The sequence below is a fragment of the Lycium barbarum genome, chromosome 11, assembly GCF_019175385.1.
Source record: "Lycium barbarum isolate Lr01 chromosome 11, ASM1917538v2, whole genome shotgun sequence".
NCBI lineage: Eukaryota > Viridiplantae > Streptophyta > Magnoliopsida > Solanales > Solanaceae > Lycium > Lycium barbarum.
In genome coordinates, this window is record NC_083347.1 from 117,897,076 (window position 1) to 117,969,164 (window position 72,089).

General features: G+C 36.8%; 2 protein-coding genes across 8 annotated transcripts; both read left to right on the plus strand.

Annotated features, from left to right (window-relative positions):
* Positions 1–4,925: 4,925 nt before the first annotated feature.
* Positions 4,926–37,498, plus strand: LOC132617152 (cysteine-rich receptor-like protein kinase 10). Of its 7 annotated transcripts, none has more exons than XM_060332093.1 (8): positions 28,988–29,532; positions 31,065–31,475; positions 32,219–32,356; positions 32,778–32,893; positions 33,722–33,932; positions 34,017–34,251; positions 35,046–35,196; positions 36,800–37,498. In XM_060332093.1, exons 1-8 carry the CDS (start codon positions 29,115–29,117, stop codon positions 37,124–37,126), a joined length of 2,007 nt encoding a protein of 668 aa, XP_060188076.1. In that variant the 5' UTR covers positions 28,988–29,114; the 3' UTR covers positions 37,127–37,498. The 7 variants fall into 7 exon arrangements, with proteins under 7 accessions (XP_060188079.1, XP_060188074.1, XP_060188073.1 ...); XM_060332092.1 differs by having other exon boundaries at positions 28,989–29,532; positions 32,772–32,893; XM_060332096.1 differs by lacking the exon at positions 28,988–29,532 and adding an exon at positions 4,926–6,600 and having other exon boundaries at positions 32,772–32,893; positions 33,722–34,251.
* An 8,264-nt stretch (positions 37,499–45,762) lies between these two features.
* Positions 45,763–46,992, plus strand: LOC132620191 (uncharacterized). The gene is made up of 2 exons (XM_060334884.1): positions 45,763–46,584; positions 46,627–46,992. The coding sequence occupies exons 1-2, from the start codon at positions 45,763–45,765 to the stop codon at positions 46,990–46,992; spliced, it is 1,188 nt and encodes a 395-aa protein (XP_060190867.1).
* The last annotated feature ends 25,097 nt before the right edge of the window (positions 46,993–72,089 follow it).

Here is a 72,089-nt window from a genome sequence, read left to right on the forward strand (position 1 = left end):
AGCAAAGGATGGCACGAGCCTTCAACAAGCGAGTCAGAGCTCGACTCTTTCAAATAGGGCAAATGGTATTCAAGAGAGTATTTCGGCAGCAAGACGAGTATAAAGGGAAATTCTCTCCCAACTGGCAAGGCCCATATGTGGTCCGTAAAGTGCTCTTAAGATGAGCAGTGATGCTAGCATAAATGGACGGGAAGAAGTGGCCCAAGACAATCAACTCAGACGCAATCAAGCGGCATTACACGTGAAGGCATGCTTTTCAAATTGTATCAGTTATTTATTTGCTTGTAATAGTTATTTCTTTGCTTGCAATCGTTTGTAATAGATAGAAAAAACCACCATTTGGGACCCGGTCGCATTATTAGTAAAAATCAAAACTCAATTACTTTATTCTGAACTACGCTCAACATGATTCATGCTGCGATAGGATACGTAGGCGCTCTTTGAGTTCGGTTATACAAAATGAAAAACCAAGAAAGCCATAGGAACCCTCAGAGATAGGATTCTAAGGAGAATTTAGAATTGGCATGAAGAGATTTCCATACATGCCAAACTGGAGCAGAATTTTTTAGAGGATCTCAAAATTCCTTCAACAAGTCTGTCGCAAGAGTCAGCCAATCCAGAGTCTCAAACTGGGCAGACATTTTGAGAAGATCTCAAAATTTCTCACTCCTAACAAGTCAACAAGGGTTAATCAATTCGACTATATTCAAGACTAGGCATGAGAGTTCGCCAAGCAAATAGGTAAACTGGGGAAGAATTTTTTAGAGAATCTCAAAAATTCCGCTCGAGAAAGAGGGAGCGTCGGCTATCAAAAGTAGCGAAGAAGGGAATGATTTCTCATTCACAAGCATAAATCATGACAATCAACTTAAACAATTTTGAAAAAAAATATGTATTTCTTTCACAAATAAACAACTCATGATCAACAAATTACGAAAAATGCTTTTTCTATGATAAGATAAATTCATCTTTCGATACCGAATCCGAGAGGATTGAACCCAAGGGAGTTAGCGAGACCAAAGACGTAGCCAGAGGTAGTGACATGGATTAACTTTATAGGAAACTGACACCTTGTTGATGCAGTTCTCCATGTCGTCAAGAGGATGACCCACTTTTCTAACCTTGTTTTTGTATGCAGGAAAAGATAAAGTTACCAACGAGATCGTAGTTGTCACTGGAGAAAGGGTTTACAGCGGCCCAAAGGACACGAGGGCTACAAAAGGATCAAAATTACACAAGGGCAAATGTCTAACCACAAGGTTTATAAAAGGATCAAAATGCCACAAGGGAAAATATCTAACCACGAGAGTTATAAAAGGATCAGAATGCCACAAGGGCAAATATCTAACCACTAGGGTTATAAAAGGATCAAAATTCCACAAGGGCAAATATCTAGCCACGAGGACTATAAAAGGATCTAAAAGGGTAAATATCTAGCCACAAGGGCTATAAAAGGATCTAAAAGGGCGAATATCAAGCCACGAGGGCTATAAAAGAGTCAAAACGCCACAAGGGCTACAAAATGACCAAAACGCCACAAGGGAAAACATCAGGCCAAAAGGTCACAATAGAGCAAATAGCACATTTGACTGTGAGGGTCATAGCCAAACATAAAGATCAAAAGAAAGATGATTTAGCCAAAGGGGTCATGTCTGTCATTTGTACTGCCGTGAGGGTCATTCATACAAACATTTCCGTGAGGGCTATTTATACAAATATTGTCATGAGGTTCATTCATACAAATATTTTCGCGAGGGCCATTCATAAAAATATGCCACGAGGGCCATTCATTCAAACATGCCGTGAGGGTCATTCATACAAACTGCCGCGAGGGCCATTCATACAAACTGCCGCGAGGGTCATTCATACAAACATTCCCGCGAGGGCCATCCATACAAACATGCCGCGAGGGCTATTCATTCAATCTGCGAGGGCCATCCATACAAACATTATCACGAGGGCCATCCATACAAATATGTCGCGAAGGCCATTCGTACAAACATTGTCGCGAGGACCATTCATAAAAACATGCCGCGAGAACTATTCATACAAACTGCCGCGAGGGACATTCATACAAATATTGCCGCGAGGGCCATTCGTACAAACATGCCGCGAGGGCCATTCATATAAACTTCCGCGATAGTCATTCATATAAACATGCCACGAGGGCCATTTATTTAAACATACCGCGAGGTCCATTTATACAAACATTGCTGTGAGGGCCCCTCATACAAACTTCCATAAGGGATATTTATTCAAACATGCCATGAGGGCCATTCATATCAAGCTACCGCGAGGGACAAAAAACCATGTGAAGTGGTCAAAGATAATAACACAGGACCAAGATGGTCATTTAATTTCAAGTAGCGCCACGAAGGTCGCACTTTACAAACAATACCAAGTAGGTGTCAGCAAAAACACACCGAATGGTAAAAAGCGAAAACAGGACAATGGAGTCCACCAAAATGTTACCCAGTAAATGAAAAATAGGTTTAGCAGCCCCCAGGAAGAAGAACAGGCTAACCAGACCAAATTCAGACGCATGCGGAGTAAACATGAAATTTTTTCTTACGCAGCCGGTCGACATAGGGTGCCTATGAGAGTCAAGCTCTCCAGCCAGTATTTGGAAGATCGCTCCACCTTATGCTCAACCACACAAAACTTTATTTCTTTTGAATTTTCCTACAACCGTTCAGGCATACACCGGCACACACAAAGGCATTCCCACATAAGGGATACCCTTTTCCTCCTATCGAGTCGAACTACAAGTAACTTGATTTCCATGACTAGGGATATATAGCCGGACTCAATACTAGAGAGTCAGTCACACTCCAACCAATCACTCCGGGCTTCTCAATTTCAACAACCGAGAAATTCAAAATTTGCTTAGATTTGCATTGAGAAGTCTATTGAACTACAACTAGTCTGAATTCTCTTGTAACCTGAAATATGTAGGCAACCCAGAGACTAGGGTCTGGCCATATATTTTTAAAATCGCATAAAAAAGAAAGGTAATTTGAAGATTGGTCAGTAAAAAATCAGGGTTGATCAAATTTCGTTGCTTAGGGGTGGTCCCGCCATCCCCGAACACCGAAGGGGTAGTTGTTGACACCTAATTTTTGACCTCCCATAATTTATTTTAATTACCCGGAGTTCTTGGATATCAAACGGAGTGAAATATGCTCTTTCTATAAGTCAAAATGATTTTACAAAATTGTTTCGATAATATTTTGCCATGTCATTTGGAAAAATATCTTCAAATATATGTTATAAATCATGTAGGAAATAATTTACATATTTTTATAATTAACATGAAGTATTTGCCAAGTTCAGTTAGAAAATAATTTAAAACAATTATTTAATTAATTGTTAAAATTATTGAAGGTTTAATTAGCAAGTATTTCACTCCATTTAATTCAAGAAATTTGACTAATTAAATAAGTTAGTCATTTTACCTCTCAATTCTTGATCATGCATAATCAATTTGCATTTGTGCAATTTTTAGCCTAATCATTGTTAATTAAATGCTTAGTTGTGGCTATATTCATAAATTGTTTGTTGTATGATTAATTGCGGTCACAATTGAAATAATCAATTGTTGGTTAATTATGGCCTTAATCGAAATAGCTAATTTCATGGCTTAAGTCAATTGAGATCATTTTTGTAAAACTAATCCTTAAATTGGTTGATTAGATTAAATATGGCCATAATTGAAACGTCCAATTTCATGGTTTAAGTCAATTAAGGTCATAATTTCAATTAAAACTCCTTATGTAATTAGGCATGCCTTTAATTCAATCAAGTGGACAATTAGTTAATTATGGCCGCAATAGAAATAACCAATTTCATGGTCTGAACCGATTGAGGTCATAATTGCAAACTTGAGTTTGTGGCGTAATTAACGGTGTTCATTAGTTTGTCTAATTGGTTAATTAAATGGTATTTGGCTATGATTGAAGGGTAAAATTAATTAGCTTTCTTAATTATGACCATTTATTTAAACAAGTGTTAAGCCCATCATATATATATATATATATATATATATATATATACGATATACACACACTTATACATGTGTATACATGTATATCATGTGTATATGTATATCATGTATATACGAGTGTATATATAAAATCCCCCTCCCTTTTCTTTTTTTAATTTGGCCAAGCCCAGTCCGATAAGGACTGACCCGGCCCAATTATGTGTAAAAAGGGGAGAACCCCTCTTTTCATTTTCATTTTTTACAAACAAACGACCCCTTAAGAAAGAGAAAGAGGGTTTCAACCCTAGACGCGCCTTACTCCTCTCTCTCGCTCTCTCTCTCTCTCATTAAGTCATATGCTTAAAACGGCAAAGATTGCGGGCCCTCGATGCTTGGTGTTGACTCGGCATGGCTGAGAATGGCAAGAGCATTTATTGCTCTACCATTTCTCAACCAAAACCACCACGGTTCAACCCAAACGAGGTATTATCTTCCCCCTTTTCGTACTTTTTCTACATTTCAACGGCCATGGACTGCAATTCCTTAATTGTTTTTGTTGTGTTGTGATTTTGAATCCACAAATACTATTGGTTCGCGAAGAACCATGCGGATTGACCTAGTATTGGGTCAAATCCGACCTTTGCTTGCTTATTTACACTGAATCTCAATCATTAGATGTGGTATTGAGAGATGCAATTCTGAGAATTGCAAAACTCCCGTATTGAAAATGAGCTAGGGTTTGGGATTTTTGGGGTTCTATTATGTACATTGTTACACAGACCTTGAGAATACTGAATATCAGATATACTCACAAAATCGAATTAACTAGGGTTTTCTGCTATTTTAGCTAAAGACCTTTACTTATTCGAGTTCTTATAGTTAAAATATTAATTGTTCTTTGTTTGTGGCTGAGTGTGGGGGAGCAAGGAGGTCTTCTTGAATCCATTCTTGACCAGGCTACACCAAAGAAAGGTAAATTTTCTTCCTTTAGTTGTTTTTCTTTCTGTTTAGTCTTAGTTGTTAGTTTCTGCCATGCCTTAATTGTTGTAGTTAATTTGTTGTATGTTTTGGTTGTTGTTTAGTTTAATTTCCTATTAATGGTAGTTTAAGCATAATTAATATGCATTAGTTGCTATTTCTAGTTACCTTTTATGTTAATAATGACTTAAGCATGATTAATAGGCATTAGTAGCTATTATTAGCTAAATTTCCAGTTGTTAGTAATTTAGCATGATTAGGTTCTTTAAACTACTTGTTTTAGGTTAGTTGCTTGTTAATATTAACATCAAATGGCTTAGTATGCTTTTCATATGTTGCTTTAGTTTATTTCCTGTTAATAGTGGCTCAACATGATTACACTGTCTTTGCTTACTGTCTAGTTAATGCCTTGTTATTAATAGCCTGATATAGCATATGTTTCACTTATTGTTGGATCTTGCTTAGTTTAATGGGACCAGTATTGCTCTTATTGATCAAATCATGTTGTTAGTGACATTCTGAATGGTTTAGTTTGGTTTGTAGTGTGGTATGCCTAGGAAATTCATTCAGCCTTTTGTTTGCCTATTTGGTTTACTGTTAATATGATATCAATTTGCTGCTTGAAATTCTTTATTAAACCTAGCATAAGTTCATCATGTCTAAGACAAGTATAAGAACTTGTCTGTGTGCATTCTTTGATTTTAATTAAAATGTCAACTTGTACATACCGTTTGCACCCTTTAGATATGAGTTCATACCTAAATATGGCTTAGTTGATTAAAATGGAATAACTAATGACTTTAAATAACAAAGTTTGTCCATTTTAGCCTAATATGATATCACTAAGGTCCCTGTTTGATTTATGAGTTAATTTTGACAAGTGTTGGCATTTGTATGAGCTTATCTGATTCACTTAGCTAAATAAGTTTCAAATGGGGTCTGATAAGTCTAAATAGGGTTAATGAGAATCTGAATTTAACCGCAGTCACCTGTAGATATGTAGTATCTCTGAATGAATGCTTTTCTTGCTTAAGAATAAGTTGGGCACACTGATGGTATACTTAAATATACTAAGCATATACAATCTCTGTATACCTTAGGTATATATGAACTTGTATATTTGGTATAAATATGGCATATCATCTATGTGGGCTTAGAATTGCCAGCTTGTACATCATAATAGTATTGATTTGGGCCTGGTTCTTTGTTTGTTTGCTGTGTTGGGCCTTTCCTTTATATGTTGTGAGTTGGTTTATATTTGGGCCGCATCTCTCGCCATTTTACTTCAAAACTGGGCCTGCCTGTTCAAGTCCTTTCTTTATATTTATAATTTGAGCTAGGCATTTCTTTGTATATGTTAACTGCATAAGTATGTTTTTTTTTTTTTTTTTGTACATAATTGGTATATGTGTGTAATTAGTCTATGTTAAACAAGTAATTAAGTTCTAGATACCCTCTAACCATAAATTTCCTTTTCCCCCTTTGTGTTTGCATGTGAAAATACCGTGGCCACTTGGGTCGTTTTCCTCCATTTAAACTTGTTGGGCCTGAGGCCCAACCTTCTTCTTGATTGAGTCCGTGCAATGATGGAGATGTTTGAAGGCCCAACCATGGGTGAAAATGGTAACTGATGGTCTTAGGTAGGCCCACCAGCCTAACCTTTTCTTCACTTTCATGTATATATTTGTATAATTTGTAAGTATATGTAAATACACTTGTAAATATTGACCCTATATGATTAGAACTTAGGAAATACGCGTAGTCGTTAGGTAATCGCCTCAAATGATTTTCAAACTCGGTTAATTCTTATCACGAGCATGAAACTGGTAAATTTGAATATGTTATAAATCTTTTCAAAGTTAAAACTGGAATTGATAATATGGTTAATATAAAGGGACTTTGGAAATCAAATTTGAGGTGATTTGGGCCTCACGCCCTTGACAAGGAATCTTGGCGAGGAAACAAGCCCACTTAAAGACTAGAAAAACAATTTGTTCTGTTTCAAAAGATTTGGACAATTTGGACTAGAAATGTTTTTGTTTTGAAAAGGACTTAGACTGATTTGGAGTACAAATTTGAAACAAAAACTCAGATTCTTTTACAAGTATAATCTGAACACTTCTAAAAAATGAATTGGACTTAATAATTTTCTCATTTCTGGGCTAAAAACAAGAGGAAATACAAAGGAAATACACTTGGACCAAATTTGAGATAAGCTGGCTTTGGTGTTAGAATATGGTTAAACATATGAGCTTCAATGGACTAAAGAAATGAAAACAATAAACTCTTTTTGCCCATACCTATGATATTATTATAAAGGGGATATACTTCATTTATTTTCTATATAAGTAATAAAAACTTATAGAACTAAACTCATGTCATTAGGACCAAATTAGTAGCAACTCTACTTGAGAGAAATCCCGAGTGTGTTTTGGTCCGGAAATGAAGTGAGTTGAATCCTTATAAGCATTTTAAACTAAATCCTTTTTTAAAAGGGACATTGTTGCCAAAAAAATAGGATTGATGATAAGCATGACACTTTATGCGAGAAAGAAACATTTTTTCGCAAATAAATACAATAATCACACATTGAAGCTCGTAAGTCAATTGTATTTTGCGGATCTTTAATACTATGGTGTTTAAAATCTTCCATAGGGGATCACCAGAACCCTTACCTCGAACTCTGGTTTAAAAAGGTTTTTTCTCTTATTTTGATAAACCCTTTTTACCCAGTTTTTCTAATTTCCATTATAAAATTAGGTGGCGACTCTAAAAACATAAAATCCAATTAGAGCACCAACAACCTCTTATAGCCTGTTTGGCCAAGCTTATTTTTCCCAAAAGTACTTATTTGAAAAAAAACGAGGTATTTAGCCAAGCTTTTGGGAGAAAATAAGTGTTTTTGGAAAGTAGTAGAAACAGTTTTTTAGAAGCTAAAAAAAAAATAGCTTTTGCCCAAAAACACTTTTTTGAAAAGTACTTTTGAGAAAAATACAAATAGAAGCACTTTTTAAAAGCTTGACCAAACACTAATGACTGCTCAAAAGTGTTTTTTAACTAATTGGCCAAACACGAACTGTTTTTCGCTAAAAGTGTTTTTTTAAAAAGTACTTTTAAAAATAAGCTGATTTTAGAAGCTTGGCCAAACAAACTATTAGTAGCTTTTATGTACATGCGTCAAAGGGAACCGTAACAATGGTCACCATCTCACTTCAGTCATCATCATCATCATTGTCACACCCCTTTTTTCGCGCTCCCGCGCTATAAAAACGCAGGTTTTTATTATTAAAGGGTTTTTCCATTTGAAGTGACGGTTTTGAAAATGGATTATTTATTTACTCAGAGTCGCCACTTGGAATTGAGTTTTGGTGTTCCAAGTCACCTAATGAATCCCTAATCAAAAGGAAATGACTCTTTTATTATGGTCCGCGAAAACAGAAGACCGGGTAAGGAATTCTGTTGACCGGGGAGAAGGTGTTAGGCATTCCCCGAGTCCCGTGGTTCTAGCACGGTCGCTTTATCGACTTATATTTAGCTTAAATTAATCTTTGAATATATTATGGATTTGAGCCTTAATTTGCTCGTACTTTTATTGTTGAACATTTATTGGTTTTAAACCGGATGCGTAACCGCATTCCGAATCTTCTAGGCGTTTCAAAGTAAGATGCATAACTGCATTCTTATTCGAAACAAAATTAATTATTAAAACGAGTTTGGCAAGGTACGTAACCGCATCCTTGAGTTATTAAAAAGAACGTCTCGAAATAAGATACGTAACCGCATTCTTAATCGAAACAAACGTCTTGAAACGTGCCTAAAGCTCGTCTAGCGTTAAAGACAATTATTTGTCTCTAAAATTCGAGACTTATTGTTATTTGGTTATTATTAATTTCTTATTATTATTTCACTATTTTTGACAACGGGTTTTGAAAAATTTGCGACCCATCTCGCTCCTTCATAATTAATTAATCAGGTCTTGATGTTAATCTAGGCCTGATTCATTTTTTCTTATTTACGAAACAAAACTCGCAACCGATTAAATTTGCAAAGGCAATCACTGGCCAATTCAGAATCAAATTCCAATCCTGATTAATTCACGCGGTCCATATTCCTTTCGAATCACTAAGACGCAATAGATTAACAAAATGCCAGGAGAGAAACATGGAGCAGTAGCTTGTGAACCCCTTTTTAATCTCAAAATCTTGAGCAAACCAAATAATTCAGTGACCTTTAATTCTTTTATTAGTATTGCAATCAAATCTCATGAAGAAAAGAAAACATCTATCCATGCTATGCATATGTGGAGCTAAGCAGTAAACAAAACTCAAAAAAAAAATAAAAAAAAATCCATCCTTTAAAATCTAGTCCATAACAGAACGTAAACCATGCAAACATTTTTTTTTTTTACCACTAAATAAATTTCCATGAGCACTATACAAATCCATTTAAAACATCAACATGACCCAGGTTTAAAACGAAAAGAAACTGTAGCTAAATTGTTTCCTACGAACCAATATTAATCATAATTTTGAACAATTAACAGATTTTTAAGAATTAAGAGTGTGAAAGTAGGCCTCAAAGAATTAACCCAAGCTAAAAATATGTACATGAACAGAAATAGAAACCAGCCAAAAATAATGGAAAAAGACGACTAAACTATGAATAGAAAAATAAGAAGAAGACATCAAATGTTTTTTCTTTTTTTTTTTTAAAAAAAAAAAAAAAAAAGATTCTGCAAATAACGAACTGAAGCCGTAATTTAGTATTATTAAGATAATCAAACGGCATAGATCAAAACTAATTCATTCTCTGTCCAAAATATAAAATAAGTACGAAGCTCATAGCATCATATTTATAATCATGCTCAAATATGTTCATATAATCAGATCCAAATGAGATTTAAATACATATGAGAGTATAAATAAAGAAAGAGCATATGAACCTCAAATCACACCGGAATGAACCTGCTGTAGCCTTGGACCTCGACAACACCTAGACCGGACAACTTCGAACTCGATAACACATTTTTTTTTTTTTGAGAATGAACCTATAATGATCTAATCATGAGTTCCATGGTGTCTATGAAGGTATTTTCAGGTGGGTTTTAATGACAGAAAAAAACAGTGCGGTGTTTGGGATGATTTTCAGGTGGGTTCGTTGGTTTTCGGTGGTGACGGGAATAGGGTGGTGTTTATAGGTGAAGAAATGAAGATGATAGGTGGAGGTGACGGTGGTGAATGGGTGGTGGTTTGTGGTAGTTTAATGGTGAGCTAGTGAAGAAAAACAAATGAAGAAAATGATATTGTTTTTGGTCGGGATCTGTCCGTTTTCCAGTCTCTCTATCTACTGTGTATATGTTTTTCTTGCGTCTATTTTCTATCTTATCTATAGTGTTTTTTTCTCTATGTCTGCATGTGTATTGTGATAAAGATGATGATGATTTTTTTTTTTTTTTTCTCTCTACTATTCTATGGGTATGGGTTTTGTGCAGGTTTAAGGATGGAGAAAGAAAATGGTGGTCATCTTTTTGAACAGCCAGAATCCCGGCCTCTGCTGGGATTTTCAAGTCTTAGAAAATTGAAGAAGGAGGAAACTTCTCTCTCTTCGTGGTCTCCACCCCTAACAATAATCCCCCAATTCACGTGTTCCTTTGTGCACAAAAACAGACCCTAAATCCGTGGGCACCCTTTTTGTTATCCCCTTTTTATGAAAAAATGTTTCCACCAAAAACGTGACCCCCTTTTTCTTATTTTTGTGATAAGGTTTGTTACGGAGCTTTGTCATTATGTGATGAGGTGGTGTAATCCCATTTGCTCATCATTTTTTTTTAAATGTAAAAATAAAAATAAATAAATAAAAACAAATATATATATATATATATATATATATATATATATATATATATATATATATATATTTAATAACTAATTCTAGATAACTGAAAAGAAAGAAAAAAAAATCTTAAAATAAATAACTGTCTAAGCAAAATTAAAACCTACAAAGCATATTTTTGTAATTTTCTTTCTTTAAAATACAAAACTTATACTCTAAAAATAGCAAATATTTTGTTCTTTTTGATTTTCGCAAATAAGCCTACTAAATAAAAATAGAATAAAATCGACACGTCAAGAATCACGTGTCTACAGCTGTCCCTGTTTGATTGGGAACACGAAGAGTTTTCAAACAAACAAGTAGACAAAGAGACTAGTTTGACCCTACCGTTGTTCTAAAAGGAAGGGAAAGAAAGAAGATAATGCAACCGAGCCCTGGTTTTGGGCATCCTACATATCCCGGGTTATAAGGGAATCAGGTCACGTGTAGTTCAAGAGTAAGAAGGGAGATGAAACATATTGAGGTGAATAGTCGAGTGAGGTCCTGTCGAGGCTCCGGTCCACGGTCCTATTATTACATCAAATGAAAGATAAAAGTTAAAAAGAAAATACAAGTACAAGACCCTATCTATGCAGCCTCTCTTGAATCTTGACTTGAACCTTCATGTTTGTTTCTAAACTTTAAAATTTAAAGTCATCCCTATTCTCCAGGCGGGACTCCTGCTACTTCTGACTGAACTTGAAAGCAACCCAAAGTACACCCCATTCTTCAGGCGGGCTCCTGAGCTTGAAATTGAAAAGCAGTTGAATGTTGACCCTATTATTCAGGCGGGCTCCTGAACTTGAAATTGAAAGGTGGCCCTATTCTCCAGGCGGGTTCCTGAACTTGAAATTGAAAGGTGGCCCTATTCTCCAGGCGGGTTCCTGATCATCCCATTCTTCAGGCGGGTCCTGACTTGTTCCCACTCTTCAGGCGGGTCCTGACTTGCTTCCCATTCTTCAGGCGGGTCCTGCAAATTACCAAAAACAACGAACACGAACAAAATTTCCTATCCCAGTTCATACCAGGAACTTTTTTGGTGAGTGTTAGCAAAATTATAAACTATAAAATAATTTAATTATGGAAGTAAAATCAAATGTACTAACTAGGAAGTGCGTCCCTTAACTATACCCCCTTTTCCCAGGAGGGTCTTGATAAACTATACCCCATTTTCCAGGAGGGTCTTGATAAACTAGATCCCATTTTCCAAGAGGGTCCTGATGAACTAACCCCCATTTTCCAGGAGGGTCCTGACAACTAAATCCCATTTTCCAGGAGGGTCCTGACAACTAAATCCCATTTTCCAGGAGGGTCCTGATAACTAAATCCCATTCTTCAGGAGGGTCCTGAGTTACTAAATCCCATTTTCCAGGAGGGTCCTGACAACTAAATCCCATTTTCCAGGAGGGTCCTGATAACTAAATCCCATTCTTCAGGAGGGTCCTGAATTACTAAATCCCATTTTCCAGGAGGGTCCTGATAACTAAATCTCATTCTCCAGGAGGGTCCTGATAAACAAAATTCCATTTTCCAGGAGGGTCCTGATAACCTAAATCCCATTTTCCAGGAGGGTCCTGCTAACCTAAATCCCATTTTCCAGGAGGGTCCTGATGAACTAACCCCCATTTTCCAGGAGGGTCCTGACAACTAAATCCCATTTTCCAGGAGGGTCCTGACAACTAAATCCCATTTTCCAGGAGGGTCCTGATAACTAAATCCCCTTCTCCAGGAGGGTCCTGAGTTACTAAATCCCATTTTCCAGGAGGGTCCTGACAACTAAATCCCATTTTCCAGGAGGGTCCTGATAACTAAATCCCCTTCTCCAGGAGGGTCCTGAGTTACTAAATCCCATTTTCCAGGAGGGTCCTGATAACTAAATCCCATTCTCCAGGAGGGTCCTGAATTACTAAATCCCATTTTCCAGGAGGGTCCTGATAACTAAATCCCATTCTCCAGGAGGGTCCTGATAAACAAAATTCCATTTTCCAGGAGGGTCCTGATAACCTAAATCCCATTTTCCAGGAGGGTCCTGCTAACCTAAATCCCATTTTCCAGGAGGGTCCTGAGTTTTGTCCTCGTAATACTTGCGCCTTGCATTTTTCAGAATGTACCTGCAGGCAGCGAATAAAATTTTATGTCCCTGTTTCAAACAAAGAAAAATTTGTGAGTTTCAAAACTCTGTGGTTGGTTTATGGCTTGTCTGTGAAAGCAACTGCTTTTTGCACTCATCTTGTTTGGCTCTGCTTTTAGACAGTTATCACATCCTGTTGACCCACGGCATTACTGACTCAAACATGGTTTCCAAAATGTCTCAGAAGTAACTTCAACACCAGACCATAGATCTCTTGTTTCATAATGTCCGTTAACTCAAACTTTATTGAACCTTGTATTTCCCTGAATCCAAAACTTATTAATGGTCGACAGCTGGTTGAGTATCTTACGCTGACTGAATTATGTTACCTTCATGTGCTAGCCAAGATGTTTTGCTTCGCAATTGGGAAAACTGGTAGCAAGTTTTGTGATCCTTTCTTACTTATCTCACAACAGAATGACTCAAAGAAAAAGCCTGAAATCCAAACGACGAAAGCAAAATAAAAGATAAAGATGAAAAGAGGTTAACAGAAGGATGTCCTCTTCGAGAAAGAAAAGAATGGGGAAAACTTATCTGAATGTTGTAGCCAGCTCCAATGATATGACATGCATTTTGGCTTAATCAGTCTGATTTGTCCATCCTAATTATTCATAAACTCTTACTAACCCTTTGACTTCGAAACCGAATGTCTACACCCAACAACTGCGTCAAAATCAAGGCCTTCATACAATTAGTGGACCAACAAGTCTCACTCATGTTCAATTCTCTCAACTCCCCATCGCCTTATGGTGCTCGTGAGGGTTTTCACCAGTAAGACTCTCATTTTCAATTCTCTCAACTCACAATCGCCTTACGGTGCCCGTGAGGGTTTTCACCAATAAGACTCTCTCATTTTCATTTTTCTTCTATCTCCCTTATGCTGATGCCACAAGTGATGCCAATGATGCAAATGCCTTATACTCATAGCTTGCTCAGCCTTGACATTCTTAATGATTGATCTGAAGGTCTTTTATTTGGTTGTAACGTGGCTTTTGGATAGGGTTGGAAATAAAGGATGGCATGGAGGCTCAAAGACAATACAAAAGTAATAAGGGATGAGACTTACAACGTTTGGAATCGACTCAAAAGAAAATAATAACTTCTGTCCCAGTTTCTTCGAAACGGGAAATTTTGGATTCTCTTTGGTTGGATCGAACCCCAAAATAGGGTTGCCTACGTATCTTGTCTAGACAAGAATCAGGTCAGACGTAGTTCCGAATTTTTTTTTTTTTTTTTTTTTGATTTTGTTGTTGTTGCTGTTTTTTTTTTTTTTTTTATAATAATATTTATGAAAAGCTTGATTCCAAACGAGGGTTGCGAAAGAAAAATAAACTATGGCTCAAAAGGGGTAGCAAGGGATGACATAATGTATAGGTAGCAGAATAGACTGCCTTCGTCATATCAACCCTTAAAAATATCAAGCATCCAACAAGTAAATCAAAGGTAGGGAGATGAAAATCATACATAATATCTTTTCACTGCATCTGCATTGATGGCAGTTTCAGACATTGTGCCTTCTATGTCTGTCAGATACAAAGCACCATTAGGCAAAACCTTCTTCACCACGAATGGCCCCTGCCAATTTGGGGCGAACTTGCCTTTGGCCTCTGCCTGATGTGGAAGAATCCGCTTTAACACTAATTGACCCACTTCAAAATGTCTGGGGCGCACCTTTTTGTTGTGTGCTCGTGCTATCCTCCTTTGATACAGTTGACCATGACATACCGATGTTAATCTCTTTTCGTCAATCAGACTCAATTGCTCTAAACGGGTTTTGACCCACTCATCGTCATCAATTCCGGCTTCCTCAATGATTCGAAGGGACGGGATTTCAACTTCTGCAGGTATAACCGCTTCGGTCCCGTATACCAACAAATAAGGAGTTGCACCTACTGAAGTGCGAACAGTTGTGCGATAACCCAATAAAGCAAAAGGCAACTTTTCATGCCATTGTCTCGAACCTTGCACCATTTTGCGCAGTATCTTTTTAATGTTCTTATTAGCAGCTTCCACAGCCCCATTTGCCTTCGGATGATATGGAGTTGAATTCCGATGTGTAATCTTAAACTGCTGACATACCTCACGCATCAGATGACTGTTGAGATTCGCCGCATTATCTGTAATCATTGTCCTCGGGATCCCGAACCTGCAAATGATGTTGGAATGAACGAAATCCACCACGGCTTTTTTAGTCACCGACTTGAGAGTTACTACTTCCACCCACTTTGTAAAGTAATCGATGGCCACCAAAATAAACCTATGTCCATTGGACGCTTTCGGCTCAATTGGTCCGATCACATCCATCCCCCAAGCTGCGAAAGGCCATGGAGCAGACATTGTGTGTAATTCTGAAGGAGGAGAATGTATCAAGTCGCCATGTACCTGGCACTGATGACACCTACGAACGAAACGGATGGAATCCCGCTCCATGGTGAGCCAGTAATAGCCTGCTCGAAGAATTTTCTTTGCCAAAACATACCCGTTCATGTGCGGTCCACAAACTCCTGAATGTATCTCAGTCATGATAGTTGTAGCCTCTTTAGCATCTACACACCTCAAAAGTCCTAAATCTGGAGTCTTTTTATACAAAATTCCTCCACTTAAGAAAAATCCGCTTGCCAATCGTCGAATAGCTCTCTTCTGGTCACTGGTAGCATGTGCTGGATATTTCGCCGACTCGGTATATTCTTTAATATCATGGAACCAAGGCTCACCGTCAAGTTCCTCTTCAACTGTATTGCAATAAGCATGTTGATTGTGAGTTTGTATATGTAAAGGGTCAATGTGAGCCTTGTCTGGGTGCTGGAGCATTGAAGACAAGGTGGCCAAAGCATCAGCAATCTCATTATGAATCCTAGGAATGTGCTTAAATTTTACTGTTATGAACCGTCTGCAAAGATCCTGCAAACACTGGTGATATGGTATAAGCTTCAAATCACGGGTTTCCCACTCTCCTTGAACTTGGTGGACTAGCAAGTCTGAATCCCCCAATACCAATAATTCTTGAATCCCCATGTCGATAGCTAACCTTAAACCCAAAATGCAAGCTTCATACTCCGCCATGTTGTTGGTACAATAAAATCGAAGCTGGGCTGTTACAGGGTAATGTTGTCCTGATTCTGAGATAAGAACGGCCCCTACCCCAACTCCTTTCCTATTAGCAGCCCCATCAAAAAACAACTTCCAACCCGGATCGTTATCCGGAATGACCTCCTCGAGGCATGACACTTCTTCATCAGGAAACTACGTTTTCAATGGCTCATATTCTTCATCCACTGGGTTCTCCGCCAGATGGTCTGCCAAGGCTTGGGCTTTCATCGCGGTCCGAGTCACATACGAAATATCAAACTCCGTGAGTAATATCTGCCATTTTGCAAGCCTGCCCGTGGGCATGGGTTTCTGAAATATATACTTCAAAGGGTCCAAGCGGGAGATAAGATAAGTAGTGTAAGACGAAAGATAATGTTTCAATTTTTGTGCAACCCAAGTCAAAGCGCAACACGTCCTTTCTAGATGAGTGTACTTAGCCTCATAAGTAGTAAACTTCTTGCTGAGATAATAGATTGCTTGTTCCTTCTTGCCTGTAACATCATGTTGACCCAATACGCAACCAAAGGAATTGTCCAGAACTGATAGGTACAATATTAAAGGTCTCCCAGGCTCGGGAGGAACCAATACAGGTGGATTCGACAGATACCTCTTGATTTTGTCAAACGCTTCTTGGCACTCGTCAGTCCATTCAATCGCAACATTCTTCTTTAACAACTTAAAAATGGGCTCACAAGTTGTTGTGAGTTGAGCAATAAATCGACTAATGTAATTCAACCTCCCAAGTAGGCTCATTACCTCGGTTTTGTTCTTTGGCGGTGGTAACTCCTGAATAGCTTTGATCTTTGCAGGATCCAATTCAATACCACGCCGACTGACTACAAACCCCAAAAGTTTCCCTGACGGGACTCCAAATATACATTTCGCTGGATTGAGCTTAAGATTGTACCTGCGAAGCCTTTCGAAAAATTTCACCAAATCCTTGACATGGTCAGACTGCTTTCTTGATTTAATGATCACATCATCCACATATACTTCAATTTCTTTATGCATCATATCGTGAAATATGGTGGTCATCGCTCTCATATATGTTGCCCCAGCATTCTTCAACCCAAACGGCATGACTCGATAACAATATGTACCCCATTCTGTGATGAAGGATGTCTTCTCTGCATCATCATCATCCATAACGATCTGGTGATACCCTGCGTAGCAATCTACAAAAGACGCAATCTCATGCTTAGCACAGTTGTCTAACAAAATATGGATATTGGGCAATGGAAAGTCATCCTTCGGGCTTGCTTTGTTTAGATCACGATAATCCACACACACACGCGTTTTGCCATCCTTCTTCGGAACGGGGACAACATTGGATAACCAAGTAGGGTATCGAGCAGACTCGGATGACTTTGGACTCAAGTTGTTTTTCGATTTCTTCTTTAACCTTCACACTCATGTCTGATTTTAGTTTCCTTAATTTCTGCTTCACAGGAGGGAATGTGGGGTCAGTTGGCAATTTGTGAACCACCAATTTAGTACTTAAACCCGGCATATCATCATAAGACCATGCAAAAACATCCTTATATTTAAACAAAGCCTGGATTAATTATTTCTTGGAATGTGGTTGAACATGCACACTTAGCTTAGTTTCCCTGACATTATCTTGATCTCCTAGATTGATTGCTTCGGTTTCATTCAAATTAGGGTTCGTTTTATCTTCGAAGTGTTTCAAATCCCTGCTTATTTCCTGAAATACTTCTTCTTCATCATATTCAACTTCTTGGTTCATTGTTTCATGGTTAGGTCGGATTTTATGATCTGGCTGAGAATTCCGCATGCATGTCATATCATTAGAACCAGCACAAACAGAACTGTACAAAAGAAAATAAACAAACATATTAGAATTTACGGAAAAAACAAATTGCATTTCATTGAAAGGAAGGATAGAAGGGTTTGAACATTAAAACAAGCGAAAGATAAAAATCCGAATTACAACCCTGGAATAACTCGGATAAAGGAAAGGAAAACAAAACAAACTACCAAAACTCCTTCCTGGTTGGGAGAGGAGTGACTTCCCAATTGCTGAGTTGGACATCATGGCCAATGAACTGCACATCCGCGTTACTGGGACCCCCTCCCATTTCAACCATATCAGCTTCAACAAACAAGTTCTAGAAACACCCAATCAACCCAAAATCCACATCCAGTACTGGCTGGGAAAAACTGCTGGTATTCTTGACGAAGGACTTGTAGATTGGTGGCACAGTCTTAGTAAGTGACCATGCTTCTTTTTTTCGCTTTTTAACCCTCTTTCTATCTTCAGCCGTTGGTTTGAACCCCAGACCAAATGGACCTGGACTCTCACGTGGACACACCGGATAAACCATACCTTGTAGAGAAGCCCCCAAGCCTTTTCCTGGCTCAAAACCATATTTCAACATTTCATTTACCACCATAACAGATGTTGGAGGCAACTGCGGTCTCAGAATGGGTTTCCCTTCAGGGATCTGCTCAGCTACCACTATATCAGAAGCTTGATACACCAGTATTTCATCAGCATTATCCACTTCGATAAAGGGAACAGTGGAGTCTTTATAAATGGACAAATCCCCTTCACCGTGAACGATCACTTCCTGCCTATCATATTCAAACTTGATCATCTGATGCAATGTGGATGGGATTGCCCCAGCCATATGTACCCACGGTCTTCCCAACAACATATTATAGGAGGCATTGATGTTCAATACTTGAAAATCTATGGTAAAATCACCAGGCCCTATTGTAAGCACAAGATCTATCTCACCGATGGCGTCAGTTTTCGCTCCATCAAAAGCTCTAACACACACATTATTTGGTCGAATTCTTTCAGTACTTACATTTAGTTTTTGTAAGGTTGACAGAGGACAAATGTTTGCACCAGAGCCCCCATCAATCAAAACTCTCGTGACATAGGAAAGCTCACATTTTACAGTAATATGAAGGCTTCGGTTATGTCCAGTACCTTCAACGGGTAGTTCATCATCTGAGAAAGTAATTCTATTTACCTCAAAGATCCTCCCAGCAATTTTCTCCAATTGATTAACCGTAATCTCAGTAGGGACATGAGCTTCATTCAAAATCTTCAACAAAGCTTTGCGGTGTTCATCTGAGTGTATTAATAAAGACAACAAAGAGATTTGAGCAGGGGTTTTCCTTAATTGCTCCACAATGGAATAGTCTGGCAATTTCATCTTTTTCAAGAACTCTTCAGCTTCTTCCTCTGTTACTGGTTTCTTAACGGGTATTTGGCCTTCCCTTACCTGCTTGGTTTTCCTTAACTCTTCCGGAGCGAAGCATCTTCCCGAACGAGTCAGGCCCCCTACTTCGTCTACTTCTTTGATGATTTCCTTCCCTTGGTAAGTAACCATAGTCTGATTATAATTCCAGGGAACCGCCTTAGCATCAACTATTGAAAGTTGTGTCACTGGCTTAATAATGATAGGAGTGGTGAACGCCCCTTTGACAGTTAAAATAGGCCTGCTCGACACCCCTGGCACGATCAACTTTGGTTTTCCCTGACTTGCCCCAACCTTCTCTGGAGCTCCCTTCACAATCAATAAGGGTTTCATCGCGTCTGACTGGATTGGTCTCTTTGTAACCTCATTTAACCCCAAAGGTGCTGTTTTTGCGGAATCTGCCACATTTACTGATTTCTCCACGCCTGCTTCAATCTTCATGATAGGCTTGTATGGAACATCAGACCCATCACTACCATAGATCAACTCCAACATGTTTGTTTCTTTATGATTTGGTAGTGGGTTTTGATTGATATTCGGTATATCTGCATTTTGCACCACAATTTGTTGTGTATCAATCAAATCTTGGATTGCTTTCTTCAAATACCAACATTTCTCTATATTGTGTCCCGGGGTATCAGAGCAATAAGCACATCTTTGAGAGTAATCAAGATTTTTCGGAGGAGGGTTTGGGATCCTTCCTTCAATTGGGCTTAAAACATTTAATGCCCTCAACTTCTGAAACAAATCAGCATATGATTCCCCAATGGGGGTAAAGTTATCCTTGACCGTATTTGCCCTTTTGTACTCCGTCCTGGGCCGAAAATTGGATCTGGGAGGGCCTTGGTAAGTCTGTGGAGGTGGAGGACGGACTTGCGGGGTTGGTACACGCCATTACGGGTAACAAGGGGGCTGGACATATGGCTGCGTTCTGTATATGGGGTACTGAGGGGGCGGAATAGAATATTGTGGGTTTTGGGGAGGGAAGTAGTGTTGTGGGTAATTATATGGATCTTGGGTGTAGTTTTGGGGTTGGGGTTGAGGTTGGGGTTGAGTGTATTGGCGAGGCGGGCCCCTCGGGTTTCGCCGTAGCCCAGGCGCAACCGTAGCTACGTCTTCCTTTTTCTTCTTTCCACCAAAACTCCCTGAACCATTTTGAATGGCTTGGGTTGTTGCCTTCAACGCGGCAAAGCCGACAATGCGTCCTGTTTTGATTCCTTCTTCTATTATTTCTCCCATTTTAATGGCCTCAATGAACGGTTTTCCTAGGGCTGGGATCATGTGTTGATAATATGTCTCATCTTGTGCTTGGAGAAAAGTCTCCACCATCTCTCCTTCTCTCATTGGTGGCTTTACCCTTGCAGCTTGTTCACGCCAACGAACCGCAAACTCCCTAAAACTTTCGGTAACTTTCTTCTTCAGGTTGGTTAGAGACTTTTTATCAGGAACCAGATCAATATTGTACTGAAATTGTTGCACGAACTCATTTGCCATATCATCCCAAGTATGCCATTTCACAATGTCCTGATCAATAAACCATTCCGAAGCTAAACCAGTCAGACTCTCCCCAAAGTAAGCCATGAGCAATTCCTGATTACCCCCAGCTCCTCTCAGTTGGTTGCAGTATCTCCTCAAATGAGCTATGGGATCACCGTGCCCATCGTACTTGTCAAACTTCGGTGTCTTAAACCCCGGAGGTAAGTGAACACTCGGGAACATACACAAATCACTGTATGAAACGCTTTTATAGCTTCCTGATCCATGCAAGTTCTTCATAGCTTGTTCTAGACTTTTCATCTTCCTAACCATTTCGTCATGCTCTACATTCTTAGTAGCAACTCCATACTCAGCGCCAAGATGCGTAACCGCATTTTTAGCAGGACCTCTATATTCATGGCCAAGATGCGTAACCGCATTCTTAGCAGGTCCTTCAGAATCAATTAGAGGACTAAAATGTAGAGTCTGATGATAAGGATCAGGAGCCCCAAATGCAAAATCGGGTGCAAAATGCTGCTCTTGACGGATGTCAGATGGTGGCACAAGGTTTGACCTTTGCATAACCGCAGGTGGCGGTATTGTGTAAACGGGTCTTACATTTGCAACATGATTGGGGTTAGACAGTGGGTATGTGTAGGCAGGCCCAGTGGTTGCAATCCCGGAATGATCGGTCCTGATTGGCACCCTTGGAGGACGACCTACAGAAGTTTCCGCCGTATTTGGCAAATTGGTGTAATGACCGAACCCAGGTGGGTATACCGGGTCTTCCGCAGTAGATAACGGTGCTTGTGAGCATGCCTGTGCGACGGAAGTGATGTCGGGGAACCCAGGGATTGACTGAGGAGGTTGTTGACCATTCGACCATCCTTGCAACATCTCAATCATTTGTTGCCTGAGAATTCTATTCTCCTCGGCGATGGCAGATTCTTGTTGAGCCACCCGTTCCATTTCATCCCCCATGTTGATCATCGGTAGCGAAGTCCCTTCTGTCATTCCGATACTGCCCTTTGACCTTGTGAAATAATGATGCGTTGCCAGTATGGCCACAAACCAACCACTTTTACCTTAACTCTTCTCTCAAAAACAGCTAATGTTAGGGTTAAGCAATTCATAATCACTCATTCATATGCATGTATCAATTCTACCATGGCAGGCCCTATGTCTCATCCCGGCTTATCTAGGTGCAGCCTCGCTTTTTTTTTTCATCGCTCATTTCTCTTTTCTTCTTCTCCCTTTCTTTCTTTCAACCTCTCCTTTTTTTTTTTTTTTTTTTTTTTTTTTTTTTGCAGGTTTTAGAAGCTTCGATCGAACCCGTTGGGGGTTGCCTACGTATCATGTTGAAAACATGAATCAGATCATAACGTAGTTCGTACAAATAGATGGGTTATTTTGAAAACAAAATCTTTTCCATTGATTTTCAACTTTCATTCCATCATTTTTACAAAGACTCAAAGAAAGGATGAAAAATGAAATAAAATCGACTCCACTAGTACTAAAGACAACGTAACGCTGACTCAAAAGAAAAATGAAAGAGCAAAAGGTAAAAGACGAACACGTTGACTGCATCGACACTTCTATTCCTTGTCCCCCTCATGATGACTCTGATTCAGCTGGCCACCCATAACCTTATATAAACCTTGCAGTGCACGGGTGAGATGATTGACAAAGGTAGGTATTTGCGAATGAAACTGCTCGTAGCCCAATCTTTCATATTCCAAACCTGCTTGTGAAAAGCGAATGGCCATACCTCGGACCCTACCTCGAACCGTCCCACATTTGTACTCTAATTCTTTTATCCTTAACTCACGGGCAGCGGCCTCTTCTCTCGCCTTTTTCTCACGCACGGTCACTGACTCTAATTTCTCCTGTAACATCTCCCTCTCCTGAATTAACTGAGAAATATCAGAGCCTATATTTTGGCGAGCCAAGTTCCTTTTTGCTTCCTCCAATTTTTCGTGAAGTTTATCTTGGGAGCGTAACCACTCAGCCTTCTCTTTTCTAAACTGTTCTTCTTTTCGTTCAAACTCATTCTGCTGTTGGTGCATATCCTCTTCAAGGATGCTCAATCTCTCTTGCAAACCTTGTCTAATAATTTTAGCACGTTCCGCTATCTGTGACCCCCTAATCGTGGCCAGTTGAAGCTTTCCCTGTAGTGCGGCTGTTTTGGCCCTTTCCTCGGCAATTTCTACATCCCGCTGCTGAATTATAGCCCTAGCGTGCTCCAGGTCTGTGTGTATAGTTTGCAGTGTGGATTGATAATCTGCTCCTACTTCTAAATGGGCTTGTCTGATCTTTTCCTCATACTCCATTTGTTGTTGGGCCAAGCTTGCTCTAGCACGCTCTAAATCTGCTTGTAAGAGTAGATTGGCGGCATGGTGCTCCTTCATCGCCATCGCGATTTTTATGTCCATTTCGGCTTCATAATCTACTGGCCCTTTTGCGGATCTCTTGGGTTGAACTTTCACAACGGGTTGGTTCTCGAGCCATATAGGGTATCCCGGATGCACTTCCCCCGAATGACGCTCGGTAACCATTGTATCGAATGTCATTACCCGACAGCCATTCCAAATCTCCACAACCAATCCTTCAGGCAAGGGGATTTCTGGTCTTACCTCAAATACAAAATTCGTCATGTCTTCTACTACAGGTATTATCTGGCGCCGACCCAATTGTCGTAAAACTCGTAATGGTACGTACGGTTGAACACCCCTTATACCCATCAATAAGAGAAATGGGCGATGTGTAGATGTGTATATGACTTCTCTCCAAGGGAACCAAGGGAAGTTCCAAGTGATCTTATCTGACGTTAATGAACGAAATTCTCCAATCCATGCCTCCACACCGTCCGGTTGCTTATAATCCTTTACCCTAGTTTCATAGCTTGAAATGTAATCACTCCGATCATGAACAAATCTTGCCACGTGACGGGGTCGGAAGATATGCTCCACTATCCACATTTGCAATAATATGTTACACCCTTCAAAGTAACCCTTTCCCTTTTGGCAAACCGTCAAGGCCCGATAAATATCTGCTAAGATCATTGGCACAATGGTATGATCCTTCTTTGTGGTCAAGACGTCTACTATCCCGGCTAAACGGATGTTGATTTTCTGCCCCCGTCTTGGGAAGACCATTATTCCTAAAAATGCCACCATGAAGGCAAAACGACTGTGGTCTTTCCAAATTTCAAAATTTCCTTTATTACTGAGCCTCTTTCCAAACCTCTCAAACCCGTCTCTTCTCCCGTACCTCTCATACAAGAATTCTAAAGAAACCCATCCTTTGTCCAGGGATTCCCAACCCTCATCCAGAAATTCTTCCTTGCCCTTTTTCTTCTCATCCTCTTTGCGCTTAGCGATGTTCATTTTTGTGAGGAAACTGTTCACAGAAATAAGTCTTGGGGCTGCAAGTTTTTGGCGGTGTAGGCTCTCACCAAGTCCGGTATAGCCAGCAATTTCCTCTAAGGTAGGGGTCAGCTCGAAGTCTGAAAATCGGAACACATTCTTTGTAGGGTCCCAAAAGGATAGCAAAGCATCAATCACGTCCCTCCTAGGGTCGATTTTCATAATGTTGGTCAAGAACCCCATATGCTTAAAGATCTTTGTGTGTTCTAGCACATCCATTTCATTCCACCATGTCCAAAGTTTCCAAGGGACCTCATGAACAACCTGAAGTGGTATACTCCCATCTCGCTTCCTCTTTTGACACTTCCCACGGCCCGGATAAAACATGTTGTACCTATGGATGTAAATACATGGTTAAGACTCATATAGACCTGTTGGATATGAAAGTAATGACCTTTTTAGACTTGGACTCATGAATGCACGTGGACGACAAATAAACTTATAGAAAAATATGTGGTTTTAAAAGCTAAGGCAAGAAAAATCACAATCAATCTCTGTATTTTTTTTTTTTTTACAGCAGTCTACCGTGACCCAGATAGCAAAACTCAACAAAGTTGCCCAACATTGGACTTGAAAACCAAACCTAGAGTGAATTGTCTAAATACCCTGTCACCGATTCGTGGGTACGTTTAATTTTATGACAAGGACTCTGCAAAGTGACTTAGTATCTTTATTGTTTTGACAAACTAACCTGACACAAATGGACAAAAAGACTACACAAATGAACCTCTCAAACCTGAGAAGGTGGGGCCGAACTCGAAGAGAGTTGCCTACGTATCTCACGGACGGTGAGAATCAGGCTCGCGTAGTTCGTATAAACTCAAAAAAAAAAAAAAAAATGGGGATGATATTTGACCTCTTCTCTTTTCTTTTCTCCTTTTTTTTTCCTTTTTTTCGAGAAGGGTAGGGCTAAACAGTTTTTTTTTTTTTTTTTAATGGCCCAAAAGTCAGTGATATTTATCTCTCTCGAACCCCCTTGGTTATCCTAAAGCCGGTCAACAATCAGGCACTTCTCAAGTATATTACAATTAGCACATTGGATGCACATGTTGGTCTGATAAAAGGTCACCTGTCCTAGTCAGACCCGGCCCCTGTGCCGAGTCCCACTAAGTCAAATGCACCTGATGCAGATAAGCGTAGCCTACTAGGGATATCAGTTCTGCGTTTTCAGTTCTGCTAGGTTTAAGACCTAATGGCAAAGGTGTCTAGACTGGGTCACCCGAGCCACAACTCGAGCCGGGGAGGGGCAATACTGTCGGTAGCAGTGCTATTCCGACTTCATTGCTTATCCTGTCCCGCCTAACATGTGTGACTAAAATCCTTCACCGGGGGCCAAGACACTCCGGCTTTATCTTGACAGAAAGTTAGGATGCATAACTGCATTCCTGTGACTGTGTGTGAAGTGTTTCAGAGATTCAGAGGGGTGCGCGAGAGAAGACAGTTTATAATACAGTTCAACAATATCAAAGCGATAAATGAGCGGTAATTAGCACATTAGGCTCAACAAAACACAATAAATCCAAATAACAATAATAAAAGCCAAGTATAAGGCAATATCACAAAGCTCGAATTCTGGTTAACTCCCCAGCAGAGTCTCCAGAGCTGTCACACCCCTTTTTTCGCGCTCCCGCGCTATAAAAACGCAGGTTTTTATTATTAAAGGGTTTTTCCATTTGAAGTGACGGTTTTGAAAAGGGATTATTTATTTACTCAGAGTCGCCACTTGGAATTGAGTTTTGGTGTTCCAAGTCACCTAATGAATCCCTAATCAAAAGGAAATGACTCTTTTATTATGGTCCGCGAAAACAGAAGACCGGGTAAGGAATTCTGTTGACCGGGGAGAAGGTGTTAGGCATTCCCCGAGTCCCGTGGTTCTAGCACGGTCGCTTTATCGACTTATATTTAGCTTAAATTAATCTTTGAATATATTATGGATTTGAGCCTTAATTTGCTCGTACTTTTATTGTTGAACATTTATTGGTTTTAAACCGGATGCGTAACCGCATTCCGAATCTTCTAGGCGTTTCAAAGTAAGATGCATAACTGCATTCTTATTCGAAACAAAATTAATTATTAAAACGAGTTTGGCAAGGTACGTAACCGCATCCTTGAGTTATTAAAAAGCACGTCTCGAAATAAGATACGTAACCGCATTCTTAATCGAAACAAACGTCTTGAAACGTGCCTAAAGCTCGTCTAGCGTTAAAGACAATTATTTGTCTCTAAAATTCGAGACTTATTGTTATTTGGTTATTATTAATTTCTTATTATTATTTCACTATTTTTGACAACGGGTTTTGAAAAAATTTGCGACCCATCTCGCTCCTTCATAATTAATTAATCAGGTCTTGATGTTAATCTAGGCCTGATTCATTTTTTCTTATTTACGGAACAAAACTCGCAACCGATTAAATTTGCAAAGGCAATCACTGGCCAATTCAGAATCAAATTCCAATCCTGATTAATTCACGCGGTCCATATTCCTTTCGAATCACTAAGACGCAATAGATTAACAAAATGCCAGGAGAGAAACATGGAGCAGTAGCTTGTGAACCCCTTTTTAATCTCAAAATCTTGAGCAAACCAAATAATTCAGTGACCTTTAATTCTTTTATTAGTATTGCAATCAAATCTCATGAAGAAAAGAAAACATCTATCCATGCTATGCATATGTGGAGCTAAGCAGTAAACAAAACTCAAAAAAAAAATAAAAAAAAATCCATCCTTTAAAATCTAGTCCATAACAGAACGTAAACCATGCAAACATTTTTTTTTTTTACCACTAAATAAATTTCCATGAGCACTATACAAATCCATTTAAAACATCAACATGACCCAGGTTTAAAACGAAAAGAAACTGTAGCTAAATTGTTTCCTACGAACCAATATTAATCATAATTTTGAACAATTAACAGATTTTTAAGAATTAAGAGTGTGAAAGTAGGCCTCAAAGAATTAACCCAAGCTAAAAATATGTACATGAACAGAAATAGAAACCAGCCAAAAATAATGGAAAAAGACGACTAAACTATGAATAGAAAAATAAGAAGAAGACATCAAATGTTTTTTCTTTTTTAAAAAAAAAAAAAAAAAAAAAAAAAGATTCTGCAAATAACGAACTGAAGCCGTAATTTAGTATTATTAAGATAATCAAACGGCATAGATCAAAACTAATTCATTCTCTGTCCAAAATATAAAATAAGTACGAAGCTCATAGCATCATATTTATAATCATGCTCAAATATGTTCATATAATCAGATCCAAATGAGATTTAAATACATATGAGAGTATAAATAAAGAAAGAGCATATGAACCTCAAATCACACCGGAATGAACCTGCTGTAGCCTTGGACCTCGACAACACCTAGACCGGACAACTTCGAACTCGATAACACATTTTTTTTTTTTTTGAGAATGAACCTATAATGATCTAATCATGAGTTCCATGGTGTCTATGAAGGTATTTTCAGGTGGGTTTTAATGACAGAAAAAAACAGTGCGGTGTTTGGGATGATTTTCAGGTGGGTTCGTTGGTTTTCGGTGGTGACGGGAATAGGGTGGTGTTTATAGGTGAAGAAATGAAGATGATAGGTGGAGGTGACGGTGGTGAATGGGTGGTGGTTTGTGGTAGTTTAATGGTGAGCTAGTGAAGAAAAACAAATGAAGAAAATGATATTGTTTTTGGTCGGGATCTGTCCGTTTTCCAGTCTCTCTATCTACTGTGTATATGTTTTTCTTGCGTCTATTTTCTATCTTATCTATACTGTTTTTTTCTCTATGTCTGCATGTGTATTGTGATAAAGATGATGATGATTTTTTTTTTTTTTTTTCTCTCTACTATTCTATGTGTATGGGTTTTGTGCAGGTTTAAGGATGGAGAAAGAAAATGGTGGTCATCTTTTTGAACAGGCAGAATCCTGGCCCCTGCTGGGATTTTCAAGTCTTAGAAAATTGAAGAAGGAGGAAACTTCTCTCTCTTCGTGGTCCCCACCCCTAACAATAATCCCCCAATTCACGTGTTCTTTTGTGCACAAAAACAGACCCTAAATCCGTGGGCCCCCTTTTTGTTATCCCCTTTTTATGAAAAAATGTTTCCACAAAAAACGTGACCCCCTTTTTCTTATTTTTGTGATAAGGTTTGTTACGGAGCTTTGTCATTATGTGATGAGGTGGTGTAATCCCATTTGCTCATCATTTTTTTTTAAATGTAAAAATAAAAATAAATAAATAAAAACAAATATATATATATATATATATTTAATAACTAATTCTAGATAACTGAAAAGAAAGAAAAAAAAATCTTAAAATAAATAACTGTCTAAGCAAAATTAAAACCTACAAAGCATATTTTTGTAATTTTCTTTCTTTAAAATACAAAACTTATACTCTAAAAATAGCAAATATTTTGTTCTTTTTGATTTTCGCAAATAAGCCTACTAAATAAAAATAGAATAAAATCGACACGTCAAGAATTAAAATTAAAAGAAATATTTAAACACTATAAGGTGAAACACACGGGGAGGGTCAAAAATCACGTGTCTACAATCATCAATACACCATTACTTCTCAACCTCATAAACACAATTTGTTGACTTGGAAAAACTGAGTCTTCTTACTCTTTGTTACACCAACTTTGTCAATTCAAAACTTATTTTGAATCACAAGTTTCAAAAGTCTTCCCTCTTTCTTAAATGTCGTACCCAGTCAAATAAGTTTACATAAATTGAAACGGATGGCCTCATTATTGTGGGGCCCTAGCCAATTGCCTCTATAGGTTGAGGCGGCTCTGTTGACTTGGAAAAACCAAGTCTTCTTACTCTTTGTTACACCAACTTTTTCAATACTATATCTTCACATGGCTATGTACCTCCGTTAAATAATAAATAAATAAAAATCCGAGTTTGTCCCCCAGTTATACTAACATACCATGGTGATGAACTTCAATATTCTCATATTTCTTCTAGTACTATGTGGCAATATCTTCTTGATTTTCAGCCAAGTTATTACTACTCCCCTTCAATATATCTGCCCAAACACAACTTCTTACAGTCCCAACAGCACTTACAACTCTAATCTCAAAGTTCTCCTATCATCTTTGTCCTCTAATGCTTCTAGGCCTAGTGGATTTTACAACTCAACTGCTGGTCACACGGGGTCTGATGTAGCTTATGGCCTATTTTTATGCAAAGGAGATCTTTCCCCTGACGTTTGTCAAAATTGTGTGTCAAGAGCTGTTAAAGATATCTTGGAAAGATGTCCAAAAAGAAAAATTGCTATCATTTGTTACGACGAATGCTTGTTGCGTTACTCGAATCGATCCATCTTTGCCACAGAGGATGTATCAGGTGGATCCATTTTGTACTGTTGTTTCTGCTATTATATGTCTATTTCTGTAGTTTGATGTAGCTTTTTGAGCTGCAGTGTGTTAGGGTTTGCCCTGACTTTGCTACCTTATTAGGATTTCCTTACCATAATTTTGTTTTACTTCTAGAAGGAAAACTAATTCTTTCTTGGATCTTATACAAATAAAAAATAGGGCAAAGGTATAAATATACCCCTCAATTTTGTGATTTAGAACAGATATATCCCTCGTTATAAAAGTGGTGTATATATACCTTTGCCGTTATAAAATGATGCAAATATACCCCCGTCGTTACAAAATAGTGCAAATATACCATCTTCGCTGACGAGGTATTTTACAAAAATCATTTAAGTTATTTTTTAATTAAAAAAATGTCACGGGACTTTAAAAAAAAGTCCACCCATTTTTTTTCTTTTGAGTAGACATACTTTTCTAAAGTCACATAATAATTTTTTTTTTCTGATGAGTCGGGTATGGTTCGTTTAAAAAAATAAGTAGGCTTATTTTTTTTAAAGTCACAGAGATATTTTTTTAAATGAATCATACCCGACACACCAAAAAAATTATCATGGCTTTAGAAAAATATGTCTACTTAAAAAAAAATAGGTAGACTTTTTTTAAAGTCACATGGCTTTTTTTTAATTAAAAAATAACCTAAATGATTTTAAAAAAAAAAAAACTCCCGTCAGAGAAAAGGGTATATTTGCACAATTCTGTAATGGCAGGGGGTATATTTGCACCATTTTGTAACGACAGGGGTATATATACACCATTTTTATAACCAGGAGTATATCTGCTCTAAATCACAAAATTAAGGGGTATAATTGCACCTTTGCCCTAAAAAAATATTATGCTTCTTTTAGTATGGTTGTTTAAGGTTTGCTCCGTTAGCTTCAATATGACACTTTTTGTTTTGATCCCAACATAGTGTTTGTTATATTTTGGTCTATTTCTGGCGTTTGTTACTCCCTCCGTCCAAAAAAATTATCCTAATTTGATTTGACACGAAGTTTAGTTTTTGGTAGAAGACTTTTGCCATATCATACAAATATAAACAAAGTTCCAATTATACCCTCAAGGGCCCACTGATTAGCATTGAATGGAAAACACGTTAAAATAAAAGAATAGTAAAAAAGGTTTGACAACTCCATTTACTTTTTAACAATTGACTTTTCAACCTAATATAATAACCCCACATTGTTTACTTTAAGTTTTTGTGGGGTCCTGTCAGTTTTTAAAAGGAAAGGATAGTAGGGGTAGTAATGGAACTCAAAAGTAAGAGGATTACTAAATTTAAAAATGTGTCAATTTTTTTGGAACAGAATAAAAAGGAAAAAATGATATTTTTTTTTTGGGACGGAGGGAGTGCTTTTTTAGTGTTGTAGTTCTGAGACTTTCCTGATATTTTTGGTTAAATCTTTTATTTTCATGACTCTTTAAATACACTGGCCAGAGTTCGTTAAATATTTGATCTTTGCTCAAATCGATCTGTTTTTGGAACTGTGGATGAATCAGTTATAAAAATTTTGGACAACCCGCAAAATGTTAGTGAACCGAAGAGGTTGTTGCCACTACTCGGAAACATGATGGATGAAATAGCAACTGTGGCTGCAAAGGAAAATGATCGTTCAGGGAAAAAGTTTGCTACTAAAGAAGCCAATTTTTCGTCACTTGAGAGAGTTTATTCACTTGCGCAGTGCACTCCGGATCTGTCTGAATCTTCTTGTGATAATTGCCTGAGAGTTGCTATTGGGAATTTACCGAGTGATGGCAAGAAAGGCGGTAGAGCTATCTGCACAAGTTGTAATATTCGTTATGAGATGTACCCTTTTTATAACATTACTGCTGTTGCGCCACCACCTCCACCACCAGTTCTCCGTTCTCCTCCTCCTTCTTCAATGTCCAATTCGACAAGCAACGATAGAGGTAATTTCTTCACACAGTGTTCTCAAATTAACTGGTTGAACTCAATTTGCTTTTGAAACATTTAGTGAGTTACCTGTGCTGGTAATAGTTTTGTTCTCATAGGTTAATATTTTTCAGTCTACTAGGCTAGTACCACTATCCTCTACTCTTTTGTGACAAGTATTTGTTATAAGTTCATACTACTTTTATTTTTTTAAATTAGCATACAACAACACCACCACCACCACCACCAACAAAAATAACACACCTAGTGTACTTCCATAAGTGGTGTCTGGGAAGGGTAGAGTATACGCAACCCTTAACCCAACCTTTGTGGGTTACAGATGTTATTTCCGATAGACCTTCGGCTCAGAAGAAAAAGAAAAAATACACATGCCCAAATATATATATTCGAATGGAAAGCAATGAATATGTTGAACAACGTTGGAGACAGAATTTTCACCAAGAGTGTTCAGCATCTATTATGTATACATGAAGAAATGACCTTGTATATATAGTTTGATTTTCTAGGGTGGGGGCCTGGGTTTAGATGAACCCTTCCCCCCCTTAGCTCCGTTCCTGGGTGGACCAAGTTAATTCCACGGAGGGTCATCGAACTATGGGTCTTTCCAGCAAAATAATAAACCCTAAATGTTGTAAAAGAAGTTATACTAACTATCACTATATTCCCATAAAATCAAAATGACTAGAAAATATATTCACACTTTAATGTTTTTGAACAACACAATGTTCAACTGATGCAGGAAAAGGGGGAATTGCAACTGGAGCAATCATTTCCATAGTTGTTCCAATTGTTGTTTCAATTCTACTGTTCATTCTTGGTTTCTGCTGGATAAGAAGTAGAGCTTCACGAGAACTCAATGTAGTAGAAGACATCATAGGTAAAGATTATAAAGTTCCATAACGGCATCATACATAAGCAGGCCCTTAAATTTGGCCTTAGCTGGCAAGTATGCCCTCCAACTTCGGGTGTGCACAAGTAGACACCTCAACTTGTATAAAGTTGCACAGGTAAACAAAAATCCTGACGTGGCACATATATTTTGAAAGTGTCTAGATGATCATTTTGTAAGTTAGAGTGTTCAATTGATAAAGTGGAGACAAGTTGAGGTGCTTACCTGTGCACATCCAAAGTTGGAGGGCGTACTTGCCAGTTGAGGCCAAGTTTGAGGGTCTGTTAAGCTTTATGCCTTCCATAACTCGAACACTATTTGAGTTAAATACTTCTTAAGTTATTGCCAAAAATAGTATTCAAGTAGAAGCTGCTGAAACTTTCAGACTTTATTCGTTGACTAGATGCAGATGAGATTTCAACAGTTGAATCCTTGCAATATCACTTGAACACTATTCGAGCTGCCACGACAAACTTCTCTACTGACAACATAATTGGTGAAGGTGGATTTGGTGTTGTCTACAAGGTAAAGTTTAATTTAAGAGAATGCAAGATGTTGCACATTTTTGCCGCGGGCTCAAGTCTAGTGGTAAGAGTCCAACGCGTTATGTGTCGCTAACGTGCATATCACAGGTTCGAGCCCCGTCACATACAAAACCCTGATATTTAAGTGGAGAAGGGTAGAGGGGTTACCTAGTGAGTTCTTAACCTTGCGCCACTGGCCACGGAAATTTCTCCGTTGCCAAAAGAACAAACTAGATGTCGTACAGTCACACCCCTCATAACAACTTTTACCTATAGCAATAACATACATCTTTATAACAATACATTATTTGTAAAATTAACCCTCTATAACAACCATCTTTATGGAAATAGAATCTCTAAGATTACCGATAATACATCTAAAGATTTTGACAAATATTTTGAAACTTTTGATACACCACTTATGACAAAGAACATTACGTGAGTACAGACTTCCTTAATTAAAGATTTTATTCCGTTAAAAGATATGTACACATATTTTATTCCATTTGGTAGAAGTTTTCCATCTAAAATAAAATTCAAGATTTGAATAATACTTACAAAGAATGCTACGACTACTTGAACTGATATAGAAATTCAATTGTTAAGCGCTTAGAGTTCCTTCAAGGGAAAGCTATTGGATACCAAGTATCTTTAACAGCCAAAGAAAATATAAACGTCAAATGTTGTTATAGGTGTACAATAGTGAATCGCTATAAAAGCCAAGAAAATGTCAGAACAAAAGAGGCTGTTTTAGAGAAGTTTAACAGTACATTTCTAGTCATATTCCCATGTATTGTTAACTTGCATTGATATCTTACTAAATTCTCAGGGTATACTTCCTGATGGGCAAGACATAGCTGTGAAGAGGCTATCAAGAAGCTCAAGGCAAGGTAGAGAGGAATTTAAGAACGAGATCGTATTGATCGCGAAGCTTCAACACAGAAATTTAGTGAGACTATTGGGATACTGCTTTGAAGGAGACGAAAAGATACTTGTCTATGAATTTGTCCCCAACAAAAGCCTTGACTATTTCTTATTTGGTTGGTTTCAATCTGCTAAACTTTATTCATTTTATTGTTCTTGTTGCTATAATTTATTAAACTCTCTTTTTGATAAATTTTTAGATCCTGAAAAGCAACAACTACTGGATTGGTCGAGACGTTACAAGATTATAGGAGGGATTGCGCGTGGACTACTTTACCTCCACGAGGATTCTCGTCTAAGAATTATACACCGTGATCTCAAAGAAAGCAACATACTGTTGGATGCAGAAATGAATCCCAAAATATCAGATTTTGGAATGGCAAGACTATTTGGTGATCAAACTTCAGAAATTACAAGCAGGATTGTTGGGACTTAGTAAGTTTTGGATCTGTGTCGATATATCTTAAATTCTTGTCTTGGTTGACCTCAGCTACACATATTGTACTAATGTCTATTGCCCCCTTTTCCTCTTTTATTTTCCACATTTTCACCTTTACACATGTTATGTTCTAATTTTCTAACAATCTATGGACTATTGGGATGAACTTGAATGAGGCCATAAAAGAATGAGTTCAGCATTCAACTATTGAGTTGCAATTTGACAAAATTGTGAGACCTCAAAGGTTGGCTAGAGCGGACAATACCTTTATAGTTGTACCTAGGCCATTGGAAGTGGTAGCGAGCAGGTAAACCCATCCCACCCCCACCCCCACCCCCAAAATCCCCATTTCCACTAAAATGGTTGTACGATAAATCATAGCAAGAATGTTGAGTCCTTAAGGGAGGTGAGTGTAATAGCTCATGTACCATTAGTGTCTAGCGATTGAATTTGAAAGGGAATTCTCTGTGAAGTTTGCCTTAGGCGAGAATCCCTCATCGATATGGGAAGGCAATGTCAGGAGCCATAAAAGGTTAGGTTCAATATTCAACTTTTGAGGTGACATTTTAGGTAAAAGTTCAAGGAGACAAAACTATGAGACTTTAAATGTTAGGTCAAAGCGGACAATACCTTGATAGTTGGGCCTCAACTATTACAACTTGTCCATTAAATCACTCAATATAGTCACACTTGAGACTTCTACTTAGAATCTGAAAGTTGTTAAATATCATTTTCGTTAAAAATTATCCTTTTTTCTAGCTAACCTTCGTGCTTGTTTGTTGTTTTATAGCGGTTATATGTCACCGGAGTATGCTATGCATGGACAATACTCTGTTAAATCTGATGTTTTCAGCTTTGGTGTTCTACTCCTGGAGATCATAAGTGGAAAGAAGAATAGTTCATTTTACCAATCAGATGGTGCTGAAGACCTTCTTAGCTATGTAAGTTTACATTTAGGCAAAAGACATAAATTGACCCTTAAACTATACCCCAAAAGTCATTTTCACACTTAAACTATTCTAGCGACCCATTACACACCTAATATATTTAAAAGTGATATTTTTTACCCCTCCAGAGCTGATGTGACATAAAAAAGAATTATATTTAAATAATAGAAGAGTGAGGTCAATTTTTTTTAAAATTATTATAAAAAAAAATTGCAACTTCGTCTTCTTCTTCTTCTTTATTCAACCACCCCCAACCCCTCCCCCTTCTCCTCCACATTCCCGCCACCCCCAACCCCACCCCCTTCTCCTCCACATTCCCGCCGGCCCCCAAAACCCTTCTTCTTCCTCCTCTCACTGCCACCCCACCCCTCTCTTCTGCCACTTTCACGCCACCTCCACCCCTACCCCCACTTCCCAAACCTTTTTTCTTCTTCATTTCACCATCACCATCACCGCCTTCACGCCACCCCACCCCCCAAAACCCTTATTCTTCTTTTTCGTTTTCATTTCATAAACCCAGCAGCCACCATATTAAAAAAAAAAAAAGGATACATAACAATACAATAAAATAAAAGAGAGTAGTGTAGGCGGAGCAGTGGTTCCTCCTTGCGGAGCAGCGCCATTCTCTTTTTTTTTTTCTTTGAAAATAGTTTGATGAGTTTAATATCACACATAATAAAAAATAATAAAATTTATTTTACCGGAAAATATTGAAGCTCATTGGAAACAATGGTGGTTATACAATAAGAAAGGGAGTAGGGATGAAGAAGAAAGGGAGGGTGCGGGAGGAGGGGAAAAGAAAAAAATATAAAATTAAAAATTAGAGGATTTTTCGACGTGGCACTGACGTAGACTGACGTGACATTGATGTGGGAGAGAGTGTGTACACTCTCCTAGTGCAACTGGTCATATTGTATCGGGGAGTAAAAAATATCACTTTTAAATATATCAGGTGTATAATGGGTCGCCAGGATAGTTTAAGTGTGAAAATGACTTTTAGGGTATAGTTTAAGGACCAATTTATGTCTTTTGCCTTTACATTTATAAATACTATTTTTATCTTTGTTTTTTTCCTCTAGGCATATTGTCTAGCGGCGTTTTATTAAAAATAAAAAAGGTCCTCAATTTTTATCATGTTTGTCATGCCATAGAGGGAAAAGGTTCGAATTTCTCCTTGAAGTATTCGATCCTCCATATATTAGCCCCTCCCTTTAATAGCTTTCCAGCTTAACTCTGACTTTTATTTTATGGTGGAGCCACGTAGACAAACAAAAGGTCCCAATATACCCTAAACTATCAGCTTGGTTTATATATCCCTCCGCAATAATTTGAGGCCTGCCATTGAATATTATTGAAAAGGTCCAAATATACCTCTACGAGACTTCCACCATATCTCCCAAATCCTGCCAATTTTAGCACAATAGAAACCGTTACTGGGAGGAGCTTATTTGAGATGAAAGATAATAGTAGGACTCCTATGAGTTGAAAGGTAACTGGAGGGCATATATGAGATAAACTGCAAACACTAGATGTATCTTGCTAAAAGGTAAGTCCCTGCTGATGCTTTTTTTGAATCATTGATGGAAAAAATTTGTAGGTTTGGAAGCATTGGAGGGACGGCACGCCATTGAATATAATGGATCCAACATTTGGAGAATCATACTCAAAAAATGAAGTCATACAGTGTATACATATTGGACTGTTATGTGTTCAAGAAGATGCTAATGAAAGACCTACAATGGCATCTGTTGTGCTCATGCTTAGTAGTTATTCTGTTACCATGCCAGCGCCTCAACAACCTGCATTCTTTTTTCATAGTCGATCAGAGATGATACCAAAAGGGCTAAAATCAGATCAATCTACAAGCAAGTCAATTCCATTGTCCGTGAATGACGTATCCATTACAGAATTGGAGCCAAGATAGATGGATACAATGATGGAGTTTGATGGAGTTTAAGTTTACCATCTAGTGGGAACACCTACTGATACGGGTCCACTTAACCTGATGGTGTAAGAAATTTATATATGTCTTATAGAAAGAAATTTATATATGTCTTATATTCTATATGTAATATGGAGGAATAAGGTGATTGAATGAGACTAGGTAAGAGGGTTATATTCCTAATTTCCCATGCGATTGGAATTAGTTCATGATCCATTTATTAAGTATTTCATTCAACAAACAGTAGTAGGCATTGAAGATTTAAATTCTGTTGGATGGTTTGCCAGTGGCAAATCTATCTAAATCTACATCAATGAAAACATATATTTAGAAGTGTTATCACTGCTTCACTCAGCAGAAGAGCCTCGCTACACAAAAAATGTTTATTTATGGCGGTTGGTTCCTTCTTTGCGTGAATTGCCGCAGTATAAAATTAGCGACGGTTTAGACCTGTCGCCTGATAAGCTGTCGTTAAACCCTTTCTAGACGGTTTAGAAAAACCGCTGGAATAACCACTGCAAATTGGAGGCGGTTCAATTTTATTTAACGGCTTTTTGTATTTGACCAAAAATTTCTTAAAGCTCTAACCAAGAATCCTCTCTAATAACAATTTTTTTCATTTAGCGACGCTTTTACCCCCATCTAACAGCACTTGCTTAGCAACGATTTATGTTCATTTACGGCGGTTTAACCTGTAAATAGAAAATACAACCGAGGCAGTTTGTATTTCAATTCGCATTAGTTTAACCCAATTCTTTTAATGATTTTGCTAGCTATTTATTCTAGCTGCATTTCAAGCACTATTGAAAAAAGTAATTTTAACATATTCCAACCTTTAGCAACAAAGCAATTAAGTAGCAAAAAAACTTTTCAAAGTATTCAACCAGCTCGCACATTCAGATAAAATACAACATTCAAACTTTCAACAAATGTATTGATTTGTACTTGATGATTCTAGGAAAACAAATTTCACTATTAATAAAATAAGCAACTAAAAGCCATCACAAGCAAAATCCACGTTGAACAACATGATTAGCATCGCGGTGGGTTTCAATATTTGGATGAGGAAGATGGTCTGAACCTTGGGGAAATTGGCCTGTTTGAAGCCTGAAAACATAAACATAAAAACCAAATAAGAACAATAAACTGGCAACCTGCTTCTTAATTAAATTGTTTTCTATTTTCTACAGACTTTTCAAATGAACTCTCCACAAATGTACACAATCCCTTTACGAGTAAACTCAAAATTTCCACGAAAAAGCAAATAAGGAATACAGTAAACTAGCAATCACACAACAAGATATCAGCTTGATAGCAAATTAGGAAAGGCCAATTTCCTATAAATAAAAAGATAGTATGATCTTTATAATATCAACTGGTGCTTTGATGTGTTTAACAACAGAGGAAGAACACGGGTAGGATCGAGGCTCACTGAAGCTGAAATAAAACAACTGATAAAATTAAAGCAGTAAGAATTTATAATATGTTTACCATATAAACAAGAACTTTATAGTCCATATTTAAGATCATTGACATTTAGCTACTATGCATCGGCACAAACTTGAAAGAAAAGAAACTAGGGTTTCCAGTATGTTGACAAGGATAATAAACAACATCAGCTCTCAAATTCAACTCGAGAGAGAGACAGACTGAAATGAGGTAAAAACATACTGTCGTAGCACTACCCCACATCAGCCAACAATTACACTCCTTGTTGGACGAAATATACTATTAGAAAGTTCTCAAGAGGTGGCCTTCTAGATCTCTCACTTTCCACCACTAATTGAAGCTCATGCATCTTCATCTCCTCCATTTTATGATTTTGACAAGCTTGTGTTGAAGATACACCATCAAATTGATGGGCTGTTTTGGCAAATACTTGAGTAGGTGTTGGCCCATAATCCACTCCTCGAACTCGACCAACACGCTCTTTCCCTAACACTTGTGCAAGTGAATCAACTTTTGAAATTTGCTTTGACTATCCATCCTCTCTAATTCCTCCAAAATAAGTTTAGTATTTCAAACACTAAAGTAAGAATTTCTATTTCAGGTAATATACAATAAGAATACTGAACATCAATTATAACTTACACCAACAATCTTGGCTGCCTCATTCATATAGGTCTTGTCTTTCTGTTTGTGCGTCAAAGTCCACAACTCTCCTCTACTCATGGGTCCCCCACGTTTACGCTCCTACATTATTATGACCACATTCATATATTTAAAGCTTAAGTTCTTTGTTTCCTATTATCTCATGGTCTTTTAATTTTTAAATATATGATTGTGGTCATAATAATGTAGGAGCGTAAATGTGGGGGACCCATTAGTAGAGGAGACTTGTGGACTTTGACGTACAAACGGAAAGACAAGACCTATATGAATGAGGCAACCAAGATTGTTAGTGTAAGTAATAACTGATGTTCAGTTTTCAAAATATCCCTAAAATTGAAATTCAAAGATAATGTTTGAAATACTAAATATATGTAGGAGTAAATAGAGAGGATTGAAAGTCAGGATGGCTCGCCAATACAAATTGCAGAAGTTAATTCACTTGCACAAGTGCTAGGAAAAGAGTATGCTGGTCGAGTTCGAGGAGTGGGTTATGGGCCGACACCTGCTCAAGTATTTTCCAAAACAGCCCATTGTTTTCTGATGTTAAAAGATCACATCCTATAGTGGCTTCAGGCGGTGCATGTACCAAGTGCTATGGAAGAGGTAATCAATTAAAAATCAATAATGAATAAAAGCTAGAGAAGATCATGCTGTTTTAAGTTTAGCATGCAGCTTTGTGCTCTCAAGAAAAGGCTCCATGTACAAACCAGTCACAAAAACACATTCTTAATTCTCTAGCTCTGGAATATAAATGCAAAAGAGGCTTGTAAAGAATAGCATGCAGTTACAACCACGTCAATGGAGATATTCGCCTTTCTTTGGAATGCAGACAGATGTAAAGGCGCTTGAGCCTCAACCAATGAAATTTGGGGACTCAAGAGTTAATTAGGCAATGATCTTAATGTAAACAGAATTAGCATGTATATATCATAGTACAACATAAGTAGGCAGAGCAAATCATGTCGAAGAGGGACTAAATGAAGTTTTGTGTAAACAAACAAAAGAGCAAGGGGTTAGAATAATACAGAAACAAGCTTGCTATAGTAGATTCCTATACCGTTAAAGAAACTTAAGAAAAAGAGCTACACTATGGTTCAAGAATTAAGCATCTTGGATGAAATTGAGCATCTTGGATTAAATTCAGAACAGAAATAAGCTTGCTATGGTAGATTCCTATACCGTTAAAGAAACTTGAGAAAAAGAGCTTTAATTGGTTGGTAACATCTGAATATGTATGTTCAGATTCATAGCTACAATATGGTTCAAGAATTGAAGCTTAAAGAACCGATCAAATAATATGTTGTGTTTTCTTATCCTTGCGGTATTGAAGAAACCACATCCACTGGTCAGGATCAATTCCACTGGGACGCTTGCAACATTTTCCTCCAACGTCAATGGCTCTTTATAAAAGCGATGATAGAGATTAAATCCAGTATCTTTCCAATACTCTTCATGATATAGTCTCTTAATCGACCATCCTAAACAAGTCAAACATAGATCATAACACAAAACATACTGAACAGCAACTTTTAATTAAAACTACATAAATTAATTAAAACAGAAATCAAAATACAACATAATCAATTATTTCCCTGAAAATTTTCAACAATTCCATAACAATAGTGAGAAGAATAAAAATAAGCACACAACTCAGCGTCTCGTATAGAAAATCGAACTCAAACACAAGCTTAGCACTAACATGAATTAGTGTGCATGTATGAATCGGAGTTCATCCTACATGAGTAACTTTTTTTTTTTTTTTTGGGATAATTCAAATTTAGTAACTTTAATGCAAGATGAATATGTACTCCCTTGAAAAAGAGTACACTGAAACTTAGCTAGTGTTTGGCCATAAATTTTGAATCTGATTCTGAAAATTTATCTTCAAATATCTGTTTGGCCATGAAATTTTGATCAAGATTTTGAAATTTTATTTTCAATATATTTTCAAGTTCCAAACACTAGCAATTTCACTTCCATCTAGTCACAAAACTTCAAAAACATTTCCCAGTTAAATGCATGTCCAAACACAACTTCAAAAACTCAAAATTTTTAGTTTTGAGTTTCAACTTCAAAATTTATGGCCCAAAGGGAGCTTAAGAAGACTGAAACTCACCAAAAGGGTGAAAAATTAACTTCAAAATTTCTAGTTGTGATTACATTGCAATTTCAGATAATCATAACTACACAGCAACATACCCAGTAAAATTCCACAAAATGGGTTTGGGGAGGGTAGAGTGTACGCAGACCTTACCTCTACCTTGGGAGGTAGAGAGGTTGTTTTCGATAGACCTCGGTATAAGCACAAGCAATTCAAAGCAGTACAAAAAGCATGATAAAGATGTCTTAAAAAAAGGAGCAGTAACTACCACGAATTAATACGATAATCGAAGTACTAGAAACAACAGAGCAGAAATCAACGGAAAAGAAACTAGAAGAGTAATACTACGATGACTAGTATGAACACTACTACTCACCAAAAGGGAGAAAAATCAACTTCAATTACACTGCAAATTCAGATAATCACAACTACAATAACTACCGCATTGCAACACTCTCATTAGCTAGGGTTAAACAAAACAAAAAAAGTTCGAACCCGAATAGCGGCCGATTAATTGTCAAAATTGTAGGCCTCTACATACATAACAACGTATACATGTAAAATTGCAGAAATTCCCATATAACCTTGCATCTATGTATACATGTATGAATCGGAGGAAAAAAAAATCCTAAATAACATTGCATCTATTTATACATATCATCAACATATACATATACGAATCGGCCAAAAATAATAATAAATGCAAGCACTAACTGAAAAATTAAGCAAAAAATTCACTCAAAACAAAGCACGAAATGAAAAATTAAGCAAAAAAAAAATCACTCAAAACAAAGTACGAAATGAAAAATTAAGCAAAAACGTCACTTAAAGGTAAAGCAAGCAAAGCATTTAGGTGAAATTTTGACAGCTATTTGAGATTTGGGGATATATATATATTACTATTATATATAAGACAGAATCTCCAACTTTTGTAGTCCTCGTGATATTTTTGGTTCATTTTACCTCCAAATGAAGCTTTAATTACCTTAAAAGTTATCACCTATTTTGCTAAATTTGAAAAACTATATGGGCTTTTTAATATTACAGAGTGATGATGTGTAAAAAGTGATAGTGACACTATAAAAGAATCTATTTATTCAACCAAATTTAAACTTTTTAAATCCATTTTACCCCTAATTGAAACTTTAATTTGGTAAATTTGAATTACTATAGGGGATTTTACAAGGAGTGATGACGTGGAAAATGTGATAATCACACTATAAAAAAAATCTATTTATTCAAACAAATTTAAAATTGATCAAAAATTTTGTTGTCTTTTTTGTTTATGAGGAAATGACTATTATACTTTTTTCAAATTATTTTATTCCTATAAAATTTATTATAGACAAGTAAAAAAATTTATCATGACATTCTCTTTCTACCACAGTACATGCTTAATTATTAAATTAATTTTTTTTTATAGATAACTAAAAATATTTGACATAAGTAATTACATACACGTTTAAGAAATTACAATATAAATTTCTTTAAAAAATAAATTAAATTAAGAAAAATAAAAAAAATATCATTTCTTAACCGAAAAGGAAAGATTAAGTAAGAATTATATTTTTTATTAATTTTTCAATTCCTTGTGTGTAATTTAATTTGAAGGAACATCTACAAAAGTATTTGGTTATATCAAGACTTTTATTTATTTAATTTTAAATGTTAATTTTATTTATAACTAAACTTCATTTCTTCAAAAGGCTGGGGCGTAAGGCGAGGTTTTACATATACCTCAGTGAGGCGTAAGCCCCATGGGTATTAATTTTTAATATTTCATAAAATAATATAATTACAATAAATATTTTTAAATAGGTAAAATTACATAAAAAAATAAAAAAACTGTAAAAAAATGAAAGATATATATATATATATATATATATATATATATATATATATATATATATATATATATATATATATTGCTTGATCCTCACAAAAAACTAATCAAAATAATCCATTATATGCCATTTACAATTTGTAATTATATATAACAAAATTTTACAAGTATAAACAATACAATGAAATATAACTATTATGAAATGCAAATCAACTCTAACATCTTAAATTTCAAACAATGAATAAATCAGAACTTCTTAAAACAATATTATTATCATACTATTCATTTTATCTCCCTACAAGCAAATAATCAATAAACTTTATCAGTGTTATAATTAAAACGTAACTCCTTCATGAATAAAAATATAATTACTTTCAAATAGCTAATAAAATATGATAATTTTGATACATAGGACAAAAGACCAATGACAAGTGAAAATGTACAATTCGGCGATGTTTTTTTAAAAGAAATATTAAGTGATATTCACTCTCACGATGTTCTCAAATAGTAAATATGCAACACTACGACTTGTTATTTGAGTTACACCAATCTTCTTATTTCTATAGATGAAAAATCATTAAGTATCATTCATTTGCTAAAGAATTATGAGGGTCAACGATTTTAATTAAAGAATTTAACATATAATTTGTGTAAGAACTGTTAGGCAAGCCCCGAACGTTGGGCGTGTTTAGGGCGTATAGTCAGGCGCTTAGGGCGTAAGCCTTACAAGAATTAAGCCTCGTACGTGAGCCCCGGAGCGTTTTGCCAGTGCCCCGCCCTGGGGCGAGTCCTGAAACTGCCTTTTAAAATATTGTTCATGCAAATAAAATGATGATGTCATGGATAAGGTTGTAGTGGCCCCAACAAAGCTTACATATACATATTTGAGTCTTTTATGTGGAAATATTAATAATTACTTTCTAAAATTTTATGTCCTGCAAAACTAAGACATACAAATTTTCTCTCTCTTCCGGTGCTCTCGGCGTAGTTTAAGACTAACGTGTGCCGACCTTGTCCATGGAAGGGAAGAGAGCGAGAGGTCGACCAAGAAAGGTACCACTAACTGGAGAAGGAAGCTTACTCACCTTTATCACCTCCGGTGGTAAATCTAAGGAAACATCAGAACCTAAATCAGGAGCGGCACGAAATAAAGGGAATTCTACAAACTCCAAGGATGAACATATAGGTTCATCTGGGTCTGGGTCTGCTAGTGAGATTCTAAGATTACCCATGAGCCCTAACCATTTGTAGGCGGAATTTCGAGCTCAAATGACCCTAACTAGCTCTAAGGAACATGGGAATATTGTTCAATCGTCGGTAGCGGAGCAAACTGCAGAGGAAGCTCAAGAAGTAACACCAGGGGGTAATAATGATCAAATCAAGGGGAAAACTTCTTGGAATGGACTATTTGTTGGTAACAGAGCTGCTAGTAATGGTATGGCACTTACTTATATTCCCCCAATTATAGTTAATGGTGATATTGTAGTCAAATTGGAGAAATCAGAAGTGGAGGTTGAAACAAAAAAATGGAAATGTGCACTGATTGTTTACGTGGTAGGAGATACACCAGGATATAATTACATGAAGAGATTTATAATTCAAATGTGGAGTACTGTTACCACACCTGAGCTATTTTATCACGATGAGGGATATTATGTAGTGAAGTTCCAAAGTATGGAGGATTTGAAGGAAATTATATACTCAGGTCCATATACAGTTAATAATAAGCCCTTAATATTGAAGCAGTGGTCTCCTAAGTTTGATTTCATGCTGAATTTTTAACCGAGATACCACTATGGGTGAAATTCCCTAAATTACATATGGATTGTTGGAGCAGTGCTTCTTTGAGTCGCATCGCAAGTGGTATAGGAGTTCCAATATTTGCAGATGGCTGCACGGCAAAGCAATCCAGAATCGCCTTTGCTCGAATGTTGATTGAAGTAAATATTACAAAGCCTTTACCAAGTGAGATCAAGTCATGGGATCGGATGGTGATATGTTTGTACAAGCAATAGAATATGATTGGAAGCCACAATTCTGTGGGAGATGCATAAAGATTGGCCATGACTGTGCTAAGCAACAACAATCACATAAGATTTTGCCAGAGGTGGCTAAATAACAACAAAAAAAGGTTAACCTCGAAGTGAAGCAACAACCTCCGAAAAAGAAGTTTCAGAACAATGGAAAGCAAGTTTGGCAATCTAAAGTAGCTGAAGTTCAGCTAGTAGCTAAGGTATTACAACCAACACCTATAGCTGAGACATCACAAGCAGCTGATAAATCAGAAGAAATTCAGGAAAGTAAAGTGGATGATCAAGTCCGAAGAAAAGATACAGTTCAGCAAGTAGATTCAATCATGCCTAATCTTGAAGTGACTATAGCAGAATCTTCACCTTGGCAAGTGGTGCATAGGAAGTCACCTACAACAAATGCAAGAGGAAATATGAGTTATGCAAAGGCAGGAACAGTTGCACTCAAGAATGGATTTGCTGAATTACAAGTCAATGCACAAGAGAGGCCAGTCACTGTTCCTCCTGATATAGGAGGATCTTCTCAATTGTGATGTCGTGGTTGGTGTGGAATATACGAGGGACCAACAAGAGATTGAAACAGAAAGAGTTGGTCACCTTCATTAAGGAGAATAATGTTAAATTAGTGGGTTTAGTAGAAACAAGAGTCAAGAAGAATAATGTAGCCTTTATCACAGACAGAATTGCTCCAGGCTGGCAAGCTGAATACAACTATGATTATGCAGTAAATGGAAGGTTATGGGTACTATGGGATACAAATGTATATGAGGTTACACCACTGGCCAAAGAGGCGCAATATATCCACTGTGCAGTGAAGGGCAAGCAGATCAAAGTAGAATGTCATATGACTGTGGTCTATGGATACAACACAGTGGAACTTAGAAAACCTCTATGGACTCACCATCAGACTCTGTCAGGTAATACTCCATGGATCATATGGGGAGATTTTAATGCAATTTTAACTTCTCAAGATAAACTCAATGGTGCTTCAGTTACTAGTCATGATATCAAAGATTTTGCTGACTGTGTTCAAGCTCTGAATATAAATGAACTAATGTGGATAGGGGAATATTATACATGGTCAAACAAGCAAAGAGGTGCAAACAGGGTGTACAACAGGATAGATAGGGCATTTGGGAATGATGAATGGATGCTCCAATATGGCCAACTTGATGTTGATTATGGTTTACCACATATATCAGACCATGCACCCATGATAATAACCTTAAAGGATGATGAACCTTGTATTAAAATCCCATTCAAATTCTTCAATGTTTGGGCAGATCATGATCAATTTTTGACATTAGTAGATGAAGCATGGGAAGGCAGAGTTGCATTGGAAGCTATGAAAAATGTTTGATGCAAACTGAAATCTCTTAGATATAAGTTAAAACAGATAAACAAAGTTGAATTCAAAGATACTACTGGAAAAATTGTTCAAGCCAGAATTGAATTGCAAGATGTACAAACCAAGCTAGTTAGTCATTACTCTGATCAGTTGGTGAATGATGAAAAAGCAATATTAGAGAAACTAGAAAAATGGTCCATGATTGAGGAAAGTATTCTCCAACAAAAATCTAGAGCTACATGGGTGAAGCTTGGAGATTCTAATTCTAAATACTTCTCTGCTGTAACGAAAGAAAGGAAGCACAAAAAGACTATTTCAATGTTGACTGCTCTAGATGGGACATTACTGACTGACAAGAGACAAATTCAGGAGGAGATAGTAGCCTTTTATAGATCACTAATGGGCACATCATGAAGTTCTTTACCAGCAGTGAATTTGCAGATAATGAAACTGGGAACAGTCTTGCTTCATGCTCAACAGTTATACTTGTGTGCACCTGTTACTGAGCAGGAGATTTATAAAGGATTAAGTGATATTGGAGATGATAAAGCACCTGGGGTTGATGGGTATAATGCATTATTTTTCAAGAAAGCCTGACAAGTAATCAAACTGGACATATGTGAAGTTGTCAAAGATTTCTTTGAAACAGGGAAACTGGTAAGATCAGTAAATTGTACAGCAGTTACCCTTCTCCCCAAAGTTCCAAATCCAGCAAATATTAAAGAGTATAGGCCAATTGCATGTTGTACAGTGCTTTATAAGTTGATTGCAAAGGTTTTGGCCTCTAGGTTGCAGAAGGTGTTGCCCTCAATTATTTTAGATACACAAGCAGGCTTCATACCAGGGAGAAAAGTGGCAGATAATGTCATATTAACTCATGAGCTAGTAAAAGCATATTCCAGGAAGAATATTTCTTCAGGTGCTGGATAGTTTGGGCTTCCCTAACAGGTTCACTAGTTGGATTATGGAATGTGTGTCAACAGTCAATTATTCAATCATTGTTAATGGGGAGCACGCAAGACCTTTTGATGCTGCAAGAGGTCTTAGGCAGGGAGATCCAATATCTCCATTCTTATTTGCTATTGTAATAGAGTATCTGAGTAGGCTCTTGAAGACACTTAAACAAGATAAGCAATTCAAATATCACCCATTGTGCTCAAGGTTGGACATTACTCATCTATCATTTGCAGATGACTTGTTGTTATTTGCCAGAGGTGATGTCCCTTCAATTACAGTGCTACATACTAAATTCAGTGCTTTCTCAGCAGCCTCTGGTTTACAAGCTAATCTATCCAAAAGTGCTATCTACTATGGAGGAGTAAATCCTGAGGTGAAGCAGCAAATACAACAAGTTCTGGGTTATAGCCAAGGAGAATTACCATTCAGATATTTAGGCATTCCTCTGGCTACAAAGAAACTCAGTATACTGCAATGGAAGCCTTTGATTGATAAAGTCGTGGCTAGAATAACTTCTTGGACAGCAAAAAAGCTCTCATATGCAGGCAGGATTCAACTAGTGCAGACAGTAATATTTGGGATCCAAGCATATTGGGCTCAAATGTTTATTATTCCATCGAAGGTTATGAAGGCTATAGAGGCATATTGTAGAAGCTTTATTTGGTCTGGTGTTAATGCTATCACTAAAAGGGCTTTGGTGGCTTGGGACAAGATGTGTGCTCCAAAAGCAACAGGGGGATTGAATCTGATAAACATGAGAATTTGGAACAAGGCTGCAATCACTAAGAACTTCTGGGACTTGGAAACAAAAAAAGACAAACTATGGATCAAATGGATCCATAGTTACTATATTAAGGAGCAGGACTTTGGAAGTATGGATATTCCCCAGCAGGCATGCTGGATGGTGAGGAAAGTGTTTGTTGCTAGAGTTCAACTCCATCTTATTCACACAGCTAATTCTGCAAATAAAGGCATCATTAGATAGGTGTACTTACAACTGCTTGGAAATCTTCCCAAAGTAGCATGGAAATGACTAATGCACCAGAACATGGCTCGGCCAAAAGCAGTGTTTACAATGTGGTTACAGTTCCATGGGAGACTACTCACTGCAGATAGGTTGATAAGTTGGGGTATGCCAGTTGAACCATTGTGTAGCTTATGCAATCAGTTACCTGAAACTAGAGATCACCTATTTGCATAATGCACCTTCACTAGGCAGCTATGGGCAAGGATCAGTCTATGGCTTCATATATTAGATTCCCCTGCCAGATCTTGGATTGAAATGCACCAGTGGATTATCAGTTCTACCAAAGGAAGGAGTTTTCAGGCTAAACTGTACAAATCCATCTATGTAGAGTTTATTCACACTGTGTGGCTTGAGAGAAATGCAAGAGTCTTTGAAAAGAAGGAGTCATCTGTGGAGATGTTGGCAAGACAAGTAGCATGTTTTTAGCAACATCAAGGCAGAAGGATACTTGAAGGTGCTGCTTAGTAAATGTAAATTCTAGTAGCTGTGTTAGTTTTAGATTTCTAGGTAAAGATGAGTTTGATGTGTCAGCTGAGGGTAAGTAGTCCAAAAGAGAGAGGTAGTATGAGATCAAGCAGATTGAGTTGATTCTGCTTTGCTTTGTAATTATCCCACTTTGGTGATTAATAAAAAGTTACTTAATTACCAAAAAAAAAAAATATATTAATAATTTCTTAAACGATATTTTTCCTTAAAAATTTATTATAGAGATGTAAATAATTATCCTGTCATTCAAATTATATCTTAATATAGGAATAATTATTGAATTGAAATATTATACTTATAATATTATTAATTATTTATTGATGTCATTTACTATTTATTATTTCCTATTTTAAATTTTTATTCGTCCAATTAAATGTAATGTTTTTCATTTTCTCCAATTTTGTGTCGTACATGCAGACAAACACAAGTAATTAATAAAGATTTCACTTAAAGTAGGATTAAGTTTTAAATTAAGAGAATAAATACAAATAATTTATATCATAGTTAAATACTTTAAAAATGCATCAAAAATGCAAGTTATAGCTTCCCTCTCAATGGAAAAATGAATTCCGAAAGTATGGTAGCTAATTAATCAAATTTTACATGCGCATACTTTTAACATAAAATTTATTTAATAAATTACAATATTAAAAGAGAAAATATATTTGGTAAATTTGAATTAGTATAGGTTTTTTCACAAGGAGTGATGATGTGGAAAAGGTGATAGAGACACTATAAAAAAAATCTATGTATTCAACCAAATTTAAAATTGATCAAAAAGTTTATTATATTTTTTGTTTATGTGGAAATGATTATTAAACTTTTTTCAAATTATTTTATTCCTATAAAATTTATTATAGACAAGTAAATATTTATCATGACATTCTCTTTCTACCACAACACATGATTAATTACTAAATTAAAAAATTATTTTTATAGATAGCTAAAATTATTTGACAAAAGTAATTACATACACGTTTAAGAAATTACAATATAAATTTCTTTAAAAAATAAATTAATTTAAGAAAAATAAAAATATATCATTTCTTAACGGAAAAGGAAAGATTAAGTAAGAATTGATTTTTGATAAATTTTTCAGTTCCTTTTGTATAATTTAATTTAAAGGAACATCTACAAAAGTATTTCATTATATCAAGACTTTTATTTATTTAATTTTAAGTGCTAATTTTATTTATAAGTTAACTTCATTGACGTTATCATACAACAATTTGTAGCATCAATTTATTACAGTAAATATTTTATTTTTCCCAACAATGGGTTCACCAATATAAGCTTAATTGAGAAAAAAAAAAAATAGGTCAATCCCCAACATAAGGTAAAACTCAATTTGAAACATTATAGACTTTAACCCTAAAACATTTCAGTGTAATAAAAAGGAGAGGAACTGTAGTGCATGCATTTGTTTGAAAATAAAAAGGAAGCCTAAATATACTCTAAGAAAAATGTTGTTTTCTAGCTTACAAAAACTTTTTATATGATTCAATGTTTTAAAAATGTTGAGAAATTATCAAACTACCTTTACAACTAATATAGTGTTACAAAAACATAATAAAAAGCAAGAGTAGCAAAAAAAAAAAAAAAAAACACACACACACAGACAAAAAAGATTGTAAATATACATTCTAAGGTAGTTTGGAGTACGGGCCAAATGACACTAGTATATATATATATATATATATATATATTACTACTTTCTCTGTCGTCTAAAAAAGAATGATAGATTTCTATATTTAGAAATAATTTAACTTAAAACTTCTCCTTTTTACCCTTAATGATATGATTTATAGTTACATAAAAATCTATAACTTATTTTAGACCACAAGTTTCAAAAGTCTTACTTTCTTTCTTAAACTTCGTGCCTAGTCAAACCATATCACATAAATTGAGACGGAGAAAATATTACTTTACTTTACTACATGTATAGAAGGGGCAGTTTGAACTCCCAATTTAACTTTGGTTAGTGGCATTTTTGGATTTCACTTTAGTGATTGCATCATCAGATTGTACAGCTATGCCTTGGGTGATGTACTTTTCATTTGATAGTCAGAAAAGATAAAAAAATATATTTATAATTACCATACCCGGTCCTTAAAGTAAACCAGTTGCTATGAGGATATTTCAGATATTTAACCTTTTTTGGATGCTGCAACCTATTGTACATCATGAATAAAACATAATATATTGATTTAATTACATAAAGAGTCTCGGTTTTTGCAATTATTTCTCTTGGCCATTGGGTTGAGCAGTGAAAGCTCTTTGGGCCCACAACTACCATGCCAGCGGTAATTGTCAAACTTTGTTTTGCGTGGATTGCCCTTCGTCTGGGGTGGTCTTTAATTTTTAGCCTTCAAATTGGTGGTCTTTAATTTTTATCCTTCGTTTAATACTCGAAGTTTTGAATTTGAACTCTAGCTCAATAAATAAAATAAAAAAAAAGGAATTTTTGCAAGGCAGATACTTGGATTCGCTTTAAAACTCTGCCTTAAGGTAGAATTTTGCAAAATTTTACCCATGCAAAAGGCAGAGTTTTGCAACTCTGTCTTACGAATCCAAACTCTACTTGCGATTTTTTTTTTAAAATTTTTGACTGAGCGAAAGTTCGAATCATAAACTAAGTTTTTTTTTAGCGAAAGACAAAAATTAAAGACCACAAATTTGAGGGAACAAAATTAAAGACCACTCCCAGCGAAGGGCAATCCTGCAAATTGCCCATTGTCAAAAGATGGTACAAACCATGGGCCCCACACAAACTTGCTTTTTATTTTCTTTTGTTTTGTTTTCTTGTTTCATTTTTTGTTTTCTTGTTTTGTTTTTGCTGGAGGCAACGCTTTCTTTTCCACAATATACTCCCTCTGTCCTTTTTATTTGTCTTTATTTTAAAAAAAATAATATTTGATAGCATTAGTCATAAGAAACATTTTATTACGCTTTTTCCTTTTACTTAAATGAGCTATTAATAACTGTATATCTTAATTCTTGGATAATAAAGATGAACTTTTCAAAAATTAATTTTTTTTTATCTTTTAAAATTATAAAGATTTTAAAACACCTTTTTGGACTAAAATAACAGATAAAAATGATAAAAAGCAGCACAACACACACATATATATATATGAACCACAGCATGCAAAGTGGTACAATAATCTTTTTAAGAAAATGACTCCTTGAGTCTCAAAGCTCATGTCGTTTTCTTTCGAATGTCATTTTTTTCCAATTCGTTTTGCACTTTCTTTTTATTTTTGTGTAAGCATTAATAATTAACTAAATAAATAAAAATAAACAATTAAATAAATGATGCTAATAATAATTACTAAATGAATGTCTATATTGGTAAGGGTAAATTAGAAAAAATGTGATTTTTCTTACATTAATGATAACTATTCCAAATAAGTTGTTACAAAGAAATCAAAATAAGGAAATTAGGTCTAATGTTATAAACCGCAAGGGAGATGAGTGTTACAAAGCGGTGGTCCCTGAAATTATCCCTTATTTTCTTTTATAATTAATTTCTTCTAATATTTCTTTTTCGATTGACAATATAACCAATTTACCTATTCTTTCGTGATACAATTCTTTTATCTTACATAAGATTTTACTAATCTTAATTTTGAAATTCTTCGTTTAGTTAACATTAAACTCAGCAGTATATCAATTGCCCTTCAAAATAACGACCATGAGAGAAGTTGTGTTTATAAGGGCACTAATCCACATCAAACTTATACACATTACGCATTGCATGTAGGGGTGTTCACGGTTTGGTTAAAAACCGATCCAAACCAAACTGATTAAATAAACCGATATTTACTTGGGTTAGTTGTGGTTTGGTTTTGAATTTTTAAAAACCAATAATATTTGATTTGGTTTTCGTTTTGGTTTTACTAAAAGCAAATTGAAGAAAAAACCGAACCGAACCGACAAATTTTATACATATTTTGTATAATTATATATATACAATATATTAATTTTATAAATACTTTTAAATAATTTGTATACATTTTACACAATATTTTATTTATCTCTAATAAGCTAATGAACTTTATACCTTAAGCCGATTTTAAAAAAGAAATCCATGAATTCAAATTCATTTATTCAAAGAAACAACCATATGAGATTTACCTAGATTTATTTTTTGTATTTCTTATAAAATTTATTCACTTAATTAAAATCATAAATCTTAAGACATTTTCTCCATAATGCAAGAAAACATAGCTACCACAATAAAAGGGTAATAACAGATTATAAGTTAGAAAAGGATAGAAAATTCTCTCCTAATTGGAGGAAAAAACATGAAAGAAAGAAATATCGTTAATTTTTTTAAAAACCGAAAAACCAACCCAAACTGAACCAAACCGACCACAACCAAACCGATGGATATGTATTATATTTGGTTTGATTTTAATAATTTTAAAAATCAACTAGATTGGTTTAATTTTGGTTTTAACCCAAAACCGACCCATGAACATCCCTAATTGCATGCCAACAGAGTAACTTGACTATTTTGAATGTTTTGCTTAACATCGTGTTATTGCTTACTGGGCATGTGCACAACACGGGTTACCCCTAACTAGAGTGTGTGTGTGTGTGTGTGTGTCTATATATATATATATATTAGGGTTAATGGAAGTGAAGGAGAAAATGATCAAAATGGTCCCTGATTTATTGGGGTTGCAATGGTTTAGTCCTTGATATATCCTCTTGATGGATATTAGTCCTTAAAGTATGTATAAAAGTGATCAATTTGGTCCCTGATGTATTGGGGTTGCATTTGTTTAGTCCTTGATATAGCCACTTGATGGATACAACAACAACAACATACCCAGTGAGTCCCACAATGTGGGGTCTGGGGGGATAGATTGTATGCAAACCTTACCCCTACCTTAGGTAGCCACTTGATGGATATAGTCCTTAAATTATGAATACAAGTGATTAATTTGGTCCCTGATGTATTGGAGTTGCATGGGTTTAGTCCTTCATGTATACACTTGACGGATATTAGTCCTTAAAGTATGTATAAAAGTGATCAATTTGGTCCATGATGTATTGAGGTTGCATTGGTTTGGTCCTTCATATATACACTTGACGGATATTAGTCCTTAAAGTATGTATAAAAGTGATCAATTTGGTCCCTGATGTATTGAGGTTGCATTGGTTTGATCCTTCATATATACACTTGGCGGATATTAGTCCTTAAAGTATGTATAAAAGTGATCAATTTGGTCCCTGATGTATTGAGGTTGCATTGGTTTGGTCCTTCATATATACACTTGACGGATATTAGTCCTTAAAGTATGTATAAAAGTGATCAATTTGGGCTCTGATGTATTGAGGTTGCATTGGTTTAGTCCTTGATATATCCACTTGATGGATATTAGTCCTTAAAGTATGTTTAAAAGTGATCAATTTGGTCCATAACCCTAAATCTAACATAGTTTTGGAGAAGAGAGATGGACATTTTGGGAGTGACGGGCCAGAGTTTAGGCCACCTAACTTAAATTGAAAAGTTAGAAATTGCACTTCTCAATTCTATGAAATAGCCAACAATTAAAGTTTGTGGGTTGAGTTAAAATAATTCAAATTGTGACCAGATTTAAAAAAAAAATAAAAAAATCCACATAAGTACCACGTAGAAAATAAAGGCGGGACATGAGGATTTAACGCATTAGGGGTAAATATGACTTAAAAGTTAGATGACAAGGACAAATATATCAAAAAATTATAACAAGGGTAGATATAGCTTTTTTAACAGTATAGGGGCAAATCTGACCCTTTAAAGTTCTCAATTCTCTAGGGCAGTTGGGCTCCACCTTGATGGTATCATTTAAGTAGTAGAAAAATTATAAAACTAGTCCGTTATATTTGCGTTTCATTTAGATTTTTTTTTTTACTGTTTGTAAATTTTAAAAGGCCAAACTGCCATAAAGTCCTAATAAACTGCCAGGAATAAATTCTCGTATGGAACTGTTGTCAAGTTAAAATAAACCGTCGATACTCCACTATAAATTGAGGCAGTTTTACAAAACCGCGCGCCATAAAAGAAAAAGCACCGGCGTTAAATTATGTAATTTATGGCCCTTACTGAACCACTAAGTGCACCATTGGGAGATCAATATCCAGTGACATTTTGACAAAATTGTAAAGAAACCGCAGCTAAGACCCTTTTGTTTATTGCCTGACTTTTTATTATATTATCAAAGTAGTAGCGCGCAACCTATACAAGGGCTTTGAAGGAAGCGGAAGGGAAGAAAAGAAAACAAAGAGGGTCATTTCCTAATTCCCACGTCCCCACGATTCTCGATGAGTTGCTGGCCAAGAAAGTCATTGACCTTCCAGAGTCAAAGTAACCTAATAAAGCTGAGAAAGTCGATGGAAGAGGTCAGCCTTTGAGCCCGCATTGTAATGCGATCTTGATTTTTTTTTTTTTTATAAAAGAAATTCCAGGAGTTATATCTTATTCCCGAGGAGATATTTTAGTGTCCCTAGTCTAGGGACTTCTTATCAAGTAGCTTATTAGAACAATTGGAACTGCAGTTGCCCAGGAATCCAATGCAAAAATCCTTTCACCATCTGCTTTTCCTCGAGAATGTGAGACTGCTCACCCTCAATAATCATATTATCCGCTCTGTTCATCGATTGAACATCTTTCTCTAAATAAGGAATTTCTATAGAGTGATATTATCTATGACTGACTTTTTTTGTAATACCTAGAAATGTAAGTCTACTGCGACTCTAGGCCTGGTCTCCACGACCACAACGTGGAATTCTTACCCACTTAATTACGACCACCTCATTGGTTTGTCAACTAAGATTTTCGTTGGAATTTATTAGTGGTTAAACAAACAAAGTCACTATTGTTGAGAAAATCACAAAACATGGTCCCTTATACTTGGGTTAGGTTCAAAATGAATCTCTCAAATATAATCGTGAAATTTTTTGGATTGTTAAGTTTGTCAAAAGTGAGCAATTTTTTCCGTCAAATATTAACAAACTCTGCTTATTAATATCGTATGATAAAATCAGTCACAAAAAAACTTGAATTGAAAGGTTTGATTCTACATATGGTATGGGAACATCAGTCACAAAATTGAGTTTTTACAGTGACAAACATGTGTTCCATAGTGTGAAAATAAAAGAAAATTGGAAATAAGAACATAGGAAGATTTTCATGGTATGAATATTGGACCAGGTGGAGAAAAGTACTGAGGAAAGTTCCAAGTTGTGGTCCCCATTTCACTTCAGTCATCATCAATACATTAAAAAATATAGCTGAAAGAATACTATCTGTTGACTTGTAACAACCAAGAGCCAGTTTGGATGGACTTATGCCTATAAGCTGAAAATAGCTTATAAGTTAAAAAAAATAAGTTGGGTAGTCTAATTTTTTTTTTTTTTTTTGCTTATTAGCTGTTTTCAGCTTATAAGCTGCTTTAGATAAGCTAAGTCAAATCGGCCCATTTATTTTTTTGAGCTTATTTTAAGCACAAAATGACTTTAAGTTGGCCAGCCAAACACTCAATAAAGCGGAAAACAGCTTATAAGCAACTTATAAGCCAATCCAAACGGGCTCCAAGTATTGTTAGTCTTTCTTACATCATCAACTTTGTCAAGTACAATATCTTACATGCTTTGTTAAATTAAAAAACAAAAATCCAAGGATGTCCTCCAAATTATTCTAACATACAATGTTGATAAACTTCAATATTCTCAGATTTCTTGTAGTACTATGTGGCAATATCTTCTTGATTTTCAGCCAAAATGGCCAAGTTAACTCAGCTCCTCTAGCACATTTCTGCCCAAACACAACTTCTTATAGTCCCAACAGCACTTACAGGCTACAACTCTAATCTCCATGCCCTTTTATCATCTTTGTCCTCTAATGCTTCGCGTAATGGATTTTACAACTCCTCAGCTAGTTGCACGGGGTCCGATATAGCTTATGGCTTGTTTTTATGCAGAGGAGATGTGTCACCTAATATTTGTCAAAATTGCGTGTCAACAGCTAGTAAAAAAATCTTGGAAACTTGTCCGAAAGAAAAAGTTGTTGTCATCTGGTACGACGAATGCTTGTTGCGTTACTCGAATCGATCCATCTTTTCCATAGAGGATCTATCAGGTGGATCCATTTAGCTCAGTTCCTATCAATTATTATTTATCTATTTTTGGTATTCGGTGCAATTTTTGTTGTCATTAGCCTATTTATTAGGCATAATACATAAAAAGACCCTAAAAGTCTCAGATGACAAGTATGCCTTCCAATTTTGGGTGTGCACAAGTAAACACCTCAACTTGTTTAAAGTTGAACACGTAAACACAAATGTTGACATAGCACATAAATTTTGAAGGTGTCTAGATGATCATTTTTTAAGTTGGAGTGTTCAACTGACAAAGTGGAGACAAGTTGAGGTGTCTACTTGTGCACACCCAAAGTTGGAAGGCATACTTGCCAGGTGAAGCCAAGTTTGAGGGCTTGTTTATCCATTATGCCTATTTTTTATGTCCGGCGTAGCTTTTAGAGGTGCAATTTTTGTTATTTTTCTTGAATTTCCGGTGTCTATACATTTTTTACGTTGCAGTTTCTATGATTTGACACGACTTTCTTGATATTTTTGGTTAACTCTTCTTTTGTCCGCAGCTCTTACTAAATCCACCTGTCAGTGTTTGTTACATATTTGACCTTTCTGAAATTGAACTATTTCTTGCATTGTGGATGAATCAAGTGGAGTCATTTGGTCAATATGCAGAATGTTAGTGAACCGAAAAGGTTCTCGTCACTGCTCGGAAAAACGATGGATGAAATAGCAACTGTGGCTGCAAAGGAAAATGATCATTCGGGGAGAAAATTTGCTACTATAGAAGCCAATTTTTCATCACATGAGAAAGTTAATTCGCTTCGCAGTGCACTCCGGATCTGTCGGAGACTTCTTGTGATAATTGCCTGAGAGTTGCTATAGGGAATTTACCGAGTGATGGCAAGAAAGGCGGTAGAGTTATCTTCCCAAGCTGTAACATAAGGTACGAGATGTACCATTTCTACAACTCTACTGCTATCGCGCCACCACCTCCTCCACCAGTTCTCCATTCTCCTCCTCCTCCTCCGGTGTCCAATTCTACAAGCAGAGATAGAGGTAATTTCTTCACACATTGTTCTCTAATTGACTGGTTGAATCACTTGATTGAACTCAATTTCCATTCGGAACAGGACAACAAAGAAGGTGACTTGTTTTCAGTGAGTTCCCTTGGTCGGATAATAGTTTTGTTCTCATAGGTTAATTTTTTTAATCTAATAGGCAAGTATTGGCGAAGCCACAAACTTCGCTAAAGGTGTTCAAAATCTGATATATATCTATAAACCGTAATTGTTAATCTGTATACACAATATTATTTTCTTATGAAAAGAGTTCAACTAACCACACCCTTCAGTCTATGTAGCTATGCCATGGCAAATACCATTTATCCACTACTTTTTTTGAACAACGCATTTGTTATAAATTCATACACAAATATGTATTCAAAGGGAAAGAAGTGAATATGCTGAGGAACTGGATCCACAGTTAATTTCACAGATAGTCATCCAACTAGGGGTCTATTACAGCAAAATTATGAAACTAAATTTTGTAAACAAAAAATTACATCAGCTATCCCTATATTTGGATAAAATCAAAATAACTAGAAAATATATTCCCACTTCAAGTTTAGTGTTTTTGAACAACACATTGTTCAACTGATGCAAGAAAAGGGGGAATTTCATTGGAGTAATCACTACCATAGTTGTTCCAATTGCTATTTCAATTTTACTATTAATTTTTGGTTTCTGTTGGATAAGATGTAGAGCATCACAAGAATTCAATGGTGTAGAAGAGATGACAAGTAGAGACTGTAAAGTTCCATAGGCTGAACAATATTCGAGTTGAATAATTGGTAGAACCTATGAGTTCACCAAAACATTCTAAGGGACCTAGTCCCTGAACTGTTTTCATAGATAAAGATAGAAAGTAAATAAGGCAGGATATTTAGGTGGAAAACTCGCTCAAGAGATTAAAAACCATGACCTACCCCAGTAGGATTTTCAACTTCACTAAACTGAGCAATGTTTCAGATTACAAGCTTTTGCAACCTAGGATTTAGACCACTAATCCCTCCCCTTAGAATAACTCTATTGCAAGCACACTCTTGACTAACTCTAGTCAAGCACCAAATTGATTCAACTAACTCTAGGTGAATCTTAACACCACTATGACTAACTCTAGCCAAGTGTTTACAACAAAAGCTTGATAAAAACAAAACACCTACATTCTTGAAGAAGTGTAGGTTTACAATGTGGATTTCACAAAGACAAAGACTAGACAACTCTAGGACTCAAAACATCTTCCGTTGTTGAGATCTGGTCCTTGAACTTGTCTTAGCTTTGTTCTTGAAAGCACCAAGAAAACTATGGCGGTTGCACTTGTATAGATTTGGATTTCTAGGTTTTCAAGTGATGGGGTTAAACAATGCCAACATGTTGTTTAAATAGGAACTCAAATGAGAGCATGTGAGGATCATATGAGAGGCATGTGACCTGGATAGAGACGTTACAGTGGTCTTTTGCTTTTAGCATGCTTGCAGATGTGCTGCTGTGGTACAACCTGTCAGAATAGTGTCACAACTTTACAACTGTCATGTAACGTACAATGCCAGGGGACCTAATCAAGGACATGGTCCTTGGCATATCTGTCAAATTATCAAAACTATGAAGTGTCATAACTCATCAATTTCCCCATTTTTGATGATGACAAACTTGTAATTGATATTCCCCTGAGAACCAGGTTTCCTCTGCATAGTAAACCTTAACAGCATGAGAGTATGCTATTTTTCATTTGTACCTGTAGGACTAGGTTCCCCATGCGGATTAGACCCTCAACTACATGTTGACATTTTCACCTTTTTATGCCTGTGCAATATTCAGCCAACCATATCAAGCTCATTTGGGACCAGGTTCCCCCTGTGGATGTGACCCTCAGCATCGTGTTGTTGACATTTTCACTGTTCATTTGCATCCACTGTGCAACATATGATTAACTAACAAACTTTCTTAGAACAATTAGTCATATTGATCAAGAATCAATCATCAATTAACATAATCAAATCTTCCCCCTTTTGACATCATTGAAAAGAGTCATAAGATTAGCAAAAAGCCTAAACAAGTTCAAAGATATTAGCTCAGGCCATATGAGAAACTCCGGATGAACAATACTAGATGCAACTAAAGCAATACTTAAGGAGAAGCATATGCACAAATAAGAGAGATTGCCATTGAAACTGGTTGTTAATAAAAAAACTTAGCAGTCAATTATAGCACAAATATACAAAATAAAGTTGCCAAAGTGCCAATATCATCATTACAGACCAAATGAATGATCAACAAAAATAGGAAGAGGCTTGAGGAAAGGGATCATGGATTTTCATGTTTGGTAGGGTTGAAAACACTGAGCATCCTATCTAGCCTGTCATCTGCAGCTTCATGAGTGGCCAAGAGCTCCTCCTGAAGTTCTTCAACCTTCTTCTTCAGCTTGGCATTGTCTTCTCTCAGCTCAGCAACCTCTCCTGTTTGCACCCCACTGGGATCAGGTCCCTCTATCTTCAACTTAGCATTTTTTGCTTTCAACAAGGCGCTTTCAACCTATAGTCTCTCCACCTCAGCCAAGGTCTTCTCATTTGCCTCAATGAGACTAGAGATAGTAAAAGTAGATCCAACTCTCCTTTTCTTTTTCATAATATCACACTCCTCTAGTGTGTCCAAAGAAAACACATGTTTCTCAATTCCCTTGGTGACCTTTCCAGTGATAACCTTGAAGTGCTCAAATATCTTTGTCAGCAGGAAACCATAGGAGAGAGCTTGCTTGCTGTCTCTTATGTCCACAACCTTTATCATGTGCTCGATCATAATAAAGGGTAGGCTGACCATATGTCCACCATCTAGTATCTCCATCAGGAACAAGTCCTTTTTGGATACGATACACTTCTTCTCAGTCCTGGGCAATATCACTTTGTTGACAAACTCAAATAGAAGCTGATATTGAGGCTTCATCTGCTTCTTCTAAAGTGTCTCAGTGGTCACCAGCTCTTCTATCCTGACTATAAGGCTTTTGAAGTCATCAGATGCCTTGATATCGTTGTCATTCCCCAGTTTTTTCACTCCCTCAGTTGGGACATTCAGAATTCCCCCAACTGAGTTTCATCCATTGTAAAATCAACTTTTCCAACCTTACACACCAAGGTATGTTTATCAGTATGCTGCAGATTCATAAAGAAATCAGCTACCTCCTTTTCATAGGCCAATGTAGGACATTCAAGTAGATAGTCCCATTATTGAGCTCTCAAAATCTCTATCAACTTGTCTAATCCTTGATGCCCAACCACCTCAGGATCAATTATTCTTCCAAGCAACACCTTTTGCCCTCTTAGATTTTTTTGTCTAAGTTTTTCTTCATCCTTCCCCAGTTTTCCTTGTTTGGAAGAACCAGGTCCCTTGCTTATATTCACCTTTCTCCTTTTGGGTGAACCTGGTTCTTCGGACTCATTGATCTTTATTTTCTTTGGGGACTTAGAAGCTCTCTTCCTCTTGTTCATTTTAGCAGCATCTTTCTCAATTTCCACCTCACTCACTGTAGTTATTTTAGCAGCATCTTTCTCAATTTCCACCTCACTCACTGTAGTTTTCTCCTTTTCAACTACAGATTTTCCTTTTCTTTTAGAATTTTTCCTTTCCAAGGGAGCCTGCTCCTCTTCTTCCTCTTGTGTCTCAAGCACAGTCACCACTTCTTCCTCATCTCTTAATCGGCTTAAATCAACAGTTTTTACCAATCTTCTCTTCCTTCATGTACTCTTCTCTTTACTTGACTGAAGAATAGAGTCAAGTTGTGCTCGGGTTCTGGGTCTGTCAGTGGATGGTTTCTTACTTTGCTATGAAGAGATTTTCTTCTTACCAACATGTTTGACCTTGGTTTTGTTTCCCCCCTTTAGATGATTTTGAGGAACCATTTTCTCCTTCTGAGGATCCTTACCCTGGAATAACAATAATGGATAGGGGTGCAACAACCAAACATTCTTCTTCGGTACCAGGTCTCTTATTCACAGCTTCAGTTTCTCCGAGACTCACCTGTTCCCCTGAGTTTCTATGTTCTCCCTCTCAGTCTCTCCTTGGTTCTCCTATGTTTCCATTTCTTTCTCAATCTACCCTTCAACAATTATATCTTCCTCAAACTCTTTCTCAGCAATATTACTCACAATCTTCCCTACAATGTCATCAAGGTTCTTACCACCATATTCCAAACCAACGTTCACATTTTGACTTCCCAATTCAGCAACATCACTGACCACATTATCAACAACATCTTTTAAGTTTTCACTTAAGTTTTCTACTTTGTCACTTACACATGCACCACTACCTGACACAATATTTCCCATTTCATCATTAATATTTATATGTATAACATTTTCAGGCAAACTCAGTCCCTTTTCACGACTATCAACCACAATATCATCAACTAAAGTACCCTTTACTTCTTTTGCACTAACTAAAGGGTTGGAGTTACCTCAATTTTGGGGCTTTTCTTCTGAAACCCTTATTTCAGTCACATATACCACCTCTGCTATCCTTGAGACTTTAGCACCCCTGCCTTGACCTGAAACCTCTATCCCATCATTATTTTCAACTATTTTCTCTGTATGATCGAGAACTTAGGAGGTCGTTATGGTCTTGACACTAGTGTCAGAGTCGGGGTTTTCAAATAATGTGGGGTTTGTAGATACGGAGATGAACTCTTGTGGTGTTTGTCACTTTCGAGTTCTAGAAGGACCAGGAACGATTGGTTTAGATGACGACATAGTGGGGTTTTAGGTAGTGGAGAAATGAACTTTTAGGGAAGAAGAGGGTAACTGTAGGTCTGTTGAAGTATGGATTTTTTAAGGTGAAAGAGTAGGGTTTGTTTCTGTAGCAACAGGGTATGAGGATTCAATGTTAGACATGGTCGATTTTGGGTAAGGAGATGAAGAAGGGAGTAAGGTTTGATGGATTTGGAAATATTGAGAGTAAAGTGAAGAAGACAGAGAAGAATGATTTTTGGTGTAAATGGAGTAAGAAAACGTTTCCTTTCAGATGGGTCGGTTTAGAGGAATTGTAACGATTGGGCTTTTTTTAAAAGAAAAACGGGAACTAATAATGACATGATACTCAGGAAAAATTAGAAAGTAAGTAAGTGCTTGAAAAGACTACTAACTTGAGTCAGAGGGACCAACTCCCTTGACAATTTTGATAAAAGCTTAGGCAGAAACTTTGAAGAGTGTAATGTCTCCAATGTTTATGTTGTCCTGAGATTGCCATATGAGCATACATGTAATGATATAAGAGTGAGTTAGATATCTCCAAAAAAAAACTTCACGCATTGTACCTTTTCTCTTAACATAGCCAGTCATTGAGGAGCCATTCAATGATTTTGATCAAACCCAACTCCAGCTGATTTCTCTCAAGATGCTCCTTACTTAATGCCTTGATGAAGATGCGTGCAAATTGGTACATCTTGCAAGCCTTCATGTAAATGGAAACTTTCTTCACATCATCCCATTCCATAAGTACTCTCCATATTCACCATGAATCCAATTTAAATATCTTCGGCATATCCAATCAGGCTGAAGTTATCTCTAGAGGAAGAGTAAGGACCAGGTCCTTCCACCTCACAGCATACTTATATACCCTCTTAGCTATCTTCAAAAGAGACTCTTTTGAACTTGGTTGAATTTTAGCATACGACCCAACACTTAACACAAAGTAGTGTTTTCCAACAATTATGTGCAACAGAGATCCACTTGACACCTCAGTGGTCTCAACATCTCCATCCTGGACCTTTAAGAAATTCCTTGATAAACTTCAGTTGACTGATCAAAGTGTCTTTTGATGGCTGTTATTTTCAATCCCAAGAAGAGATTGGCCTCATTTTCCATTCTCACTTCAGAGTTGCTGTCCATGAGATTGGCACACTCTTTACATGGGAAGAACAAGAGGTTTATCAGGAATGCATCTGAACCAATCAGTGAATTTTATCCTTTTATTTTAAAGGACAGAATGTTGTCACCTCTTTCCTCCTGTCAAGCCAATTTTAGGAGAAAACTTTGACAAGTCTTCCATTTCATGCCCAAGATGCTTGCTTTGAGAACTGAGGAACCTTATCAAGTTAGAGTGACAACTCATAAGCCTTGAGACCTTTAATAACTACAAGGTTGCTTTGACACAACCCTCACTCTTCAAGTATGCATTTAAGAGAAGCACTTTGACATCCATCTGGAACCATTTGATTTCATCTGGGATATAGAGGCAATTTATACGCTGATTGCTTCTGACTTTTCCACTGGCACAAAAATCTCATTATAGTTACTTCCATCTTCTTGTTTGTCTCCTTGAGTCATAAGTCCTTCTTTGTCCCTTGTGGTGTTTTTCAAGTCATCAAGGCTTATTGCGAAACACCAACTTAGTCCTAACAACAGTTGTCTGAGTACTTAAGGACCAGTTTACACACATTGTACTTCTTAAAGAGATGAGGCTCTTCCTTAGACCTGGTTTGGATCCCAGAGTCTAAAGGAGTGATTTTAGCATCAAGAGGATGAGATCTTTTGAGATTTTAATTGGATACTGAAATTCAGCATTTGAGGTACTATGTACCTCTACATTTGATCCATCATTAACATCTACAAGCCTTGATCACCATTTCTTTGCTCACCTTTAGATGTGTTTGACACAACGTCAGAAACTCCATCTTCAGCCTTAGGTGGAGTAATAAAGGGACCAGGTCCTTATACATCATCTGGACAATTTGCTGCAGCTTCTTCATTTGCTAGCCTCAACTTGAGTTATCATTTCAGCATTATACTCAATACCCCTCTACTTTTGTGATCAGATTTCCTTTGCAGAAGACCTTGTTATGAGAAGAAAATCCAAAGAGGAATTCTTCATACTCTTAGTCTCGAGCCCTTTTCAAATCTTTCTCATGATCATTTATACTGAAGCATTTGCACCCAAATCTCTTTAGTCAAATAAGCTTGGGCTTCTTATCCATTAAGTAGCTCACAGAAGGTCTTCTAAAGCAGAATCTAAGTCAAGCACCCGTTTAACGCATACCATAATGGAAACACCATCCTTCATCAGCATTAACTTGACCATATCTTCAGGAGTCATGTCTTTCTTTCCCAAACACAATAAAGGGTGTTTTAGGAGCAGAAGAACAGGTTTGACTCATCTCATCTTTAGCACACAATTTGATGTCATTTGCTACTGGTTTCACATGGACCGGGTCTTTCATTAGAGGAAGACTTGCATATTTCAGTTCTAGTGACATTGCTTCCAGCACCAATAACATTCTAATACACATCACTGAGAGAGATCAAGTACCCACTTAGCACTTAGCAGTATATACCACTTTGTGCACTTGTAGTTCAAATCTTAAACTTGGTACACACATTCAAATTCATGGAAGAGTGTCTTGCCAATTTTGCTCACACAAAGAGTATATCATCTCTTCATGTTACTACTTGACATACTCTTACATTTTAAGGCTTTGAGTGAGTGAGAGTTGTCTATTCTTTCAACATTACTCTTAGAGCAGTCACCATGTACCAACCACTGTTGACTGCCCCTCTCTCACTCCAGCCTTTACACAGGATCACTTGTTGGACTTAGGAATCCAAACCAGCTTGGGTACCAAGTAATCATAGAATGGGTGAACTAGATATTTGTTTGCCCATGCAGGTAACACACTCTTCTTCTTACGGGGACTAGGTCCCTGTTTTCTTGGTTTGTTTTCAAACATCCTCTCTATTTCTCTGTATAGACTGAGCTTTTACTTTATTCAAGTCCTTCTAATGATCAGCATGATCATAATGAGTGCATCGCCAATTTTCAGTCACAGAGACACATTTGCCATGCATATCGTAGGGATTTTTGACCCTTTTAGCAGCAACACTCTATTCTCCATCATTACCAGCACACCTAGTAACAACTTTATTATAGGGCACAGTCCAATGAAGTGACTTCTCAAGTTCAGTTCTGACTCGTTTCAGTTCTTCTTGAAGTATTCTATTCTTTTCTACTTCAACAGTGAGATTCATCTTGGCCTTTTCACGTTCACCTTCATTCTCAAGATGAATCTTACTGTCCTTTTGTTTTCTCCTAGAAGGAGTGTTCATCCATTTCTTCATTTGGCTATTTAATATAGCATTACTCTAGATATTTCCTCAACTTGTTCCTTTAGATCCACTATAGTAACTGCCATATCATCTCTAGCTTGTTCTATAACATCAACTTCCTCATTTAGAGTGTTTTTCTTGTTTACAAAGCTATGATAGGTATCAATCAACACATTTGCAAGAGATAATTAACTTCTTTTGAGGGTAGTTTTTCAGATTTGTCTAAACATCAAGAAGATTTACCTCTTTGTCATCCTCATCTTCAGATTTTGCCATAAGTGCATGGAAGGAGTCATATCCTGAAACTTCATTATCAATAACCATCGAGGATATCTTTTTTGCATCCTCACCATTTTAAAATTCATCTGAGGGGTCTTCACAAACAGCTAAAGCCTACCCTACCAAAGTGTCAGCATCAATTTTTGAGTTGAGCTTGTTGTCAGGACCTGGTTCTGTTTTTCTACCTTTTCAGCATCCTCATAATATTTTTGGTAGTGAAAGGAATACGTTTTCATGACTCGTCCAGTTTCCCACAATCGTGACAACAAATATTTTCTTTGACACTTCTGTGACTACTTCATATCATTGACAACCTTTTAATGATGATAGCTATTACAAGCTCATAACTGTCTGAGTTACTTGTATCATCTTTCTTGAGTACTTTCTTCTTCTTCTCTTTTCGTTGCTTCTTCTTTTCCACATCTTTTATTTTGAGCTTGTAGATCTTGAGGTTATTGACTATCACTGCCAAATCCTTATATTTAGAGATGGTGAATACTTTCATTTCCCAGGATGTTGGCAGTGCCTACAACAGTTTATGAATTAGGAGCTTTTCTTCGAAGTCTTCACCAAGAGAACGAAGCTCATCAATGATGGAGGTGAATCTAGTATACATATCATGAATAGACTCACAATCTTTCATCTGGAAGAATTCATACTTTGTGGTAAGCATTTGTCGAGCATCCCAAATCTCTGTTGGTGACTTGTAGAGAGAGTTGAGGTTGTAGTCTTCAAAGTCATTTTCAGTATAGAGGCTATGTTGTCTTGACTTGACTTTACATTCTTCTTCGTTTGGTGGAGTAGCCATGAGAGATCCTTTCTAGGTATTACCCTTTTAGAAAGTATCTGCTCTTATACTAATTGATAGAACTTATGAGTCCACCAAAACATTCTAAGGGAACTGGTCCCTGAAGTGTTTTCATAGATAAAGACAGAAAGTAAATAAGGCAGGATATTTACGTGGAAAATTCCTTTCTCAAGGTATTAAAAACTACGACCTACCCAGTAGGATTTCAACTTCACTAAACTGAACAATGTTTTAGATTACAAGCTTTTGCAACCTAGGAATTAGACTACTAATCCCTCCCCTTACAATAACTATATTGCAAGCACACTCTTGACTAACTCTAGTCAAGCACCAAACTGATTCAACTAACTCTAGTTGAACCTTAACACCACTATGACTAACTCTAGCCAAGTGTTTACAAAAAAAGCTTGATAAAAACAAAATACCTACAAAACCCTTCTTGAAGAAGTGTAGGTTTACAATGTAGAGATCACAAAGACAAAGACAAGACAACTTTAGGACTCAAAACATGTTCCGTTGTTGAGATCTGGTCCTTGAACTCGTCTTAGATTTGTTCTTGAAAGCACCAAGAATACTGTGGCGGTTGCACTTGTATAGATCTGGATTTCTAGGTTTTCAATTGATGAGTTAAACAATGGCAACATGTTGTTTAAATAGGAACTCAAATTAGAGCATGTGAGGATCATGTGATAGGCATGTGACTTGGATAGAGACGTTATACTAGTCTTTTGCTTTTAGCATGCTTGCAGCTGTGCTTCTGTGGTACAGCCTGTCGGAACAGTGTCACAGCTTTATAACTGTCATGTAACGTACATTGCCCAGGGGACCTGATCAAGAACCTTGTCCTTGGTATGTTTTTTCAAATTATCAAAACTATGAAATATCATAACTCATCCATACTTATAAGTCATTGTTGCAACTAATAGTATTCAAGTACCATCTGCTGAAACTTTCGGACTTTTCTTTGTTTCCTAGATGGAGATGACATTTTAACTACTGAATCCTTGCAATATCACTAGAACACTATTCGAGTTTCCACGACTAACTTCTCAGCCGATAATAGAATTAGTGAAGGTGGACTTGGTATTGTTGATACGCTCAAATTACACATTTTAATGGCATAACGAGGACGTTGTCAAATATAGTAACCCAACAAGGTTAGGGTCGAATCTCACAGAGAACAATATGTTGGCGTTTAAGAAAATTAAGAATTATCACCAACAACAGCTAGGCCGAACGCATCAATGGTGGTTTTTAGATATGATTTTAATAAAATATGAAAATATAAAATCTAATCTAGAAAGCAAGTAAATTGATCAATGGACACAAGAATGGAATAAAGGAAACTACTTCTCAAGTAACGATCCAATATATTTCACGAATTACAGATAATGGTAATGTTATGTTAATTAGCCTCCGATAATGACTCTAAATTAACTTCTCCCGAAGATTAGCTAGACTATCTAATTGACTATCCCTAAAGCAATTAGGAGCATACAAGTGGTATCGCCTATTCCTAGGTCAATTTCCATTAGATGAGGTTTAACACCCCTAATTAATGTTAATTATTCTGTCCCAACCCCGTTCTTCCTCTTCCAAGTATTAAACAAAGTAAATGGGCGAGTCCTAGGGTTAGCTAATCCCTTGAGAAACGTTGAAGAACAAGAATAATTAAAATAATAATAACTTACTTGATTAAAAATACTGTCAATCAATAAATAAGCACAACAAGAGTTTCAATCTCAATTGTCACCAAGAAATTCCTATAAACAAGGTTTGAATAAAAGAAAGAAAATATACGTAGGAACCCTAGCCACCTAACTTGTGTTTTATGCCATAGATAATTTTATAATGCTCCCCGTTGGCTTTTAAATGAACTGGAATAGAAAAAATCGCCAAAATTCAAGTTTTGCTCGGAATGGGCTTGAAGACCTTCAGCGCGAACGCGCCACATGGCAGCGCGAACGAGTGGATGATGTCAGCACCAACGTTTTTCTTCAGCGCTATTGCGTTACACACTCGCGCGAACGCGTGGAGTCACTGATGTGCGTGGGCGCGATCGCGTGCCCTACCTGCGCCAACGCGTAGGCTTAATTCCCAACCAAAATTTCCAGAATCCCGAGTTGTTTCATTGATCAACTCTTTTTCCTTTTTTTCGTTTGTTTTCCACACTTAGGCTCTAGGGACCTTGTATTACCTGAAACATAATAAAAACACGTAAAAATAACACAAACTTGCTTGAAACACAAGTAAAAACCGCTATCGAAAGCATTAAATGTGAAGTAAATACGCGACACATCAATATCCCCAACTTAAAGTCTTTGCTTTTCCTCAAGCAATCCATACAACACAACGACTCAATCTACCACCTTGATATCACAGAGTAATAATGTCTACATTGGTTTTGATTCTAAACTACCGTCATGCATGTTTTTTTTCTTCCAAGGACCACCCCATTTTTCTATTTTCAAACAATATGCACAACTCAAGAATGCTACGACTAACAATGATGCTTCAATGCATGACATTACATTATTGAACATATTATGATGCACACAAGCGCTACTTTCAGTGGTCACTTCATTTTGATCAATTCTCATCCTTATGCCCTCACATCGACCAAAGAATGTCCCAACACACATATATACAACAATAATGGGACGAAGATCAAAGATAAGAGAAGAACACTCACACTCACACTCACAAAGAAGTTCATATCTATACATGAAAATACAATAAGCTTGCCCTTATTTTCTATGCTTTCATCCTAGGTTCATTCAGTTGTGATCACATTAGGACTTGTTTCTGGCTTGTAATGTAGGCTTAGGTACGGGGAGGATACTTTTTAAATATTAGTGACTAACCCTCCTCGAACACTATAACATCTCCTCACCTTAATTCGCCTTTTATTCAACCCCTCTTGTTTCTTTCCAGTTTTCGACCTCGATGTGGTTTTATTCCTAATAAACTTACAATTCTTTTTGTTTTACACTTTTCTAATTTTTCTTTTTTATTTTCATATATGCAACCACCACATCGAATCCCAAGTAGCAAACTCCACCACCTCCAACTTATGTTTTTAACATCTAGTTCACATTTATTTCACCCCCAACTTAAGCATTTTGCCTCATCTATCTAGTAGCATCAAGAAGGGAACGGGTGCGAAGATGGATTGATTTCACAAAAGGTAAGGTTTCATTATTGGCTAGCCAAGAAAAAGGTCAACAGGCTCAAAAAGGGAAACTAGGGATATTAACAATCACATGGTCAGACTTATATAGTTAAAGTGACTATTCACAAAGAAAGCCTAAGATCATCTCATAACCAAACAAACTGTCGAATTCAAACATGACTAACCGGGAAAGTTCTAGATTATACATGCATAAATAGAACAAAACTAATATCTCACACACACACTGGCATAAGGACGAACATATACAATTTTGACCTCCTAGGGATTCATTCGTTGCACACAATACCCCAATAATATAATAATGTCATACAAAGATTCAAGTCATGTCAACTAATAGCTAGTTATGAGTATGTATTTTTCAAAATTATCGAGGAGTCCAAAATTTCCAATATGCCACAGTTACAGAACAATACTAAATAAGTAAAAACTACTCTACTCAACTTAAGCAACAACTTAAACATGCCAGTTTCAACAAAATAAAACCCCTCAGGAAAAGAACTCTGGCAAAGAAAAGCCGAGGGGGTTCCTAAACACATATTTACAATACAACAATACTTGATAGCCCACCCCAAATAAAAAATTTGCAGTGTCCCCATCGCATCACATAAGCATACAAAAAAATAATAATTTAGGCATACCTGCTAGCACTGAGTGCTGGAATCATCTCTGCTCACCCTCGGAGCTGGAGCTACTGGGCTCTAGAAAGACCAAATCTTCCTCATTATCCTCCTTATTATGGGTTTCGCATACACCCCTCAGGCGCCTCATCAGTGAAAGGGGTGGAAGTCAAATCCGATGCAGTAGAGGTGAACTGCCCAAATAACGGGGTTGCTACGTTAATCTTCCTTTTCTTCTGCACATTATCGAGCCCTCTCTTCTTCAATGGATGAATCGGTCCACCAGGCCCCTTTTCTTTGTCACCTGGCCTCGTGGGTACCCCATCACGGGAGTACAAATAGGTGATCAATGACGGGAAGAATAGACTCTTAGTCCTTTCAAGCACCACCTCCCGTATTTCTTGCATAATAAGCCTCCCCACATCCACGAGCAACCCTTCCATCATAGCACAAATTAGTTTAGCCTTCTCAAAGGGCATCTCTGAATCATGTTTAGAAGGTAGCACCCTGGATGTCACAATATCTAGCCATGTTTTGGCCTCAGCAGTGAACTCTGTGGAGTCAATTTTTCTTTGCATAGTAGTCAACCACTTTGGTTCCTCCCCACCATGAAGGTGGGTCACAAACCATTGTTGCCGCATTTGTTTGTACCTCTGTGCCATCTCACTGTTATCACCATCCTGCAGATCATATTAGGCATTGATTCGAGAAGCATTGCATAGGACATCCACACCTCTCACTTTGACAATCACCCGATCTATAATGTCAGCCTCTTCAGCATTTGCATAGAATTCCCTCAGAAGGGTATAATTTGCCTTGATCGGTTCATCCGCAAAGCGTATACACCCGTTTGTTACTAGCCTTTCATAGAACTTGGGCATCTTTTCTTCCAAATTTTTCGTTACGATGCCC

What these genes read in the sequence shown, in the direction of transcription:
- LOC132620191 (XM_060334884.1), top strand. Translation starts at nt 45,763, where the DNA reads ATGTCGTGGTTGGTGTGGAATATACGAGGGACCAACAAGAGATTGAAA. An exon ending in CATTGGAAGCTATGAAAAAT is followed by an intron (nt 46,585 to 46,626) that starts GTTTGATGCAAA and finishes AAGTTAAAACAG; the next exon opens with ATAAACAAAGTTGAATTCAA.
- LOC132617152 (XM_060332090.1), top strand. Translation starts at nt 29,115, where the DNA reads ATGGTGATGAACTTCAATATTCTCATATTTCTTCTAGTACTATGTGGC. An exon ending in TTCGACAAGCAACGATAGAG is followed by an intron (nt 31,476 to 32,218) that starts GTAATTTCTTCA and finishes CAACTGATGCAG; the next exon opens with GAAAAGGGGGAATTGCAACT. An exon ending in TGTAGTAGAAGACATCATAG is followed by an intron (nt 32,357 to 32,771) that starts GTAAAGATTATA and finishes TTCGTTGACTAG; the next exon opens with ATGCAGATGAGATTTCAACA.